We start from the raw sequence: 72089 nt of genomic DNA on the forward strand, positions 1-72089 counted from the left end.
ACAAAAGGGCTCGTTTGAGTGGTAAGGCAACAGACTGTAGACGAAAGCCGGACACTGATGGGGTTTTTCAACAGCAAGGTTCAGCCCAACATGCCGGTGTTGCCATTGTTTCTACGTTTTTCATTGTAATGTCGAAATCAACATGTCTCCAACCCCCATATCACACATTCAGAAACTGTACATGTGTGTACATTATACTATCAACTGGTGAGAGCCTCAAATATCACATTTGTACATATCTACTGTATACATGAATCACGGCAAAGTTAGTTCTGGTTTCAGTCATGTCTTTGGTCACGTTCTCGTGGGTCAAACAAAAACACCCTAATGATTGGTTGGCAATACAGACTCCCACAATGCAGGCGCTGGCTGATTAACTTGATGAAGGGCAATTGCAGAAACATGCAGTCGACTGAAGTCAAAACTTCAAGACTTTTGATCACATGGTTTATCCCCATAATGGAACACACTTTGGAAGGCGGTGACCATCAAAGATGATCCGCTGGAATGCACCCAAACACTTTGGTCGCACACCCACCCCCCCTCCTCACTAGAACACCCAATCAGAGGCAGCTGGTGGGAGGAGCTATAGGAGGCTCATTGTAATGGGATCAATAGAACGGTCTCAAACACAAACATATGGAAAAGAGGTTTGACTCCGTTCCTATAGCTCCTCCCACCAGCCTCTGCAATCCAACACACACACACACACAGTATAACAGTCTCACTGTTTATTGTTCATCTTCATAGATAGTACTTTACTGATATACAGTATACATCTTATTTTACAGTAATGACTGATCATAACCGGGCAACATACAGGCTTTAACACGCAGTGTTACAAAGTTCCATAAGGCCTTATCTCATACGTACTGTCAGCCAATGGTTGAGGAGTATTAAAACAATCTGGATTGTGATTGGACAGAATCATACTCTTACAGTAGAGTGCTTGACATTTAGAACAAGTTAAATCCCCCTAGATACAACCCTCGACTGTGTCCCACATGACACCCTACTCCATATAAAGTGCACCCTATTCCATAAATAGCACTATATAGATATTAGGTTGCCATTTGGGATGCACACCTCAACACCCCACCAGTGATCTCCTATATAGACCACATTAAGAATGACATAAGTGCGCAGAAGCACCAACTCACCAATAGTGAGTGAGGATTTGCATAATCATCTACAGCAGGTTATTGTGAGTAGAACAGCATTCCATATTAAGGCACTTTGGTGGCTGGACTGCATCCGAACTACAGTGACAGTATAAAATATACATAGAGAAAATGATAAAATTGAAAGAAGAGAACCCTGTCCCTGGAAAGACTAAAGTCATGACAATTTTTTTTAAAGATGCTTTCTTTTCTTTTAAACAAAGAATCAAGTGAAAACTCTGTATTAGGTTGAAGAGATCGAGCCCTAGTTTAGCTCCACCTACAGACACAGGAAGCTAATTTTTGGTCTTGGTCACCCTGACACTCAGCAGTCCCCAGTCACCGGGTCAGAGCTTTGACTCTAGTGATGTCTCCGAGTCCTGATCTAAGGTCAGTTGTTTCACTGTATTGGTTAAGGTTTGTTGTGGGCTTGCTTATGGTAGTCCATCGTATCCGATGAGGACTTCCACCTCTGAGTTAACGGTGAATTCTTTAGTGAGTGTAGAGTCCAATCTGAGATCCAAACTTTATTGCAGGTGGGGCATATGTCTGTGTTGGCGGGGGCAGGCATGGTTCTCTCTCTCCGGAGCTCCTCTCCTCCTCTGTACACCGCTCCCGAGCTGACTCCAGGTGGAACGGTCGGCAGCAGCATCCTCTATGTCTGTGGGTATGTGTGGGTATGTTGCACTTCTTCAGACACATGTTTAGCTGCCCCCCTGCAGACCACCGGCCAAGATATAGCTGGCCATACAGGATCTTCCACGGCAAGCACTCCCGAGATATTCTAATGACATGCCCAAGCCAGCGCAGTTGGTGTTGGGCGACCATGGCCTCCATACTCTTACAGTTGGTGTTGGGCGACCATGGCCTCCATACTCTTGCAGTTGGTGTTGGGCGACCATGGCCTCCATACTCTTGCAGTTGGTGTTGGGCGACCATGGCCTCCATACTCTTACAGTTGATGTTGGGTGACCATGGCCTCCATACTCTTACAGTTGATGTTGGGTGACCATGGCCTCCATACTCTTACAGTTGGTGTTGGGTGACCATGGCCTCCATACTCTTACAGTTGGTCTTAACAAGTATTTCTGTACAGGACACAGTGGCACCAGGTGAGTCCCAGGATGCGCTGCGGGCATCTTCTGTGGAATCGCTTGAGCTGCTTGTTGTGGCGACTAAAGTGACCCAGGCTTCACAGCTGTAAAGAAGTGTGGTGATGCAGACGGCTTGATAGACGGCGATTTTGGTGTGGAGGTGGAGATCCCCGTTTTGGAAAATCCTGTGTCTGTTGTGGGCAAGGATAATCTGACCCTAGATCTGTACTCCTGTGGGGTTACAGGGTCACCACAGCACAGGGAAGTCCTCTCTACAGCTGAACCCAGGGTCCTTCCGCTGCTCCCAGTATGTATTAGAGCTCAGCCACGTGTCATCTTTTGATTTCCTGTTAAATAAACAAAAACAGCAGTCACATATATATATATATAAAACTTAACACATATTCCAAACATACTGCATAACCTGGCTGTAAGTGTACAACCCTAACCCTCAGTACACCTTCAAGTAAAACAGTGAGATCTCATGACTACACAGAACAACTTAATGGTGTTGTTTTGACCAGTCAGACACTGAGGGGCTCCATGTTCGGCTGGAATTAAGGCGGTGCTAGTGTCAGACGCACGTTAGGTTTGCAATTTCGTCATTTAAAAACTGTCGCGCCGGCATTTCCCAGCCCTAACGCCAAGTTTGGCAATTTACCTGTCTAACATCAGCTCGCTTAATGCTCAAATGGGAGGGGTGGAAATATTTTCGGCGTGTCCTTAAAAACATGATCCAAGTTTCTATTTTCAGGCAGTGCTGATAGGATACTTAAGACCAACCAAAAGCTGGTTTTAGTGGTAACACAGTTGGTTATGATACAGCCTATCCAGCCGTGACACACACTGCCCATTTGAACATGGAACAAGAGTAGCCTAATGTGATTTTGGTGCCTTTATACTTTGTAATTAGAAACATAAAAAACGAAATGTTTCCCCCCCCCCATTTAATTGATTTGGTTAAAAACCAAGTATAGCCTCCTGTCCTCTCAATGAAGGCCTTTTTTTGTCCTGCCCAACGTAACCGTGAAGTAGACAAGACTGTTGATAAAGAGTTTGGCTCCTGAGACCGCTGGGAAATCAATCTTAATCACCAAAGCTTTATTCAAACAAGTTGTTGTGTTTAGAATTTGATTCAAATTATTCCTTCTCTTTTTAGGCCTTATAAATAATGAATTTAATCTTGCTTATTGTCATGCTCAGATAGAATGTAATTTACAGTAGGCCTAGCCCCTATGTCAGTGTGAATGCTATTGAGGCCATGCAGTGACTTAGAACAACGTGGACTGCAAATGGGTTCAAGTTAACGTATTTAGCAAAGACAGGTCTACATTATGTTATTTAGTTTTTGTAAGCCAATTAGATTTACCATTGCATTAGGTTTGTTAAAATGGAGCCCAGAGGCTAATGGAGTGTTATTCACATGACAGACCTGTGACAATGTGGTAAGTTATATAGACAGAGTGGTGCCATTCCGTCAGACCTTTTCTATATTGTATAGCAGTGGTTCCCAACCAGGGGTACTTGGCCTATCCACACGGGGTACGTGAGAAGACTCATGAGACGATAGGCTTACTGGTAAAATGCACGTGAGGGCGTACTTCAGGGGTAAGCGAAAAATGTTGGGAACCACTGTTGTAAAGGATACTGTGCAGTTAAGAATTAAGACAGTCTTGTTCTGTCTTCGTGGCTAAATGTGTGAACAATGAACTCCCTTGTCTGCTGGAATCAGACAGAAAGGCAGGCACACACACAGTGGCGTACTTGAAGAAGAGTGGTTTGTGCATCATGTTGTTCTCCTCCAGGACTTTTCTCCTTTCTCTCTGGAGCAGCTCTATCCTCTGTTTCTGCTCCTCAGCCCCCTCAATGTTCCCTTCTTCCAAACACCTGAGACAGAGAGAGAGACACACAGAGAAGGAGAGAGAGAGAGACAGAGAAAGAAACACTCGAGTGAAAAGGATCCTATGAGAAGGGTGATATAATACAGGGAAGTATGAGAAAGAAGGAATACTGGATTAGGGAGAAATAGGAAGAAGACGGAGAGAGGAGAGGAGGAAGAAGACGGAGAGAGGAAGAGAGAATCCCGGGGTGTGTCGTACCTCTGGTCGAGACGGAAGCGTGTGTCTGTGGGGGGTAGGAGGGGCTTCAGGGCGGCATCAAGCTCATTCAGCTCCACACCAAACTGAGTGAAGCCATAGTACTGGTCCTGGTCCACAGGCATGGGGTCTACACAAACACATGACAAAATTCATATTTTTAACTATTTTCAAGGTAAAGATAATAAGCTATAATATTTACGTGGAATGCCACTATATGTTTGTGAATGTGGGTGTGTGAGTTGTGACGGACAGCCCTAAGAGCCAGTCACTCACTTGCTCTCCAGATGCAGATGGCAGAGGGCGTGTCTCCTTGGTACACGCCTTCATGCCATTTGCCAAAGAATGAGTGGATGACACGCCCCCCACTGTCTGTGACCACTCCCTCTATCTTGTTCACCGTTGAGCTCCACGATTTCGCCTGTGGATTAAATATGCAAAACATGAATAATAAACTAATTAAACTAATGACGCAAAACAAATACAAATGTGATGTTACAAATCGGAAACCCATAAAACACTGTCAATCATGTGATGAATTCTAAATAATACATGAATCCATCCACCACTCATTAGTTACTTTGAAGGTTTCCAGGATAATGGTCACCAGGATGTTGTTCCTCCTGTTCCCCAACAGATGGCACTGTTAAACCTGATAATACCCTCAGAAACCTAGTGTTTTCCCAATTCGGTCCTGGGGACCCTAAGCGGTGTGTTTGAGTTTTTGCCCTAAACCTACACAGCCGATTCAAATGATCAAAGCTTGATGATGAGCTGATCACTTGAATCAGTTGTGTAGTGCTAGGGCAAAAACCAAAAAGGTGCACCCGTTGGTCCCAGGACCGAGTTTAGGAAACACTGGCCCAGGGTTTCATACGCGTTGGCCAATTTACATTGAATTGCGTTAGGCTGTTTTAAATAACACCCTATATAGTGCACTACTTTTGGTCAGAGTCCTATGGGTAGTAGTGCTCTGTATAAGACATAAGTTGCCTTTTGGGACGCACCCTTCGTGTAACTGGGATGGTATAGTCCATCTCCTCACCTTGACGAAGGTCACTGTACACTGGCAGGCGTCACTGCTGGTGTTTTTGATTGACATCTCTCCGTAGTGTTCTAGCCATCGCTGGCCACTCAGGATGTTGTGGATGCAGGACGTTACCTTGTTCCACTCATAGTGGTCCCCAAACCTGAGGATGACAAACAACTGTCACACACCTCGATTTCATATGAAAGCAGCTCTGACGTTCACACGCACACATTCTATCAAATCAAAGAGACTCACCCTGGCAGGGTCACATGAGTGGTTCCCATGGGAACAATCTCCATGGATTTCCCCCAGAACTTATTCTTCCACTGGACATCTGAGAGAGATGGGACAGAGCGATAGACAGGGGACAGAGCGATAGACAGGGGACAGAGCGATAGACAGGGGACAGAGCGATAGACAGGGGACAGAGCGATAGACAGGGGACAGAGCGATAGACAGGGGACAGAGCGATAGACAGGGGACAGAGCGATAGACAGGGGTAGTAGGTGAGTGGCGCAGATAACCCTCACAATAACAATCACAAATAGAAGGAAACGGTGGTGATATGTTTACTGAAAACATAGAAGCTCACCTTGCCAGAAAGTGAAGTTGTGAGAGTCACAGTGACACGCTGACACAGGTGGGTGATGGCTCACCTAAGACAGACAGGGGGTTCAACTGGTGAATACATGTGACTGACAATGTTATGAGTCTTCAGTCATCATATGCAACGGTTCTGTTCCAAATGGTATCCTTTTCCCTATATAGTGCACTAGTTATGACCAGAGCACTATGGGCCCTGGTTAAATTTAGTGCACTAAATGGGAAGAGAGGGTCATTTGGAATGCACTAAATGAATCAGCCCAGTGATTCTTGGTTTATTGTATGTGAGTGATGTTAACTTGTTCCTGTAGGTTTAGTTCCTGTTTACCTGTTCTGCTATGAACCTGAAGCCCTTGTCAGGTCTGTCACACTCGTAGGTCTCTCCCAGGACGGGGTTAAAGGGTTTACTTCCTGCCCGGTGGTAACTGGAGGCATATGCAGACACTGCAAATGTTGCCACATACACCTGCAGCACAGGACACACACACACAGAGACAGAGACTGTGTTACTTACCATGTGTAGGTAGAGGTTGTGTGTGTGGGTTCCCACAATGCATCATAAGAATCATGGTGTGAGTATGTCCAAATTCTCTTACCATGCATTGCTAGGAATTGTGTGTGTGTGTGTGTGTGTGTGTACCTGCATCCTATACCCTCACCATTCTCTGGTACGGGTCCTGTGTGTGGTTCGCTGTATCCAGCAGCTCAGAGTACTCCACCTCCTCACACAGCCTCTGCAGTGTGTTGAGAGGCTCGTTGAGATGAACAGGCATGGCTACCTTGGACAGGTCCTTCCCTATGTTGTTCTTGAGGATGTTCCATAGACTGACACTGCTGCTGCTGGGTTGGGGGGAGGGGAGGGTAGTCCGCCTGCGGGCCACCTGAACACCACTTCCTCCTGAGCCTGCTGAGGGGGGGGGGGGGGGGGGGGTGCTTAAAATGGAGGTAGCAAACATTTGCTCACTCGTACAAATTGTATGCTTGTCATAGAAATACTCATATGCTGGCCTATGCACCCGCACGGCATACCAGAGTCATGTCTCTCACTTCCTCCCTCGTTGCTGTAGCCGGTGTCCATGGAAACACTGTCGCTGACATCACTGATATACGAGTCATCATCAGAAGCCTGGAGACAAACAGAGAAAAAAAGATATGAATGACTGTTCAGATCATTGTTTATCTCCCTAATGGTTAGGGTTGGGTAATCTGACCTTTAGGCTCACCTCATTCTCAGAGGAGCTGGAGGTCAGCTGGTACTCCTGAGCGTCAAAGAACTCCGACATGGACTCATTGGACGCCTGGTGGACAAGTTGGCGGGATCCATCTGGGAGACCCTGATTGGTAGAAGAGGTTGATTGGCAGCAGAGGTTCAGATCAGTCCCAATGTCATGTTTGGTATGTAAACAATCTCCTGAAATCAACTTGACATGTGCAGTATTGTGGAACACAGCACATGCACACACACTCGCTCTCTCTCACACACCCAACTCACCGAGCCATAGCCGGTCTTGAGGCCCATGACCTGCGCTGGAGGGGCCTTCAGGTCAATAGCATGTCTCACTCTGTCTCTCTCTGCTGATAGAGAACTATAGGCTGACCGCAGAGTGGAGTGAACTACAGACACACAGAGCGCAGGAAACACACACACACAGAGCGCGGGAGACACACACAGAGCGAGAATAAAAAGTGTGTTTTAATGATCATACCCAGCCTGTAAAATACCTATACTTGACCCAGTGGGCCGACCTGAAACCAGGGACTCACTGTTGTTCGCCAGCCTGCAGAAGTCTTCCTGGAGGCGGTTGGCATCAGTAGGTGAGTCTGGGGTTTCCAGGAAGGAGGTGTTGGCTTCAGCAGTAGAGAGGTTTGGGTGGGAGGTATGGAGATGAGGAGAGGCAGGCGGTGAGCCACAGCCAGGAACCTGGTGGAAGGAGAGATCTCAGGGTTAAAGACAACTACAGGTGGGGGATGTATTGGGTGTCACACAGAACTATTCTTCTAGTAGTCTTTAGTCAATGCAACACTATCAAGTGGCTGTAGGATTTAGCACAGGTAAAAGTTGACATGGAATGGTAGCAGCTGTTGCTTTGAGAGAACGTAAAACAGTGTGTACCTGTAGCGTGGCCGGGGCATCTTTGGTGTAATTTTTTGAACGCCACTTCCTGGGACCCCTCTTCTCCTTCTTGGGAATGTCATATGTTGAGGCCTGGTGTCCCAGTGGAAGTGGAGAGGTTAGGGTTAAAGTCTAGGGGTTGTGTGCATACCTACCGTGTACTCATAGCAGGGTCAGAGTAAGTGTAGTGAAGGTTAAAGGGGCTGAGTACAGTATGTGTACTGGGTCAAGGTTAGGATCGAGGTTAAAGGGCAAAGGTTGTGTTACCATGAGGCTGATGGCGGGGGCAGAGGAAAGGTTGTGTTACCATGAGGCTGATGGCGGGGGCAGAGGAAAGGTTGTGTTACCATGAGGCTGATGGCGGGGGCAGAGGAAAGGTTGTGTTACCATGAGGCTGATGGCGGGGGCAGAGGAAAGGTTGTGTTACCATGAGGCTGATGGCGGGGGCAGAGGAAAGGTTGTGTTACCATGAGGCTGATGGCGGGGCAGAGGAAAGGTTGTGTTACCATGAGGCTGATGGCGGGGGCAGAGGAAAGGTTGTGTTACCATGAGGCTGATGGCGGGGGCAGAGGAAAGGTTGTGTTACCATGAGGCTGATGGCAGGGGCAGAGGAAGTGCGGTGGAAAACCTCCATACTCTTCAGCAGCAGGTTGAGTTCCAACAGGTAAGACTCACAGTCCTCCAAGTCTGCCAGAACAATGAGGGATATGAATTAGAGAAGGTGAGGGATATTAATTAGAGAAGGTGAGAGCGAGTCGATACAGAGAACTTAAGTAAGGTGAGATCCATCAGGAAAGGTATGACGACTCAGACAGGTGAGATGTTTGATCTCCCTACCTCTGCAACACCTGTCCATGTCTTCTGAGGAGTGAAGCCAGGCACTGACCTTCGCCTGCTGGACTACTGACGCCTGCTTAGCCAGACTGGAGTGCTGCTGAGAAAGAGAGAGCAGGGGAGGGAGACAGCGAGAGGAAGGGTGAGAGACAATGAATTGAATATGCATAGACATACAGTGATTCATATAAAATACATTATACAGTACAATAATGAAATTATGATTGGTCAGTCAAGAAGCGTCAGTAAGAGTTTGCTCTTAGACGCAGATCTAGGGTCAGCTTACCATCTCCAAAATTCAAACCATTAGGGGGAAAGCACAAAATGTATCATATATCCCTGTCTAAAGACAAGCGTACCCGTCTCATGGAGTCGTTGAGGTTAGGCGAGAGGTGTGAGGGGTGAAACAGGTGCCTCTCGTGGGGGTACATGGTGATCTCGTTCTGACGGAAGACACGGTGATGTCGTAGCGTCGACACCCAATCATCAAACAACTCCTGTGACTTCACTTCCTGAGACTTCTCAGACTTCACCTATTGGACAGCGAGATGTGATGTCATTTAAACAGATGAGAGAGACAGAGAGAGAGACAGAGAGAGAGACAGAGAGAGAGACAGAGAGACAGAGAGAGACAGAGAGACAGAGAGAGAGACAGAGAGACAGAGAGACAGAGACAGAGACAGAGACAGAGACAGAGAGAGAGAAACGAGAGAGAAACCTTGAGGTGATAAATGTTGTTGTTGGCGTCCAGATCGATGGCCTTGGTTTTCTTTTTGATTGACATGACAGACAGCCCCACATCAATGCAGCCATGCAGCTTGCCTTTCCTCAGCTGGAAACAAAAGCAAAAGGTCAGTGTGTGTGTGTGTGTGTGTGTGTGTATGACTAACTAAATGAGCGAATACTCGCTCCTTCAATGACACACACACACACACACACAATTGAGTTAATGTGTGTGTGTGTGTATTGCATCTGCTTAACAGATACTTTTGAATAGGCACTTACATCAGCTTTACATTTTGAGTACTTCAGAATGCCTTTCTCCAACAAGAAGTATCTCTGGATAGCAAGAGAAAGTATCAACTGTTTTAGCCATCCATCTGTCACGTTCAAACTTTAATTATCTGCTTTGGGCCAAAGAAATAACGTCACACTTTAGATATTACAGTTGTGGACAAAAGCTTTATACATGAACAAGATATCCATTTAAATGCTCCATTCAAATTTCACCTCCAACTTTACATAAGCGTCTTATAAGAGCTTTAGATAAACACCATGTAGGTGTCAGGTAGAACACCCCTCACATCTCCATGTGCCCTTCAGGTAACTCAGCGGTTCAAGAGAGCCAAGTGCCTCCTTGATTCCTCACGTCCTCTCCGCACATCCTTCAGTTCAGAAGAGGAGAAGGTCTGAAGAGAACCTATGACCTTCTCCTCCAATGCATGTAGAGAAGGAGAGGAGAGAGGATGCAAGAAATCAAGGATAGACACTTGAGATTTACCTGCAGTAAGAGGTAAAGAGGTCAGGGAGGCTGTACCCACCTTGTGCCATCCCTTCATGGGCCATTTCCTCCTCTTGAGCAGGAAGCCCTCCTGTTTCTCTGGCTCCTGGATGTTGCCAGGGTTACCCTTCAGCCCCTCTATGATCTCCCAGCTGTCCTGTAGACAGAGACGCATCAGGTTACACGCATACTCAACCACATGAAGAGAGGAGGAGAGGCTGCATCTCTGCCTTAATGTGTCCTCTAACCCAGGCAAGGAGGGTTAGGAGTGCTGCTAGGCGCCCTCCAGTCAGGCCATAGCCAGTTCATTTCAGTTCAGCTGACGTTAGGTCAGTCAAGATAAGCATCAAAATGTTAATGTCGCCACAAGACATTTGAGACAGAGCGGAGTTCATTCAGACAGGCACGCACACGCAGAGGCGCACGCACACAGAGATACGCGTGCACACACACACAGATACGTGCGCACACACACACACAGAGATACGCTCGTACACCCACACACGCGCACACACACACACACACACACAAGATACGCGCACACACGAGATACGTGCGCACACACACACGAGATACGTGCGCACACACACACGAGATACGTGCGCACACACACACGAGATACGTGCGCACACACACACGAGATACGTGCGCACACACACACGAGATACGTGCGCACACACACACGAGATACGTGCGCACACACACACGAGATACGTGCGCACACACACACGAGATACGTGCGCACACACACACGAGATACGTGCGCACACACACACGAGATACGTGCGCACACACACACGAGATACGTGCGCACACACACACGAGATACGTGCGCACACACACACGAGATACGTGCGCACACACACACGAGATACGTGCGCACACACACGAGATACGTGCGCACACACACGAGATACACGCGCACACACACGAGATACACGCACGCGCGCACACACACGAGATACACGCACGCGCACACACACGAGATACACGCACGCGCGCACACACACGAGATACACGCACGCGCGCACACACACACACACAGAGATACGCGTGTAGACACACACACACACACCTACCTGATGGCTGCCATGTTTGGACGAGCCGCTGCTGCTGTCGCTGTGGGAGGGGGATGTTGATGTCATCTTTCTGTGACTTGACAGTTCTGCTTACGATTGTCTAGTCTCAGCGGAAACCACCAAGGTCACAATGGGGTCAACAGGACCAACACCTAACACACCGACCTCAAGAGGGCGTCATCATGAATAACCACTGTTGAATAGGAAGAGAGAGACGCAGTGATTAACAGAACATTATTACTTCATTTCCAGCATGTTGAGACAAACATGAGCTGAGAGAAATGAAAGCCACATACCACTGTAGGGTTGCTTTAGTGAAGCAGCAGAACAAAGAGACGTGACTTCTCTGAGAGAACAGACAAAGTATCCTACGTCCTCAAAACTAGGTGCGCTTTTAGGTTAGGCACGAGATCATCAGGTGTTCTTTATGTTTGCATGAGCTCTCTGACACACACACACACTTCCAGCAGCATACACCCTGTGTATGGGGAAATGCCAACGTCTATATATGAACTATGGTGTAGTGCATTGAACCAGTGGCAGCAGCCCAGTCAAACCCACATGACTCCCAGGCCAGTCAAAGTCACAGCTACCGTGCTGATCAGCAGAGTTCACAAGTGAGTCAGGGTTATACAATCAGTCCCAGTCTTCAAATCTCAGCAGAGGACTAGATTAACCAGTAGCTACACATGCTAATACTCACAAACACTGGTAGAGACACGGAATTCTGCTGTATTGCAGTTGCTAGTAGCATAAACAGTATTGTGATGAATAAAATGTCCACATTCTGTGAATTTGGAGACAGGAAACGTTAGTTGCTAGCAGCACATAGTAGTAGAGCAATGTTCTAGAATGTGGACATTGAATTCGCAAGGCACCAGGCCAAAACCTATGTAGACATTACCTTGGCTTCGATTACAGCACTGCAAACACCTGGGTCGTAATTTACTGCACCAAACGGAAGAGAACGGACCAAAATGGGGAGGGACTGCCTGAACTTGTTTAACAACAACGGGGCGGCAGGTAGCCTAGTGGTTAGAGCATTGGGCCAGTAACCAAAAGGTTGCTAGATTGAGTCCCTGAGCCGACAAGGTAAAAATCTGTCGTTCTGCCCCTGAACAAGGCAGTTAACCCACTGTTCCCGGGTAGGCCGTCATTGTAAATAAGAATTTGTTCTTAACTGACTTGCCTAGTTAAATAAAGGTTAAATAAGAAACACTTGTTTTCACATTGCATAATGTTTTGCTGTGGTGTACAGTAATAAATACTAATGAGGATGGGTGAAAACCTTCTGTACAGTAATAAATACTAATGAGGATGGGTGAAAACCTTCTGTACAGTAATAAATACTAATGAGGATGGGTGAAAACCTTCTGTACAGTAATAAATACTAATGAGGATGGGTGAAAACCTTCTGTACAGTAATAAATACTAATGAGGATGGGTGAAAACCTTCTGTACAGTAATAAATACTAATGAGGATGGGTGAAAACCTTCTGTACAGTAATAAATACTAATGAGGATGGGTGAAAACCTTCTGTACAGTAATAAATACTGAGGATGGGTGAAAACCTTCTGTACAGTAATAAATACTAATGATGGGTGAAAACCTTCTGTACAGTAATAAATACTAATGAGGATGGGTGAAAACCTTCTGTACAGTAATAAATACTAATGAGGATGGGTGAAAACCTTCTGTACAGTAATAAATACTAATGAGGATGGGTGAAAACCTTCTGTACAGTAATAAATACTAATGAGGATGGGTGAAAACCTTCTGTACAGTAATAAATACTAATGAGGATGGGTGAAAACCTTCTGTACAGTAATAAATACTAATGAGGATGGGTGAAAACCTTCTGAAGTCACTCTGGACTCATTCCACATGTTGTTGTGTTACAGCTTGAATTAAAAAATGAATTAAATTGAGTTTGGTGTGTAAGTGGCCTACACACAATACCCCATAAATGTCAAAAATGAATTATGTTTGACATTTTTACAAATTAATAAAAAAATGTAAAGCTGAAAGGTCTTTAAATCAATAAGTATTCAACCCCTTTGTTATGGCAAACCTAAATAAGTTGAGTATATATTTGCATAACAAGTCACATAAGTTGTATGGATTCACTGTGTGCAACAATAATGGTTAAAAACATTTTTTTATGACTACCTCATCTCTGTATCCCACACATACATATCATTGTAAGGTCCCTCAGTTGAGCAGTGAATTTTAAACATAGATTCAACCACAAAGACCAGGGAGGTTTTCCAATGCCTCAAAGGGCCCCTATTGGTAACGGGGTAAAAAAAAAAAAGCCCACAGTGATTGTCCCTTTGAGCATAGTGAAGTTATTAATTACACTTTGGATGGTGTATCAATACACCCAGTCACTACAAAGATAGAGGTGTCTTTCCTAACTCAGTTGCCGGAGAGGAAGGGAACTGCTCAGTGATTTCACCATGAGGCCAATGGTGACTTTAAAACAGTTAGTTTAATGGCTGTGACAGGAGAAAACTGTGGATGGATAAACAACTGTAGTTACTACACAATACTAAGCTAAATGACAGAGTGAAAAGGATGAAGCCTGTACAGAACACAAATATCCCAAATTCATCTTTCAGCAGGACAATAAGCTAAAACACAAGGCCAAATATATAATGGAGTTGCTTACCAAGACGACATTGAATGTTCCTGAGTGGCCTAGCTACAGTTTTGACTTATTAAGTCTGTGGCAAGACTTAAATGGCTGTCAAGCCATGATCAACAACCAACTTGACAAAGCTTGAAGAATTGTACAATCGAGGTGGGGAAAGCTCTTAGAGCCTTACCCAAAAAGACTCAAAGCTGTGATCACTGCCAAAGGTGAATGTAACATGTATTGACTCAGGGTTATGAATACTTATGTAAATTCAATATTTCTGTATTTCTTTGTAAATAGATTAGCAAAATTTATAAAAACATGTTTTCAGTTTGTCATTATGGGGTATTGTGTCTAAATGGGTAAGAAAATGTTGAATTCACGCTGTATGACAAAATAGAATATGTCAAGGGGTATGAACACTTCTGAAGGCACTGTAGATCAACATTCTTAGTGAGGTACAGTATGAGAAACATGTTGATAATCAGGATGTACACAGCGTGTCAATGGTTAATAAGAAGTGAACAAATCTGCCCACATTCTCACTGCCACACATTCCTCTCTTCTCCATCCAGGCTGTGGCATGCCCAAACCTGGTGTGTGTGTTATAGACCCACTCCCTAAACATGGAAATGCTTTGGGTGAATATGCTTTGGGTGATACTGTGGAAATTTACACAGTTCCTTATGGATAGAATGCATGTGTCTGTGTTTTTCCAATGTGCTGTCTAGTTCAACCAAAGGCTCTATTGTTTGTGTGTGTGTGTGTGTGGTGGTGGTTTGTCTGTTAGTGTGTGTGTGCACACACTGTCTGGTTCCCCATAGGCCTCTCTCAAGAGTCAGAGCCATGCCCAGGACATGAGTCATCAGCAGGAAGGAATGTTCGCTGGGACACAACACTCCAACCACTGAGTATTTCCATGGAAACGGACCCATGATCACCAACATGGGAAGTTCATAGGAGCATGTCTAATTGGGTGTCAAATGAAAGCTATTGTAAGAGTCTATAATTTGGGGAAATGGAGGCAAGGATACATTTTTCAAACATTTTCCATTTTAGGCAGAAGTAAAGGCTTTGATTTCAGGATAAAACAGATGGAAAGGGGATCTTAGAAAACATCTATCAGAAAAAGTCTTAAAAAAGGTATCAGAACTACATCAACACAATAACATTTTGTAGAAATTGTTAACCTTCTGTAAATGTAAGAAATATTGCCTTGTGCAATATTATCTTTAATATATTTTCTAATTTTTCTCCCTCGTGGAGGGAGGGAGGATACAGTGGCTTGCGAAAGTATTCACCCCTCTTAGCATTTTTCCTATTTTGTTGCCTTACAACCTGGAATTAAAATAGATTTTTTGGGGGGTTGTATCATTTGATTTACACAACATGCCTACCACTGAAGATGCAAAATGTTTTTGTGTGTGAAGGAAACAAGGAATAATACCAAAACAATTAAAACTTGAGCGTGCATAAATATTCACCCCCCCAAAGTCAATACTTTGTAGAGCCACTTTTTTGCAGCAATTACAGCTGCAAGTCACTTGGGGTGTCTCTATAAGCTTGGCAGATCTAGCCACCGGGACTTTTGCCCATTCTTCAAGGCAAAACTGCTCCAGCTCCTTCAATTCTGACCAGTTTCAAAGTCCCTGCCGATGAAAAACATCCCCACAGCATGATGCTGCCACCACCATGCTTCACTGTGGGGATGGTATTCTCGGGGTGATGAGAGGTGTTGGGTTTTCGCCAGACATAGTGTTTTCCTTGATGGCCAAAAACCTATATTTGACCAGAGTACCTTCTTCCATATGTTTGGGGAGTTTCCCACATGCCTTTTGGCGAACGCCAAACGTGTTTGCTTATTTTTTTCTTTAAGCAATGGCTTTTTTCTGGCCACTCTTCCGTAAAGCCCAGCTCTGTGGAGTGTACGGCTTAAAGTGGTCCTATGGACACATACTCCAATCTCCGCTGTGGAGCTTTGCAGCTCCTTCAGGGTTATCTCTGGTCTCTTTGTTGCCTCTCTGAATAATGCCCTCCTTGCCTGGTCCGTGAGTTTTGGTGGGCAGCCCTCTCTTGGCAGGTTTGTTGTGGTGCCATATTCTTTATTTTTTTATAATGGATTTAAAATGGTGCTATGTGGGATGTTCAAAGTTTTGGATATTTTTTTTTTTAGAACCCAACCCTGATCTGTACCGCCACAACTTTGTCCCTGACCTTTGTCCCTGTTTGGAGAGCTCCTTGGTCTTCATGGTGCCACTTGCTTGGTGGTGCCCCTTGCTTAGTGGTGTTGCAGACTCTGGAGCCTTTCAGAACAGGTGTATATATATTGAGATCATGTGACAGATCATGTGACACTTAGTCCACCTGTGTGCAATCTAACTAATTATGTGACTTCTGAAGGTAATTGGTTCTACCAGATCTTATTTAGGGGCTTCATAGCAAAGAGGGTGAATACATATGCACGCACCACTTTTCCATTTTTATATATATTTTTTTTTTTACGGAAAAGTGGTGCATGCATATATATATATTTTTAAACGAGTTATTTTTTTTCATTTCACTTAACCAATTTGGACTATTTTGTGTATGTCCATTACATGAAATCCAAATAAAAATCCCATTTACATTATAGGTTGTAATGTAACAAAAACAGGAAAAAACACCAAGGGGGATGAATACTTTTGCAAGGCACTGTAATTAAAGTTCACAGAACTAACAAGTAATGGTAGACCTACCAATTAGTTAGTGATTTTACTGATAAACATTCTTTGAATTATAGTGATTAAAACTGGTAATTTGTGGAAAACCCCTCCCTCGCTCTGCCTCACTGTCCAGTTCATACCATCTCTCCCAGCTCTTATTGACACTCTTTCTTCCCATTTACCACTGAGCACCGACAGACACCGGATGTCCATGTACGTTGAAATTTGGTCAGTCCACCCTGGCCTTGATGTTATCAGACGGACTGGAACAAATCTGAACCTATAATAGACGTATGTTTCACAAGTTTGGACAGCACAGTACAGTACATTCTAGTATAGTATATTGTATAGTACAATTGTATAGTGCAATTGTATTGTACAATTGTATTGTATAGTATATTGTACTCTACCCTACTCTATTGTACTACACTGTATTGTGCTGTCCAAACATGTAAACATGAGGAGAATGACAAATATCCATAATTATGCATTTCTGTGTAGTACAGATCAGGGATCCACGATGTAATTCCATTATCGGGTGTAATTCCACTTCACTTACTGTAGTTCAAATCTCAAGGTGCCATGTCACAGCTGACAGCCCATTCATCTTTCAATCTTCATTTAGAGCAGATATTTAACAGAATTACAGAGTTAAATATCAGAGGGAGATTTTACCGTGATCCCGTTGCCAAAGTTTGCATCTACGCAGTTCTTCCACTAAATTAGTTTTGGTAAATTGTTCAACTTTGAAAACACATTTTAAAGTCAAACCTCAATTCCGTTACTGTGGAATTGCACCCCCAAGTGGCACCCTAATTCCCGTTTAGTGCACTACTTTTGGCCAGTGCCCATAGGGCTCTGGTCAAATACAGTACACTTATATGGATTAGGTTGCCATTTGGGAGGTAACCAACCACTGAGCCTAGATATCAGACTACACTACACCTCAGCTACAGCAGTCGTGGCAACAGATTATTACACTAACACTGCATGGATACCCTTTAGTATGGCATAACTCTCCAACAGTTATTTATTTTATTTCACCTTTACCTTTAGGCCACGGTGGCAAAGTAATTACAATATAGCAATTAAACATTGGAATGGTAGGATGTGCAGAAGATGAATGTGCAAGTTGAGATACTGGGGTGCAAAGGAGCAAGATAAACAAATAAATACAGTATGGGATGAGGTAGATTGGATGGGCTATTTACAGATGAACTATGTACATGTGCAGTGATCTGTGAGCTGCTCTGACAGCTGGGGCTTAAAGCTAGTGAGGGAGGTAAGAGTCTCCAGCTTCAGAGATTTTTGCAGTTTGTTCCAGTCATTGGCAGCAGAGAACTGGAAGGAGAGGCGGCCAAAGGAAGAATTGGCTTTGGGGGTGACCAGTGAGATATACCTGCTGGAGCGCGTGCTACGGGTAGGTGCTGCTATGGTGACCAGTGAGCTGAGATAAGGCAGGGTTTTACCTAGCAGAGACTTGTAGATGACCTGGAGCCAGTGGGTTTGGCGACAAGTATGAAGCGAGGGCCAGCCAACGAGATCATACAGGTCTCAGTGGTGGGTAGTATACGGGGCTTTGGTGACAAAACAGATGGCACTGTGATAGACTGCATCCAATTTGTTGAGTAGAGTGTTGGAGGCTATTTTGTAAATGACATCGCCGAAGTTGAGGATCGGTAGGATGGTCAGTTTTACGAGGGTATGTTTGGCAGCATGAGTGAAGGATGCTTTGTTGCGAAATAGGAAGCCGATTCTAGGTTGAATTTTTGATTGGAGATGTTTGATGTGAGTCTGGAAGGAGAGTTTACAGTCTAACCAGACACCTAGGTATTTGTAGTTGTCCACATATTCTAAGTCAGAACCGTCCAGAGTAGTGATGCTGGGCGGGCGGGCAGGGATCGGTTGAAGAGCATGCATTTATTTTTACTTGCATTTAAGAGCAGTTGGAGGCCACAGAAGGAGAGTTGTAGTGGCTTCCTTTCCTCTTTACCATAGCCACTGCCCAAGCCTGAAGCGGGGTTGTTTCGGACGCATACAGTCCACACTCAACGTTTCCAAACGGCCAAACATTCAATGAGATCCAGGGATATGGTGCAACAAAAAATGTTTATTCTTCTTATCTAACAAAAAGGTATTCTCCAATCAACTTAAAGCAGAGATTACTTGAAATGCAAATACATAATATAATATGACCTGTCTGTCTGTCTGTATTTCTGTATGTATGTCTGTATGTCTATATGGTCAAAAAACTATACCGCTCCCGCATCTAGCAAGGACTCCTCCCCCCGAAGGCCCAACTTCCTGCCTTTATACTAACACAATTAACACAGTACAATGAATGGGCAAGAGGGGGGGCCAAAAACTGAGTTACACTAATAACAAATGAATATATCTCAATCAGGTAAATAAATCATAAAGGTACATACCTAATATTTCATCATATACATTAATATTTAATATATTTACACAAATGTACATGGAGCTCAGTATGTTCAGTCTTATATACAAATATGCCCAAATCGGCTCTAACATACCGGCCCCTAATTGTTGACTGCACTGAATGCACAACAATTACTTAATATTCAAACGTAGAGCCAATACAAAAACATTCTATACCAGAGCACCATTACAGTTCATAGCTATATACAAATATACAAGGTGCCATATAGGAAAATAGTCCATAGATCTCAGTCTGAGTTGAAGTGTAAAGGTGTTCAACTTCCAAAAAATGTCAAGAGTTTGACGTCCAAAAAATGTATGACATCAAAGAATGTAAGAGTACGACATCAACGAATCAGAGGTGCACGTGATTCAAAGATGGAGCACTGTGTGTGTGTGTGTGTGTGTGTGTGTGTGTGTCTCACTTCGTCGCCTCAAGGAGCAGACAGAGTTTATTGATAGGTCTCTAAGATATTGGTCTTAGTCTTAACCATGACGCTCCGGACAAGACCTTTGGCCCCTGGCAAAGCCTTCACCACACGCCCCATTAGCCAAGAGTTCCTTGGGGCGGTGTCATCGACGATGACCACAAGGTCACCAGGACTGAAGTTTCTCTTAGTTTTGTTCCACTTGTTCCGCTCCTGCATAAGTGGAAGATACTCCCTGATCCATCTCTTCCAGAAGAGGTCAGTGATATATTGTACTTGCTTCCATCTCCTTCGTGAGTATAGGTCACTTCTCTGGAATAGTCCTGGTGGCAGGACTGGCTTTGCTTTCAGATGAAGCAGATGGTTCGGAGTCAGGGGTTCTAGATCGTTAGGGTCATTTGTTACAGTAGTGATTGGTCTGTCATTCATAATCGCCTCAACTTCACACAAGGCTGTCTGCAAAGCCTCATCATCCAGTACTTGCTCTTTAAGGACTGAAGAGGATCTTTTTCACCAGTCGGATCAACCTCTCCCATACCCCCCCATGGTGGGCTCCAAAGGGAGGGTTGAATGACCATGTCACTCCTTCCTTCAGTAATTTATTTTGAATCTTGTTGTGATCCAGCTCTTTCAGAGCTTCTCCTAGCTCTCTGTGTGTTCCAACAAAGTTGGTGCCATTGTCTGTTCTGATACTTGTTACTGGGCCCCTTCGACAGATGAACCTGCGCAGGGCATTGATGCAGGAATCAGTATCCAGATAACTAGCAACTTCTAGATGGACAGCTCGACTCACAAGGCAAGTAAAGATCACACCATACCGCTTCACATGAACGCGGCCTCGCTTCACCTCTATGGGGCCGAAGTAATCTATGCCCACATGGGTGAAAGGCGGCAAATCAGGTGCTACCCGATCTTGTGGAAGGTCAGCCATCTTCTGTTCCCCAGCTCTAGCTTGCATCCGCCTGCAGAAGACACAGCTCTTAAGGATCTTCCTTGGTAAGGAGTTGGCACAGGGTATCCAATATCGCTGGCGAAGTCTAGAAAGCATGTGACCTCGCCCAGAGTGGCCAACCTGCTCATGGATGTGGAGTAAGATCAGTCTGGAGATGTAGGAGTCTTTGGGCAGGATCATAGGATTCTTTAGTTCCGTAGGCATAGCAGCTTTGCTTAACCTTCCTCCTACTCTCAGAATGCCATTGTCAACAATTGGATCAAGCTTACAGATTGAGCCGCTTCTCTTGGCACATTGTTTTCCTTTTACAACTAGTGCAATTTCTTGTTTAAAGTGCTGTCGTTGCTCAAATCGAATGATGACCTTTTCTGCTTCATCTAGGTCATCTACAGACAGACTTTCTTTTCCAAACGTCAGTTTGAACTTGTCAATTTGTTCCTTCAGTGAGTTTGTCAGACTCTGATCTGATCCTGGATCAGTTTGGGTGAGAACTTTCCTTTTCTGGCTTAACTGTAGTAGAAGTCTCTTCAGTTTCAGCATCCAGGCAACTGCTTTCTTCAAGCTGTTCCATGTTGAATAGTACTCAATCAGTTTGCTGGTCGGACTCTTTTCTTCCACACATGTACTGTTTACGATGACGTCTTTTCTCACCTCTGGATCATCTGGAGGGATGGAGCCAAGCTCCTCGGGGACTTTCGGCCATTGTGTTTCTGTTTTCTCCAGGAATTCTGGTCCTTTGCGCCATCTCTTTGAGTTCAGGAAAGTTTCAACATGTAATCCTCTTGAGGCATCATCGGCTGGGTTGTGTTTGGAGTTTAAATACCTCCACTGTTTTGCTTTCGATAGGTCACGGATCATAGCAACCCTATTAGCCACAAAAGTATGGAATCTCTTGGTATCGTTGCGGATGTATTTTAGCACCGACTGGCTGTCTGTCCAGAAAGCTGACTCCTCAAGTTCAATCTGGAGCTCCAACCTTAACATCCTGTCCACTCGTACTGCCAATATTGCTGCAGCAAGTTCCAGTCTGGGGATCGTCATCTGCTTGAGTGGAGTCACCCTTGATTTCCCCAGTATGAATGCGATGTGGACCTTTTCCATAACGTTTGTGAACCTAAGGTAGCTTGCCGTGCCATAACCTTGTTCACTTGCATCACCGAAGTGATGCAGCTGTGCGGTCTTGATTTGACCAAAGTTCTCAGGCATCATACACCTGTTGATCTGGAATCTGGAGAGCTGGTCCAGCTCTGAGAGCCATCTCTTCCATGAAATAGAGTGTTCTTCAGGGATGACTTCGTCCCATCCACACTTTAGCTTGCAGAGCACTTGAAGAATTTGCTTTGCCTTTAATACGAATGGGGCGAGGAAACCTAATGGATCATAAATAGAGAGCTGACAGTTGAGAGAATACCTCTTCTTGTAAGGGGTCTGTTCTTGACAGTGACCTGGAAGGTAAACACATCCCTTTCAATGTTCCATCGGATTCCAAATGCTCTTTCAACAGGCAGCTTTTCTCTGTCCAGGTCCAGTTCTTTTATCTGCTTGGCTTTGTGTTCATCAGGGATAGAAGCTAGTACAGTGCGGCTGTTGCTGACCCACTTGGTCAATTTGAACCCACCTTGAGAGCACACATCCCTGAGGTTTCTTGTGAGAGCTATGGCTTGTTCTTCTGTGGCCACTGACTTGAGGCAGTCATCAACATAGAAGTTGGACTTGACTGTTTGAATCACCTCTTCATCGTACCTCTCACAGTTGTCTTCTGCAGTCTTTCGCAGTGCAAAGTTTGCACAACTTGGAGAGGATATAGCACCGAAAAGATGTACTGTCATTCTGTACTCCTCCAATCTTTTGTTAGTATCACCATCCGGCCACCATAGGAATCGCAGGAAGTCTAAGTCATCTTTATGGACACGTACTTGATGGAACATTCCTTCGATGTCTGCCATCATGGCAATGTGCTCTTGCCGAAATCTTAGCAAGACTCCTATAAGCGTGTTTGCCAGGTCAGGGCCTTGAAGGAGTTCACTGTTAAGAGATGTACCTTTATAGGATGATGAACAGTCAAACACCACTCGTATCGTTCCTTTGCGCTTATGGTGAACGCCATGGTGTGGTATGTACCATACCTTGCCTTTCTCTCTGAGGAGCTGTTCTTGTGGTACCTTCTCGGCGTAACCTTTTGTTATCATCTCTTCCATGAAGCCTTTGTACTCTGCAGCGTAACCTTTGTCCTTCTTGAACTTCCTGATAATATTTAGAGCCCGCTGCTTTGCCATGTCACGGTTGTTTGGCAGGACTACATCTTTGTTGCGAAAGGGCAACGGTAAGTAGTAGTGATGGTCTTTGAGGGTTATGGAGCTTGATACGATCTCCATAAACCTACGATCCTCAGCTGACATCTCACTTTTCTCTTCATACTCTCTCTCAGGGAAGTCATGGTTGTACTGATTTACAAGAAGAACCCCCAGGTCGGCCATTGAGATACGATTGGCCATCACCGTAGGATGCCCAGATTCTTCTGCCATGGTACAACTGTTGAGAGGACCATTCATCACCCATCCAAAGAGGGTTTTCACTGCATACGGTCCGTTGCCTTGGCTATTTATGATTTGCCAGGGTTCCATTGCCTTTGGAGCATTTACGCCAATCAGAAGTTCGACGTCGGCATCAATCTCCTTCAACTGAACCTCTTTCAGGTATGGCCACCTTTTGAGATCTTTCTGAGTGGGAATGTTCTCTCTTGTCACTGGGATCTTATGTTGGGTGTAGACCTTTGGTAATGCAAGAAATGTGTCGCCTTCCACATTGCCAATCTCTAATCCAGATATCTCAAAGCTCTTGGTAGGACTCTCCTGCCCCATTGTGCGTAGCAGAATTTCAGTCGCACTGCCTTTAGCTTGCAACTGCCTCATGAGTCTCTCCGTACAAAATGTTGCTGAGCTACCAGAATCGAGAAACGCATAGGTTAACACAGACTTGCTTCCATTTGCCACCTTTACTTGAACTGGCACAATTGCAAGTGCACAATCTGTACCGGCCCCGGTATCTTCACCAGCTTCCAGTGAAACAAGAGCACTGCTGACAGTCTCCTCCCGCTTTACTGCTACACCACTCATATCTGCCTTTTGAGATCTAAATCTCTCTCTTCCCTCAATGTGCAGGATAGTGGGGTGCTTTCTTTGACAGCTCTGACAGGTCATCCTTCTTTTACATTCTCTGCTTAAGTGTCCTCTCATCAAACAGCCAAAACAAAGGCCTTTTGATCTCAGAAACTCGACCTTGAATTCGTGTGGCTGTGCCTTCACCTGTTGGCAGTCGACCAATAAATGCGCACCAGCACAAAATATACATGAGATACTGCGAGCATCAGAAGGGTAGGTGCCTGGTCTCTTTACTTTGAATGTTTGTTCTTTTAAAGGTTTTTCAGAGTCACAATCTGCCACTACAGCTACTGTAGTGGCAAAGCTGCTTCCCCTACTCTTGGACTTGAACTGCTGTTTAAAGTCAGCTTCTGTTTTGGGTTTTAAAAACCTTTTGTTGTACAGGGGATCTTGAATATCTCCATACAACGGATCCTGCAGTATTTTGGCCTGTTTTTCCATGAACGTCACCAGGTCACTGAACTGGGCCCTCAGGTGACTTCTCTCTAAAATATCACATGCCATAGACCTCCATTTTTCCCTTAGTTTGTAGGGAAGTTTTGACAGGATCAGCTTTATGTTGGAGGGAAGATTAAGCTCTTCCATGTTCTGTAGGTCTTGCATAGCGTTACAGCAACCTCTTAGATAGAGTGCATAACCACCCAGTCCCTTTCCATCATCGGGTTTGATGTTTGTCCAGTTCCAAGCCTTTTCCATGTAAGCAGTGGTGACTTTGATTTCATTGCCAAAGTGTTCCTTTAACAACCTCTTAGCTACTGCATAGCCTCTTCTGGCTTCCATATGCAGACAACTACGGACCAGATCCTTGGGCTGACCAGAGGTGTATTGTTCCAGGTAATAGAGCCTATCCTGGTGACTGCTTGTCTTATCTTCTATACCATGCTCAAATGCACGCATGAATGGCCTAAAGTTTAGAGGATCACCGTCAAACATAGGTATCTCCCTAACAGGGAGTGTGGCCTGTTTGTGCTGTAGTACAAGGAGGTCAGCAATTTCATTCTGCCTTTGCATGACAGTAGAGAGGTTATCATGGCTGGTATTATGGCTGATACCCGCAGTGTTGATTCTGTGTTGATTGCTAGACCTTGCTGTTGGCTGCTGAAGAGTGTGGTTTACGACTGTTTTCGGAATAGGGTTTGATGGCTTTGTGGTCGGTTGTTGTAAAACTCTTTGTAGTGGGGTCTTTGGAACTGCACCTAATGCAGCAAACTCAACAGGTGATGGTTCAGGTTCCACATAGACCTCTGGTTCCTGTTTCTCAAAATAAGAGTTCATTCCATCTTCTTGGCTTAGTAAATGGGCTGCCACAGAATGGGATTGAGAAGTTGACTCAGTACTCTCCAGGACCTTCAGTTTTGCATTATATGCTGCTATGTCCGTTTCCAGTGCCATTTTTTCCATCCTAACATTCAGTTGAGCTTTCTGTTGTTCCAGTTGAGCTTTCTCCAGTTCCAATGCATGCTTGTCTTGTAATGATGCTTGGCGAGCTAGTAGAGCTGCTCGTTCTGCCTCGGCTTTAAGGCGTTCAGAGGACACTGAGGAAGCAGTCTTAGAATACTTAGTTTTACTTGATATTTTTGACACATTGGAAATGCTGTCATGTGGTTCAATGAGCGTTTGTGGCTCAACTTCAGCCTTTTTCCATATTTCCACCTCTTTCAGGAAATGTTCATAAGTTCTCATTCTTGGTTGATAATAGTTAATGCTCTCCTGTTCCTGTTCCTCTTCTGTGACCAGCTCTAGCACAGATTCATGAGCATTCTTAAAGTCATTGAGAACAGCATCAAATGCTTCAAGACTCTCATTCACAGTTTCAATGTTTCCTCCATCAACAAGAAGGACTTTTATTTCATTCATTTTGCGTGTACACACTCCAAGTTTGCCTCTCCGGGCTGCATAGAGTGAATTTAGATGCTCCTCTGCCCTCTCCAGTGGAGTCTTATTTGGGATTTCATCCTCCATCATTCACTTTTAGTTCACTCAATTTACAATGACACGGTTGTTGGTTTGATTGTTAAACGTAATGCCCCTTTAGACCTCCTTTAATCTTTAAAAACACAGTCATCCATTTCAGCAAATTGACCCATTTTGAATTGCACATGGTCAAGTTCGGCATTTTAGATGCGTTTTAAACATTTCATCCCGTTGTAAGTTTTGTCCCTTTAATGAAGTTAACACGCAGTATCTTTAGATCCTTAAGTTGCATTCGTTGCGTTGATGCATTGCATTTCCACGTTAGGCCAAATATTAGATATATGATTAGGCTACATTGTGCATAGGATCTGTGTTCCCCAAACTTAAACTTCTTAATTGTTTTCGCAGCGCTGTATTTTGAATTCCATTCCCAAGTTTATCAAACATTCCAATTATAAGCACATTTGCGCTTCCATAATATGCATGATCAAACGATCGCATTGAACAGGGCAGCTCATTCATTCGCAGTGGCTACTCACGGCTGGCGAAATCTAGGAGTTCAAATCCTTCCAAGCGAGCTGTCCTTATGGTCCGAATGCAATTACAAATAGAACAAAATCCAGCGTGTGTCCGAACCGGAGATTTCCTTCCGGTAGTAATCCTTCACGGAGTTTTTTGACTTGTTTGTAGTGGCTTCCTTTCCTCTTTACCATAGCCACTGCCCAAGCCTGAAGCGGGGTTGTTTCGGACGCATACAGTCCACACTCAACGTTTCCAAACGGCCAAACATTCAATGAGATCCAGGGATATGGTGCAACAAAAAATGTTTATTCTTCTTATCTAACAAAAAGGTATTCTCCAATCAACTTAAAGCAGAGATTACTTGAAATGCAAATACATAATATAATATGACCTGTCTGTCTGTCTGTATTTCTGTATGTATGTCTGTATGTCTATATGGTCAAAAAACTATACCGCTCCCGCATCTAGCAAGGACTCCTCCCCCCGAAGGCCCAACTTCCTGCCTTTATACTAACACAATTAACACAGTACAATGAATGGGCAAGAGGGGGGGCCAAAAACTGAGTTACACTAATAACAAATGAATATATCTCAATCAGGTAAATAAATCATAAAGGTACGTACCTAATATTTCATCATATACATTAATATTTAATATATTTACACAAATGTACATGGAGCTCAGTATGTTCAGTCTTATATACAAATATGCCCAAATCGGCTCTAACAAGAGTTGTATGGCATTGAAGCTCATCTGGAGGTTAGATAACACAGTGTCCAACGAAGGGCCAGAGATATACAGAATGGTGTCGTCTGCATAGAGGTGGATCAAAGAATCACCAGCAGCGAGAGCGACATCATTGATGTATACAGAGAAGAGAGTTGGCCCGAGAATTGTAGGATGGCCGGGGTGTTAAGCATGTCCCAGTTTAGGTCACCTAGCAGCACAAGCTCAGAAGATAGATGGGGGGCAATCAGTTCACATATGGTGTCCAGGGCACAGCTGGGAGCAGAGGGTGGTCTATAGCAAGTGGCAACGGTGAGAGACTTAGAAGTAGAAGTAGAAGCTAGAATTGTTTGGGTACAGACCTGGATAGTAAGATAGCCTGCAGAGTTCTATCTCTGTAGTAGATTGCAACACTGCCCCCTTTGGCCATTCTATCTTGTCTGAAAATGTTGTAGTTAGGGATGGAAATTTCAGGGTTTTTGGTGGTTTTCCTAAGCCAGGATTCAGGCACGGCTAAGACATCCGGGTTGGCAGAATGTGCTAAAGCAGTGAATAAAGCAAACTTAGGGAGTAGGCTTCTAATGTTAACATGCATGAAACCAAGGCTTTTACGGTTACAGAAGTCAACAAATGAGAGCACCTGGGGAGTAGGAGTGGAGCTAGGCACTGCAGGTCCTGGATTAACCTCTACGTCACCAGAGGAACAGAGGAGAAGTAGGATAAGGGTACGGCTAAAGGCTATAAGAACTGTCCGTCTAGCACGTTCGGAACAGAGAGTAAAGGGAGCAGTTTAAATCCAGCTACCACAACCCTGTCCATTAAAAAGCTATGTCAGTTCCCTTTACTTTACATATCCTCTGCCAAAGCACTGAACATTAACCATTAAACCAAAGCACTCTGCACACAACTTCTACACACAAAACCCTTCTCCATTGTCCACTGAATTGACTGTACACAGCAGCGGTGTTACCCTCCAACTGGTTCCATAGATACTAACTAAATAAACAGTGAGTCAACCTAGAGGGAGGGTGAGTCAGAGAGGGAGGGTGAGTCAGACAGAGGGAGGGGAATACCAAAACATTATAGAACACACCAATACCAATCCACTGCTTTTCAGATTTCCTGTAGGCTTGAATGCAAGTTGCAACTCAATAATTTACAACATGCTGTCAAGTACTCAGCTCCGTTTCATGTTTGTGTTATTCTAATTAGGGAAGTGAAACCGAAAAGTAACAGTATGGTTTTCCAGGCTAGTCAACTGCAGCAGAATTAGATTGTATATGTCAACATAAAGCGTTGCGAATAGCAACAGGAAGACCTATATTGCAGGACATGCTTTGTTGTGCTCTGCATAACCTTGACAACAATCAGAAAATAAGTGTTCAAAACACTTCAGTTACCTTATACTGTGCACCCCTTGAGGCATATCTAGTTGGGCACTGGAGGTTCTATTGTGGCTTTGTGTCTTATGAAACCAAGTCAATGATTAAGGCCACGACAGCTTGTAAATGACCTGCTTAAAGTTATCACATGCTATTGTCAAGAGAAACACTGTGGGGATATATCAAAGCATCAGCATCTTGACTGTCTATTCATCGTGAAAGCAGCTATTCGAACGCATCAAACAAGAGTGATAAAAGTCCACTTTAAATCACAGAGTTAGGCTAACTCAGGCACAGAGCTGATGGAACAGAGGCAGCCCTGTGAACCAAAGCCAGTCTGCCAGGTAGCTCAGGACCATACAAGGACATTTGCATTTACACAGCCACCTCCCTGATAAGATGGGGAAGGGAGTAGGAATGTGACGTTTAAACTCATTTGGAATTCTTAAAGTTTAGAAAACACATCAAGCGAAAATCATTGTTCTTTTTACTAAATTAAAATCACAGTGCAGTTATCACAAAACTACCATCAACAGGTTCCAATCATGATCATAAAGGCAAAAATGTAAATTCACCAAATACCTAACGCAACAATGCTGTAAGTAGGAAGAGATGGCTATGCATCTTTCTAATGATTTGCCACTAATATAAAGTGCTCCGCACGTCTGCATCGTTAACAGTTGGAAAAATGGCAGACAGTGAGATAGGGAATCAACAGCAGTGAAGTCCTATATGGCAATAATTTGAGAAGTTAATTAAATGAAAAGGTGATGAAATAAGAAAATGAGTTTTGATCAGTCGTGGAAATAAACGCTATAAACAAATTGTCCCTCTGTTTCAAAAGAAGATGGAAAACAAGCTATGAAGGAAAAATACTGGAGCTGTGCAAGTACTGACAACTAGTGCAACAAAAAATATTGCGACATTATTGATGTGCCGTTTTGACAATATCTCGATATGCAACTATCGATTTCCCCCCCCCCCCATCACTATTCAATACCTAACAGCATATCTAGAACCAGACTACAAGATGCCATGCTTAAAAACCGTGACGGCCCTGATGAAGACATTGTGTGTAGCTACCTGTCTGAGCAGGCTAGTGAGTCTGAGCAGTCATTCTGCTGTCATTCCAATGCACCACTAATATGCTATGCTAGTCATAAAAGAGCAGGACCACACACAGACACACACTCACTTATAAACCCATAGTTTGAGGGCCATTTAGACTGACACACTCATTGACCAACTGCTTGCGTGTTGTGAAACTCATGAGTAACCACTACCGCAGGGGTGGGCAACTCCAGTCCTACAGGGTCTGGTTGGTGTCACACTGTCTCCATCCCTAGCAAACACAGCTGATTAATCAAATTGAATTCTAAACTGAAGATCATGATTAGGTGGTTATTGTAGTCAGGTGTGTTAGCTGGGGCAAAACTGTGACACCAATCAGGCCCCTGAGGACTGGAATGGCCAACCCCTGCACTACTGTATAACTCTTTCGACTAAAGCTGAGACATACTGAAGTCAAATCTCATTCTATACAGAGTTACCATGGAGACAACCGACGGCACGGGAGGGGATGTATTCCGTTTGTTTGGGTTTCAAGGAAAATCTGAGGGCATAACACATGGATCTATTTATAGTACCGGAGCCATTATCGACCAAAACGGGATCTCTTTTTTGGTGTTGCCTACCAGCTAGACTTAAAGTAATTGTCCAGTGTTTGAGATGTCAATGAAATATGACCTATAATGAATTACAATATGAGTGAAATAATTAAAACATTTTGGAAGGAGAACTATGTTAAAAAGCAGCTTTTCTGTGTTTGAATGGTGTGGGCCTACCCCAACAAAAGAATGGTGTGGGCATATACCGTCATTAAAAATATTAAGGAAAGTAAACAGCTGATTGGCCTGTTATATACAGCTTAGAGGTGTCATTTTTTAAGTGTTTTTTCATTGGATAGTTACTTAAATGTAGTCTAAGGCACATCAAAGGGTGGCATTATTTTGAGAGCTCAGAGAGTTAGAATGACTAGTGAATAGGCCTACATTATAGTCAAGGAAATCACAAACAATCATATAGATATGTTCTGTATTTAGCAAAATTTCAGAGTCATTAGGCTATGTGGGATATTTCCGCACTAGTCAAGACATCGCAATGAAAATTCCCTGAAGTGACTGATAAGGAGTGTTGTTGACTATTTAAGACAGGCCTATGTCCCATTCAAGACAATTAATTCGGAACTCGGAAAGCTCCAACCTCCGACTTCAGTGCGTTCAAGACAACTGACAACTGAACTTTTTAAATAGCTCCGACCGGGAAAAAATATATTTAACGGTCATCCAACTTGTGATTCCAAGTGGGAAACTCGGGCATCATCCTTGAGCTCAGACTTTCCAACACGAAGATTAATGACGTCACAATTTGACCTCACCCGAGTTTACAGTTGCCTTGAAAGCACCACTACTCTGAAATCTAACCAGTGTCATCTGACAGCCTAATGAAATAGTCCTGGGTCATCTGACAGCCTAATGAAATAGTCCTGGGTCATCTGACAGCCTAACGAAATAGTCCTGTGTCACTGACAGCAAAGGTCACCCTTTACCTCCACGACTGCTTGTCTTTCCCCTTTTTCCTTAGGACCACAGGAAATTCAGCACAGCAGGCATACTCAATCATACATTTGAGAATATTTCAGATGGTCCAAATGTCCTGTTGGAATGTGCGTTTTACAAGTTCAGGCTACCACCATCAACATACTGGGCGCATTCCTCTACCCAGGCGTTGTTGATGCATGCCAGATCTTACAACACCTGGAAAGGTATTTTACGTATCAGCTAACCACATCAGAAGTTATAGCAACCATTGGTTGATGCAAGCAACGTCTAAGCAGTGGAACGCGACCCATAACTTGTCTTTAGGCTAGGCTTCCTTCAAATTAGAATATAAAGACATGCCAAGACGATCTAAAGCAATTCAATAACAAAATTGAAGTAGCCTAATCAATTAAATGTAGCCTAAGCTAATCAAATGTAGTAGGCTAGTCAGGCTGTAATACACAATTCTTTGCCTGAAACTAATGCCTGCAAAATCATGTAAATGTTCCTTACAAGCCAACATGTTTAATAAAATTAAACTTACTCTACCGTTGTTTGTGCGGTTTGTCTTTTTGCTGCACTTTTATACTTTTTTTTACAAAATATCCACCGGAAAGTATTGTTTACCTGACTTAGCAGTATATGGTTCAGAACCGAGGTAAAGTTAGTTTATTACTTGATATTCAGTTCTCTCGTCAATAGCCATTGAACCAAGCATGCCATGACAATGAAAATGGTATATTCTGAATCAGGGGAGGATTGAGAACATTTTTAAAAATAACTGCTAGTAGTAAGCACAAAAAAATGGTGTGGATTGATCTCCATCCTCCCCTGATTCTATACCATTTTCAATGTCATGGCATGCGTTGTTCAACAGCCATTACATTTTAGTCATTTAGCAGACAAACTTACATTAGTAAGTGCATACATTTTCATAATGGTCCCCCGTGGGAATATATTGACGAGATGTTTTATTTTTATATATTAAATTCTCTTTACCTCAGTGCCAAACGGAACCATAGAAATAGTAGCTCCCTAAAGTCGAGTTAAAACACTTTCCTGTGGATATACAGACAACCAGTAGAGTAAGTTTATTCAACATTCTGGCTTGTAAGGAACATTTAGACAATTTTACAGGAATTAGTTTCAGGCTGCATATACCAATTAATTGTGTATTACATCCTGATTAAATCAGACTAGTAGTAGGCTAGCCTGGGTGGGATTAAAATGGATTTAATTGTCTTTTTTTGTCAACAATCTACACAAAAATCTGTCAAAGTAGAATATATATATATATATTTTTTTACAAATGTTAGAATTAATAAAAAATAAAAACTCATATCTTGATTAGATGAGTATTCAACCCCCTTGATCAATACATGTTAGAATCAACTTTGGCAGCAATTACAGCTGTGAGCTTTTATGGGTAAGTCTAAGAGCTTTCTACACCTGGATTGTGCAACATTTGCCCAGAATTATTTTTCAAAATTCAAGCTCTGTCAAATTGCTAAACAACTATTTTCAGGTCTTGCCACAGATTTTCAAGTAGATTAAGTCAAAACTGTAACTCGGCCACTTAGGAACATTCACTGTAATCAACTCCAGTGTAGATTTGGCATTGTGTGTTAGGTTATTGTCCTGCTGAAAGGGTAATTCATCTCCCAGTGTCTGGTGGAAAGCTGACAACCAGGTTTTCCTCTAGGATATTGCCGTGCTTAGCTCCATTCCGTTTATTTTTTATCCTGAAAAACTCCCAAGTCCTTAACAATTACAAGCATACCCATAACATGATACAGCCACCACTATGCTAAATATGGAGAGTGGTACTCAATAATGTGTTGTATCAGATTTGCCCCAAACATAACACTTGGTATTCAGCAGAAAAAGTGAATTGCTTTGCCACATTTTTTGCAGTATTACTTTTGTGCCTTGTTGTGAAAATGATGCATGTTTTGGAATGTTTTTTATTCTGTTCAGGCTTCCTTCTTTTCACTCTGTCAATTAGTTTAGTATTGTGGAGTAACTATGTTGTTTATCCATCCTCAGTTTTCTCCTATCACAGCCATTAAACTGTTTTAAAGTCGGCCTCATGGTGAAATCCCGGAGCAGTTTCTTTCCTCTCCGGCAACGGAGTTAGGAAGGACGCCTGTATCTTATTCCAAGATGGCATAGCAGTCAGACGTCCTTTGTCCCCGTCTTGTCGTGTCCCGTATATATATTTTCTTCGCATATTTTTATATATTTTTTTCTAAAAACTCAACTTCAAAACATTCTCCTGCAACCCGCCTCACCAATTAAAAAAATAGATATATTTTTCACCTCAAATCCGAAATCCACAACAGAAGCTAGCGAGAAGTTAGCCAGTTCACTGGCTAACGTTAGTATTCAGCTAACCACGGTTGGCGGTCATCAGCTATCCTTTAGCTCGAAAAGCTATCACCAGTTTTGTACAACGCGACTCAGACCAGAGCATACCGGACCTATTTTCTCTCCATATCCCCGGATTTCTACCGCAAGCTGTGGACATTTACACCTGGATCTTGCAGCTAGCTATCTGCTATCCGAGTGACTATTGGCTAACGTCGGTCCCGGAGCAAACATCAATTATTCCCGAGCTAGCCAGCTGAAGAGTTCCATCAGCCACTCCTGGGCTACAATCACCTATCCGGACCTGTTTTACTGCCGATGCGGAGCCCCACCGGGCCTTCACGACTGGACTACCGACGTTATCTGCCCGAGGGAGTTATCCAACTGGCCCCTCCGTCGCGACGTAACCTGAACGCCCATCTGCGGCCGCTAATCGTTAGCTGTCTTATCGGCTGCTATCTGAATAGGTCTATCGGACAATTTTCTTGGGCCACGATAACTATTTTGCCAATTGGATTGGTCCCCTCTACCACACGGAACCCCACTAATCTACCGACAGAAACGCACGAGGTGGCTAAAAACAGACCTCCATCTTCTGCCAGCTCGCTACCCATGGCCCGGCTAGCTGTCTGAATCACCGTGACCCCAACCAACCTCACTACTCACTGGACCCTTATGATCACTCGGCTAAGCATGCCTCTCCTTAATGTCAATATGCCTTGTCCATTGCTGTTCTGGTTAGTGTTTATTGGCTTATTTCACTGTAGAGCCTCGAGCCCTACTCATTATACCTTATCAAACCTTTCAGTTCCACCACCCACACATGCGATGACATCAGCTGGTTTCAATTATGTTTCTAGAGACAATATCTCTCTTATCATCACTCAATGCCTAGGTTTACCGCCACTGTATTCACATCCTACCATACCTTTTTCTGTACATTATACCTTGAAACTATTTTATTGCTCAAAGAAACCTGCTCCTTTTACTCTCTGTTCCGGACGGCCTAGATGACCAATTCTCATAGCTTTTTTCGTACCCTTATCCTACTCCTCCTCTGTTCCTATGGTGATGTAGAGGTGAATCCAGGCCCTGCAGTGCCTAGCTCCACTCCTATTCCCCAGGCGCTCTCTTTTGATGACTTCTGTAACTGTAATAGCCTTGGTTTCATGCATGTTAACATTAGAAGCCTCCTCCCTAAGTTTGTTTTATTCACTGCTTAAGCACACTCTGCCAACCCGGATGTCCTAGCCGTGTCTGAATCCTGGCTTAGGAAGACCACCAAAAACTCTGAAATCTCCATCCCTAACTACAACATTTTCAGACAAGATAGAATGGCCAAAGGGGGCGGTGTTGCAATCTACTGCAGAGATAACCTGCAGAGTTCTGTCCTACTATTCAGGTCTGTACCCAAACAATTTCAACGTCTACTTTTAAAAATCCACCTCTCTAAAAACAATTCTCTCACCGTGGCCGCCTGCTATAGACCACCCTCTGTCCCCAGCTGTGCTCTGGACACCATATGTGAACTGATTGCCCCCCATCTATCTTCAGAGCTCGTGCTGCTAGGTGACCTAAACTGGAACATGCTTAACACCCCAGCCATCCTACAATCTAAGCTTGATGCTCTCAATCTCACACAAATTATCAATGAACCTACCAGGTACCACCCCAAAGCCGTAAACACGGGCACCCTCATAGATATCATCCTAACCAACTTGCTCTCTAAATACACCTCTGCTGTTTTCAACCAAGATCTCAGCGATCACTGCCTCATTGCCTGCATCCGTAATGGGTCAGCGGTCAAACGACCTCCACTCATCACTGTCAAACGCTCCCTGAAACACTTCAGTGAGCAGGCCTTTCTAATCGACCTGGCCAGGGGTATCCTGGAAGGATATTGACCTCATCCCGTCAGTAGAGGATGCCTGGTTATGTTATTTTAATGCCTTCCTCACCATCTTAAATAAGCATGCCCCTTTCAATAAATTTAGAACCAGGAACAGATATAGCCCTTGGTTCTCTCCAGACCCGACTGCCCTTAACCAACACAAAAACATCCTGTGGCGTTCTGCATTAGAATCGAACAGCCCCCGTGATATGCAACTTTTCAGGGAAGTTAGAAACCAATATACACAGGCAGTTAGAAAAGCCAAGGCTAGCTTTTTCAAGCAGAAATTTGCTTCCTGCAAAACAAACTCAAAAAAGTTCTGGGACACTGTAAAGTCCATGGAGAATAAGAGTACCTCCTCCCAGCTGCCCACTGCACTGAGGATAGGAAACTCTGTCACCACCGATAAATCCACTATAATTGAGAGTTTCAAGAAGCACTTTTCTACGGGCTGCCCATGCTTTCCACCTGGCTACCCCTACCCCAGTCAACAGCACTGCACCCCCCACAGCAACTCGCCCAAGCCTTCCCCATTTCTCCTTCTCCCAAATCCAGTCAGCTAAAGTTCCAAAAGAGCTGCAAAATCTGGACCCCTACAAATCAGCCGGGCTAGACAATCTGGACCCTTTCTAAAATGATCTGCCGAAATTGTTGCAACCCCTATTACTTGCCTGTTTAACCTCTCTTTCAAGTCGTCTTAGATTCCCAAAGATTGGAAAGCAGCTGCGGTCATCCCCCTCTTCAAAGGGGGAGACACTCTTGACCCAAACTGCTACAGACCTATATCTATCCTACCCTGCCTTTCTAAGGTCTTCGAAAGCCAAGTCAACAAACAGATTACCGACCATTTCGAATCCCTCCGCACCTTCTCTGCTATGCAATCTGGTTTCAGAGCTGGTCATGGGTGCACCTCAGCCACGCTCAAGGTCCTAAACGATATCTTAACCGCCATCAATAAGAAACAATACTGTGCAGCCGTATTCATTGACCTGGCCAAGGCTTTCGACTCTGTCAATCACCACATCCTCATCGGCAGACTCAATAGCCTTGGTTTCTCAAATGATTGCCTCGCCTGGTTCACCAACTATTTCTCTGATAGAGTTCAGTGTCAAATCGGAGGGCCTGTTGTCCGGGCCTCTGGCAGTCTCTATGGGGGTGCCACAGGGTTCAATTCTTGGGCTGACTCTCTTCTCTGTATACATCAATGATGTCGCTCTTGCTGCTGGTGAGTCTCTGATCCACCTCTACGCAGACGACACCATTCTGTATACTTCTGGCCCTTCTTTGGACACTGTGTTAACAACCCTCCAGATGAGCTTCAATGCCATACAACTCTCCTTCCGTGGCCTCCAACTGCTCTTAAATGCAAGTAAAACTAAATGCATGCTCTTCAACCGATCACTGCCTGCACCTGCCCGCCCGTCCAGCATCACTACTCTGGACGGTTCTGAATTAGAATATGTGGACAACTACAAATACCTAGGTGTCTGGTTAGACTGTAAACTCTCCTTCCAGACTCACATCAAACATCTCCAATCCAAAGTTAAATCTAGAATTGGCTTCCTATTTCACAACAAAGAATCCTTCACTCATGCTGCCAAACATACCCTCGTAAAACTGACCATCCTACCGATCCTCGACTTCGGCGATGTCATTTACAAAATAGCCTCCAATACCCTACTCAATAAATTGGATGCAGTCTATCACAGTGCCATCCGTTTTGTCACCAAGGGCCCCATATACTACCCACCACTGCGACCTGTATGCTCTCGTTGGCTGGCCCTCGCTTCATACTCGTCGCCAAACCCACTGGCTCCAGGTCATCTACAAGACCCTGCTAGGTAAAGTCCCCCCTTATCTCAGCTCACTGGTCACCATAGCAGCACCCACCTGTAGCACGCGCTCCAGCAGGTATATCTCTCTGGTCACCCCCAAAGCCAATTCCTCCTTTGGCCGCCTCTCCTTCCAGTTCTCTGCTGCCAATGACTGGAACGAACTACAAAAATCTCTGAAACTGGAAACACTTTTCTCCCTCACTAGCTTTAAGCACCAGCTGTCAGAGCAGCTCACATATTACTGCACCTGTACATAGCCTATCTATAATTTAGACCAATCTATAATTTAGACCAAACAACTACCTCTTCCCTTACTGTATTTATTTATTTTGCTCCTTTGCACCCCATTATTTCTATTTCTACTTCGCACATTCTTCCACTGCAAATCAACCATTCCAGTGTTTTACTTGCTATATTGTATTTACTTCGCCACCATGGCCTTTTTTTGCTTTTACCTCCCTTATCTCACCTCATTTGCTCACATTGTATATAGACTTATTTTTCTACCGTATTATTGACTGTATGTTTGTTTTACTCCATGTGTAACTCTGTGTTGTTGTATGTGTCGAAATGCTTTGCTTTATCTTGGCCAGGTCGCAGTTGTAAATGAGAACTTGTTCTCAACTTGCCTACCTGGTTAAATAATGGTGAAATAAAATAAAAATTAATAAAATAAAATCTTTGTAGTGACTGGGTGTATTGATACGCCATCAAAGTGTAATTAGTATGTTCAAAGGAACATTCAATGTCTGCTTCTTTTTTTTTACCCATGTGTAACTCTGTGTTGTATGTGACGAAATGCTTTGCTTTATCTTGGCCAGGTCGCAGTTGTAAATGAGAACTTGTTCTCAACTTGCCTACCTGGTTAAATAATGGTGAAATAAAATAAAAATTAATAAAATAAAATCTTTGTAGTGACTGGGTGTATTGATACGCCATCAAAGTGTAATTAGTATGTTCAAAGGAACATTCAATGTCTGCTTCTTTTTTTTTACCCATCTACCAATAGGTCCCCTTCCTTGCAAGGCATTGGAAAACCTCCCTGGTCTTTGTGGTTGAGTCTGTGTTTGAAATTCACTGCTCAACTGAGGGACCTTACAGATAATTAATTATATGTGGAGTACAGAGATGTGGTCATTCAAAAAATCATGTTAAACACTTATTGCACACAGTGTGAGTCCATGCAACTTCTGTAACTTGTTGTACTCCTGAACTTATGTAGGCTTACCATAACAAAGGGGTTGAATACTTATTGACTCAAGACATTTCAGTTTTTCACTAAAAGATAGATATATCTCTATATATAGAGAGAGATATCTATCTCCACTGACATTATGGGGTATTATCGTGTGTAGGCCAGTGACAAAAAAAACTGACTAACAAAATGTGTAAAAAGTCAAGGGGTGTGAATATTTTCTGAAAGCACTTATTTTCAGAGGTAGTTTTTCGCTGCCAGAGTATCTAAACGTGAGTCAATTCTCAATTGCAATAGTTTTAGAAAAAAAAGGTCTTTACTTTCACGTCACATCAAAATAATTCCACAAATGCAAAATATACACTTACTAGTGATGAGACGATTGATACCGGAGCTCCGATGCCGTTTCTGACGCACTACCGACCCGACAATGTATCGATGCTTGTTTCAAAGTATCATTATCACGTGATCAATAACGTCCAAACCTTCTATTTGATCACGTGGTTTTTCAAACAAAACGCGAGATCACACTGATTTCGCTACGGTTCCAGTGCTTTATTCGATCCATGTCGTTATCAAACACTAGCTCTACTAGACACCCTCATTACAATGTAGTTAGGATTTGTTCATATTCTATCAACTGAACGGTAGCTCAGCAAATAGAGTCGTGGACTCATGACCAGGACACAGACTACAGGGAATGGGGTCGAATCCGGCACAAGGCATATTTCTTTTTTGTGACGCTACACTTTATGCACATTGTTGTTCAAACAATTCGTTTTATTTAGTAAATTATAAACTTCTGTCCTAAGCATCCTAAATAATGCAATAGATTCAGTGTCGGCAAAGGGAAGCATGATGGAAGGTGCGAACTTGCATGGCAGGCTAACTCAGGGTTACCCAAACTCAGTCCAGGTGCCCGTTTAGTTTGTTGCTCTAGCACTACACAGTTGATTCAAATAACCAACATCAAGCTTTAGTTATTTGAAATCAGCTGTGTAGTGGTAGGGCAACAAAAAATAACCAAACGTGCATCCAGATGGTGCCTTAAGACTTAGTCTGGGAAACCCTGGGCTAACTGATAGTAGGCTACTAAGAGACAATTTATGCTTGATTTGAAAATGTGTTCGGAGCATCGCCTCAATCACACCGCATTTTGATATACCAGAAGTACATTCATTCCCAATGGAACGCTGTTTGCCTTGCAGCGTTAAAGAGGCAGTTGCAATGCGTTCTGTGTGGTTCAAAAATTGGATTTATCGAAGTATGTGTCAAACTGTATGTATAGACGGCTTGACAAATGGTAGCAGAAGGTGAATGTTGAACTTTTGTTGCACACATATCCAGAAGATGCTGCGTACCATTTTGACGGTGAAGGTGTGATGGAGGCATATGGATGGTGTGACGCAATTGCAGTTAACGTGTCTCCCGGCCTTCTTCCGTTACACACAGGTGTTCGGAGTATGCTAGATAGCACAAGTAACGTGGAGATATGGCCTTGTGGGAACACCAACCCTAAAAAGGTGTCATCTAACGTTAACTATTTGATTTTTGAAAATTATTTATCGCTGATATGAAAGATACGTTTTTTTAGGTTATACGTTTGCAAAACCTTAACGTAAATTATGCGTGCTGACGTTTAGAGCAAGCGTCAGGGGTCTTTAAAAAGTCCACCGGGAAGATACCTTCATCAATAGGCGTTAGAGGTAGTTCGCGTCGATGAATTGCGTAGCCTAGGCGTAATTACAGTGATGAGGGTGCCACATCAGACACCAGCCAACTTGATCCATTCCAACTAGTCAGCGCAAAGACAATATTCCATGTTTGGAATGACTCCATGCGATTAGAACATATTAGAAGAGGAACTCCGTCATTTGGACTTATTTGAAAGATATTCTTAGCAGTTAGCCACATTTGTAAATATTTTGAAAGGAATATATTGACAATGAATAAACAGCGTGACCAAAAGCAAGAGACGTGGTAGCCTACTGCAAAAGCAAAGTAAACAACATTTTCAGATGCCTAAATACTAAATGAAATACCAAAAAACGCTTACACTTTTGAGATGAAAACTTCAGTGAATATAATCCAGCACAAATTGTAGGGAACTATCACTCTGTGGTTTGCTGTGTGAGTGAATGCAGCGATGGGAGGCTGGGGGGATTGAAAGCCTTTTACTCCAATGCCTCGCGAGTAAAAAGAGCATACGTCACTCAACAAATATAAGGGGGCCGGTACATTTGAACACACCACGGTACAATGACGTGGTAAAATACTTTCCAGGTGGTAGGGCCAGCTCGCTCTCATGAAAATGTGCTACTGAATTACTGCTCGTCACTACTACACAATATCTACACAAAACCTTTTTACTATTTGATTGCTGTTTAGATGTGTAGTAAACCAGTAGTGATTTATGTAGTAACTCATTGGAGCGGCAGGTAGGCTAGTGGTTATTGCGTTGGACCAGTAACTGAAAGGTTGCAAGATCGAGTCCCTGAGTTGACAAGGTAAAAATCTATCATTCTGAACAAGGAAGTTAACTCACTGTTCCTAGGCTATTATTTTCAAATTCAATTCCTTTGGGTGCTGCCGTATAGTTACAATAGAAGTGCCCATCTAAGAAGGCTCAAGATCATTGGCCACAGATAAAATGATGTCAAATCACGTTATATGTACAGTAGCTTTCATTGGACTGATCATGTCAACATCATACTTTCAAAATCTTTGCTCGTAGTCATCATCATTAATCAAGTCAACAATCTATTGGCAAATCCTTTTTAATCCTTGTTTTATGAAGAGAAAGAAGGAAGATAAATTATAGATAAAACGTATCGGTGCTTATCGGCCATTGGACATAAACATTACACAACAAGTTGGAAATCGCAAATTCAACAATGAGTGGTTTGGAAGGAATCACTGGATAACTGCAAGCATTGCAGGGCAATCATTAGCCTGCTATTCAGTTGAGTGGCTGTGTGGTCCCAAGTCTAAGATTAAGGGTCTCTTTTCTTAGTTTAAAATTATAAACATTAAACATTGTCCATGCTGTCAATGAAGAATTATCCAAAAACTATACACAATTAAAAAAAAATATATACTCCCAAACCATGGCGGAGTTAGTGCCTACAAAAAGACACCATTACTGTTTCTCTCTTAGTGTAACATGTGACTAGTGTGACCTAAGTATACCAAACATTAGGAACAGCCTCAATTCGTTGGGGGCATGGACTCTACAAGGTGTCCAAAGCATTCTACAGGGATGATGGCCCATGTTGACTCCAAAGCTTCCTACTGTTGTGTCAATTTGGCTGGATGTCCTTGGGTGGTGGACCATTCTTGATACACACGGGAAACGGTTGAGCGTGAAAAACCCAGCTGAGTTGCAGTTCTTGACACAAACCGGTGTGACTGGCACATACTACCATACCAGTTCAAAGGCACTTCAATATTTTGTCTTGCCAATTCACCCTCTGAATGGCACACATACACAACCCATGTCTCAATTGTCTCAAGGCTTAAAAATCCTTCTTTAACCTGTCTCCTCCCCTTCATCTACACTGATTGGTTTTTGTTTTTTCCTTTCAATTAAGCCCTAGATGGGGCTCATGAGTGGCGCAGCGGTCACTACAGACCCTGGTTGGATCCCAGGCTTTGTCGCAGCCGGCTGCGACCGGGAGACCCATGAGGCGGCGCACAATTGGCCCAGCGTCGCCCTGGTTAGGGGAGGGTTTGGCCGGCAGGGACGTCCTTGTCCCATCGAGTTCTAGTGACTCCTGTGGCGGGCCGGGCGCATGCACGCTGACACAGTCGCTAGATGTTCGGTGTTTCCTCTGACACATTGGTGCGGCTGGCTTCCGGGTTAAGCAAGCATTGTGTCAAGAAGCTGTGTGACTTGGCGGGGTCGTGTTTCGGAGGACGCACGGCTCTCGACCTTCGCCTCTACCGAGTCCGTACTGGAGTTGCAGGGATAGGACAAGACTGTAACTACCAATTGGATATCACAAAATTGGGGAGAATAAAAAATTAAGCCCTAGACGACCAGGTGAGGGGAGTTCCTTACTAATCAGTGACCTTAATTCATCAATCAAGTACAAGGGAGGAGCGAAAACCCTCAGACCCCCCGGCCCTCCTTGGAATGAGTTTGACACAATCCTAAATGGATTGTCCATGGGAGAATCTCAAATCTCAATCGAGGAGTGGAGGCGAGGAAGGAAACGTGGAAACAAATGTGTTTTTATGAAATGAGTCACCTTCTCCACTCGCACATTATCAGTCAAATTATGTTTACAGTGGTGGAATCCTAAAATAAATGTGTAGTGATAGAAACACATTTAGCTAGTTGTTCAAGATATTGTATGAATAAAAGGATAAGTAGCATATCATTTTTAAATGTGTGCATTCTTATCCCCTTTAAATCAACAACTGATTCTAAGGGAGTGTGGGAGATTTTAAAACACTTCCGCGCTACTTGCCGGGAGGATACTCTTGTGCATCCTCTGCTGAAGTAGGTAATGGAGGAGGGGTGCAGACTCCTAATAACGAATTCACACTCTCCTCGATCACTCAACCACTTATCAGTTCCCGCTCACAGAGGAGGACGGAGGAGTCGAGGAGAGGAGAGACTTTTACCCAATTGAGAATCTCCCAATCAGTCATCTATATACTCGAAGTGTGTCTGTCTGTTGGTCCATCCGTCCATGTTGCCGTGTGTGTGTGTGTGTGTGTGTGTAAGAGAAAAAGAGAGATGAGAGAGAACCTGTACTACTGTACTATGTGATTGTGCTACCTGTTGAGCTACACATACTTCATGCTATTGACAAGCAGTTCTTTGGAGCGTTCTCATTTGGGAAGGAACACACACCGTTCAAATTAACTGCTTTAGTCCGCTTTAGTTAGCTTCACTCCTACATTTGTTTACTAAACAAAACAAATGTCCTCCTTTGCATGGCATGAGTGCTTCCTGCCCCAGCCTACTGCTATGACAACACAGACATGGAAAACAACAAGCAGAAAAAAGATTGTCTGAAAGGCTAGCTGCTGTTGGGTGAGGACCCTGCCCTAACCTAATCCCTGGATTGATCTAATGGTGGATTTGATCTCCCTGTGTGCATAGCTATTATCTAGCGTGTGTTTATGTTTATATCAGAGATCACTCTCCAAACTCTGACCAGAATTACCAATCTCCACATACCTGACCAGAATGATTGCCTCCATGGTAACAACACACCCCGACCACTGCCTAATGCAGAGTAGACCCACCCTCAACAACAGTGGTCTAACCACACACACGCACACACACACACACACACGCACACACACACAGTGAATCAAATTATGAATGCCGTCTACTTATGTACTGTATGTATGTCAGCTTGCTGATGTGTTCTAGAGATGTACTACTGAGTTGTGCAGTGGTCTAAGGCACTGCATCTCAGTGTAAAAGGTGTCACTACAGTCCCTGGTTCAAATCCAGGCTGTATCACATCTGGCTGTGATTGGGAGTACCATAGGGTGGTGCACAGTTGGTCCAGTGTTGTTTGGGGTAGGCCATCATTGTAAATTAGAATTAGTTATTAACTTACTTGCCTGGTTAAATAAAAAAATACTAATACATTTAATCAGTGTGATGACATGGCCTATATTTTCATAGGAAATAGTTCCATCTACAGGTTCAATGTGGTCAATGCAGTCTAAAAACATTTCTGCACCACTTCCCCATAGTGTTTCTCACACTGTCAGCAGAGGGTGCTGTTCTACAAGGCCAGTCCTAGAGAGATCACTAGTCTGGATTGTCAGGCTTGTAGCAGTGAAACCAGAGGACATTCACAGCTGCACTTCAGATGTTATGATACCTAACTAACATACATGGCATCTTGTTTCAGTGCTGATCCCCAATGACATCAATGCTAAACACTCTCTCTGTAATCAACTACAACTGGTCTATGCTGATCTGTACAGATTGTAACTTGAGTCATGTGGGTGTGAATGCATGAATGTAAGAGTGTATCCTGTATTATAAACTGGGTGGTTCGAGCCCTGAATGCTGATTGTCTAACAGCTGTGATATATCAACCGTATTCCACTGGTATGACAAAATATGTATTTTTACTGCTCTAATTACATTGGTAACCAGTTTATAAGAGCAATAAGGCACCTCAGGGGTTTGTGATATATGGCCAAAATATCACGGCTAAGGGCTGTATCCAGGCACTCCGCTTTGCATCGTGCATAAGAACAGCCCTTAGCCATGGTATATTGGCCATATACCACACCTCGGGAATTATTGATTAATTAGGATGTCTTCTCTTTCAGCATGTATTTATTTATTTATTTTATTTCACCTTTATTTAACCAGGTAGGCAAGTTGAGAACAAGCTCTCATTTACAGCAGTTCGACACATACAACAACACAGTTACACATGGAGTAAAACAAACATACAGTCAATAATACAGTAGAACAATAAGTCTATATACAATGTGAGCAAATGAGGTGAGATAAGGGAGGTAAAAGCAAAAAAAGGCCATGGTGGCGAAGTAAATACAATATAGCAAGTAAAACACTGGAATGGTTGATTTGCAGTGGAAGAATGTGCAAAGTAGAAATAGAAATAATGGGGTGCAAAGGAGCAAAATAAATAAATACAGTAGGGGAAGAGGTAGTTGTTTGGTCTAAATTATAGATGGGCTATATACAGGTGCAGTAATCTGTGAGCTGCTCTGACAGCTGGTGCTTAAAGCTAGTGAGGGAGATAAGTGTTTCCAGTTTCAGAGATTTTTGTAGTTCGTTCCAGTCATTGGCAGCAGAGAACTGGAAGGAGAGGCGGCCAAAGGAGAAATTGGCTTTGAGGGTGACCAGAGAGATATACCTGCTGGAGCGCGTGCTACAGGTGGGTGCTGCTATGGTGACCAGCGAGCTGAGATAAGGGGGGACTTTACCTAGCAGGGTCTTGTAGATGACCTGGAGCCAGTGGGTTTGGCGACGAGTATGAAGCGAGGGCCAGCCAACGAGAGCGTACAGGTCGCAGTGGTGGGTAGTATATGGGGCTTTGGTGACAAAACGGATGGCACTGTGATAGACTGCATCCAATTTATTGAGTAGGGTATTGGAGGCTATTTTGTAAATGACATTGCCGAAGTCGAGGATCGGTAGGATGGTCAGTTTTACGAGGGTATGTTTGGCAGCATGAGTGAAGGATGCTTTGTTGCGAAATAGGAAGCCAATTCTATATTTAACTTTGGATTGGAGATGTTTGATGTGAGTCTGGAAGGAGAGTTTACAGTCTAACCAGACACCTAGGTATTTGTAGTTGTCCACATATTCTAAGTCAGAACCGTCCAGAGTAGTGATGCTGGACGGGCGGGCAGCGATCGGTTGAAGAGCATGCATTTATTTTTACTTGCATTTAAGAGCAGTTGGAGGCCACGGAAGGAGAGTTGTATGGCATTGAAGCTCATCTGGAGGGTTGTTAACACAGTGTCCAAAGAAGGGACAGAAGTATACAGAATGGTGTCGTCTGCGTAGATGTGGATCAGAGAATCACCAGCAGCAAGAGCGACATCATTGATGTATACAGAGAAGAGAGTTGGCCCAAGAATTGAACCCTGTGGCACCCCCATAGAGACTGCCAGAGGCCCGGACAACAGGCCCTCCGATTTGACACACTGAACTCTATCTGAGAAGTAGTTGGTGAACCAGGCGAGGCAATCATTTGAAAAACCAAGGCTATCGAGTCTGCCGATGAGGATGTGGTGATGTGGTATGGATGTGGTATGACTGTGTGTGTGTGTGTGTGTGTGTGTGTGTGTGTGTGTGTGTGTGTGTGTGTGTGTGTGTGTGTGTGTGTGTGTGTGTGTGTGTGTGTGTGTGTGTGTGTGTGTGTGTGTGTGTGTGTGTGTGTGTGTGTGTGGTCCTGCTCTTTTATGACTAGCATAGCATATTTGTGGTGCATTGTGGTGTTATCTCACACAACAATGGATTGGAGTGTGGAGATTATAGACATAATGTCCCTGTAGTGTAATGATGTGATTCAACTCCATTATGTGTGTTGACATGTTGTATCAGACACATGCAATGAAAGGCTTTCAAAGCCCTCTCTTTTTCCTTCGACACCCCTCCCTCCCCCTTCTCTCTCTCACTGTCCACTCTCTCTCACTGTCCTCTCTCTCTCTCTCTCTCTCTCTCTCTCTCTCTCTCTCTCTCTCTCTCTCTCTCTCTCTCTCTCTCTCTCTCTCTCTCTCTTCCCCTCAATTCTCTATTGCTCTCCACATTGTCTCTGTACTGTATCTCTTCCCTTCCTTTCAACTGATAAATAGTGCGCTCCATAATGTGTTCCAGATGTGGAACCCCTTCTCCCTCTCCCCCTACCAACTCTCAGAAGGCTGACTGAAGTCCCCCAGTATCCCTCGGGCCCCTTACCCCCTCCTCTATAAGCCACAGTGTTCACCCAAAAGGTCAAGGGTGACTGGAGTTCCACCGAAACAGGATTGTGGGACCAGAAAATGTATATTCCAGATGGTGCAGACTGTAATGTTATGAGCCTTTTGGATTTATTTTTTCTGGGTTTTTCAAAGTCATTGTTACGTTGTATTAGCGTTGCATGTGAGATGAGACTGATAGTCCAGCAAAGTCAGTGCAAAGCCCTCTCCTTCCCTGCTTCTCTCCCTCCCGCCTGCCCCCTCATCCCTCCCTCGATGGGAACCAGCTGGGCCGAGCTGGGGGATGTGGGGTGGGATGGAGAGAGAGAGGGAGAGGGGGATGGGGAGAACAGGGGCCCAGGTGTTCCCTGCCCTCTCATAATACAGGACTAATGCAGACACACAGTCACACACTCAAACACACTGTCATTCAGGTGTAGACACTCACTTATTTGGACATCCACACATGCAAACCCGCTCACTGGGCCAGTAGGAACAGGGAGAGTTAATACAGTGAGTGTGGTGTACTGTCGATCAGTGATCTCTGACTTGGGCTAAAGCACTTAACGATCCAAACAGCTGCTGCTCATGTAAACTCTCCAACACGCTCTAGCTTTCTCTGTCTGACAGACTCTCTCTCTCTCTTTTCCACTCCAATTCTCTCTCACCTCATCCCCCTCTTTCGCCCTCTCCAACTGCCTCTTCCCATCTCTCTTCCTCTCTAAATCTCCATAACTCTTTCTCCCTCCATTTTCTCAAGCTGTTTATTCTCCCTCTCTCTCTCTCTCTCTCTCTCTCTCTCTCTCTCTCTCTCTCTCTCTCTCTCTCTCTCTCTCTCTCTCTCTCTCTCTCTCTCTCTCTCTCTCTCTCTCTCTCTCTCTCTCTCTCTCTCTCTCTCTCTCTCTCTCTCTCTCTCTCTCTCTCTCTCTCTCTCTCTCTCTCTCTCTCTCTCTCTCTCTCTCTCTCTCTCTCTCTCTTCTATCCAAAACTCTTTTGCTCAAGCTGGTTAGATGTACACACAATGCACCAAGCAGACATGGAGTGTGGGGGAGTGTGTGTTACTTGTTGAGTTTTCTCAATGGGTTAGTCTGGAGTTGAAGACCAACCAAAAGCACAAAGAGATCATCTATCCACTTCCTGTACTATCATCTCTGTTGATTATTGTCATAGGCCCAAATGAGATGCATCTTGTTTCATGTGTTTGCATGGGGGTCTGTTTCACATACAGTTAATGCTTGTTGAGTCTTGAGGTCCTCAGAGAAAAGCAAGCTGCTGTGATTGCAGAACTGTTTTCAGACAATAAACCGCCATGTGTCTCCAATCAGGAGACTTCCGCCCCTTTGTGTGTGCGAGGCAGATCATTACTTTAGAGCCCCCTCTCACCCGTTCTGTGTGTGTGTGTGTGTTCAGACAGCCCTAAGCTGGGTGGTAAATCATCACTTCAAGGCCAAATCACCCGCTGCGTTTTTATATTTGTGTGTGTGTGCATGTTTGTGTGTCTTCCCAGGGAGCCCAAAGGCCATAGAGCTGACCTAAAGACTCCATTGTTTAGCCCTGTGAACTAGTTCAACTCAAACTGTCTCAGTTCTGTTAGATAATGAAATATGTGTGTAATACGGATACATAAGGTTTTCAAAACAGACAAACAGCTCTGCTTCTCTCTCACACATAACACCTCTATGCACACACACACACACACACACACACACACACACACACACACACACACACACACACACACACACACACACACACACACACACACACACACACACACACACACACACACACACACACTGCTAGGGAGAGTGTTGCCTTAGATAGGCTGTTTCAACACCTGAACTCTACAGCGGGGAAACCTGGACAACCTATATACTGAACCGTCTCATTCACACACACACACACACCTTCATGACCTAAACATCGGCACACATCCACTCGCACACGAACATTCAATAACCTAGATATCATCTCACTTACGCATTACTACCACATTCACAGCAACCTATTAAATCTCTCTCTCTCTCTGACAGGATGAGGCCTCTCTCTCTCTCTCTCTGACAGGATGAGGCCTCTCTCTCTCTCTCTCTCTCTGACAGGATGAGGCCTCTCTCTCTCTCTCTCTCTCTGACAGGATGAGGCCTCTCTCTCTCTCTCTCTCTGACAGGATGAGGCCTCTCTCTCTCTCTCTCTCTCTCTCTCTCTCTCTGACAGGATGAGGCCTCTCTCTCTTTCTCTCTCTCTCTCTCTGCCAGAATGAGGCCCCTCTCTCTCTCTCTCTCTCTCTCTCTCACTCTGACAGAATGAGGCCTCTCTCTCTCTCTCTCTCTCTCTCTTTCTCTCTCTGACAGAATGAGGCCTCTCTCTCTCTCTCTCTCTTTCTCTCTCTGACAGAATGAGGCTTCGCTCTCTCTCTGACAGAATGAGGCCTCTCTCTCTCTCTCTCTCTCTCTCTCTCTCTCTCTTTCTCTCTCTGACAGAATGAGGCCTCTCTCTCTCTCTCTCTCTCTCTCTTTCTCTCTCTGACAGAATGAGGCTTCGCTCTCTCTCTCTAGCCATGTCTTTTTATGTCTGCCGGTTTCTATTGCCAATCGGTGGTCACTCAGCCTGTACTTGGTAAGGATCTGTCTCTGCTTCGTATCTCTGACAGAGTAGAGATATTCAGCCAATTCATATTCTCTGTTTAGGGTCAGATAGCAATTTAGTCGGCTTTGGGATTTTGTTTCGTTTTTCCAATGTTGTATATATGAGTCCTTTGATTGGTTCATGATTTTGTTTATTGGAATTCTTTCTTTTGAAGCAGTGCTGGTGTTAGCTTGGTTGGTGAGGTCCAACACCAGCTGACTGAGAGGGCTCGTTTCTGGGCTCAGCTCTTGGGTTTGAAGTGCTTTAAATTGCAGACTCGAATTTGGACTTGAATTTAGATGTAGCCAAAATTTTAATGATCTTTTCTGTATTTTCATTATTACTGGAAAGCGGCCCAATTCTGCCCTACATGCATTAGTTGGTGTATTTCTCTGGACTTGTAGGATTTTCCGACAGAATTCTGCATGTAGGGCTTCAATTGGATGTTTGTCCCACATTTTAAAGTTCAGTTTATTGAGTGGCCCCCAAACCTCACTTCCGTAAAGAGCTATTGGTAGGATTACACTGTCAAATATTTTGGTCCAAATTCTAATTGGGATGTTGATTTTGAATAATTTCATTTTTATTGCATACAATGCTCTGCGGGCTTTTTCTTTGAGTGCATTCACTGCCCTATTAAAGTTTCCCGATGCAGATATGGTCAGACCAAGGTAGGTGTCACGATCGTCTATGGGTGAGAGAGAGGACCAAGGCGCAGCGTGTGCAAAATACATTCTCTTTTATTTAGAGAAGGGAAAACACGAAACGAACACTGAATACAAACTAAACAAAACAACCGTGAAGCTAAATGACGTAAGTGCATAGACAAGCAACAAACGTTCAACATCGACAATTACCCACAAAACCCCAATGCCTATGACTGCCTTAAATATGGCTCTCAATCAGAGACAATGAACCACAGCTGCCTCTAATTGAGAACCAATCTAGGCAGCCATAGACATACAAACACCTAGACAAGACACTGACCCCTTTACCATACAAAACCCCTAGACAATACAAAAACACATACATTCCCCATGTCACACCCTGACCTAACTAAAAAACATAAAGAAAACAAAGAATACTAAGGCCAGGGCGTGACAGTAGGTGTAATTTTTTGTGTGTTCAATGATGGTGTTGTTCAGGGTGAATTTATATTTGTGTTTCTGACATCTGTTTTGTTTTTGGAAAATCATGATTTTAGTTTTTGGGAAATTTACTGCCAGGGCCCAATTATGGCAATATTGCTCTAGAATATTAATGTTCTGTTGAAGACCTTCTTTGGTTGATGATAGAAGTACCAAGTCATCAGCATATAGCAGGTATTTCACCTCTGTGTCAAATAGTGTGAGTCCTGGGGCTGGAGAATTGTCCAACATGTCTGCTAATTCATTGATATAAATGTTGAAAAGATTTGGACTCAAACTACAGCCTTGTCTCACACCTCGACATTGTGAAAAGAATTCTGTTCTTTGGTTTTTGATTTTTATTGCACACTTGTTTTCTGTGTACATACATTTTATTAAGTCATACACCTTACCACCAAGCCCACTTTGGAGAATTTTGTAGAATAGCCCTTCGTGCCAAATAGAATCAAATGCTTTTTTAAAGTCAATAAAGCAAGCAAAGATTTTGCCCTCTTTTTTTTGGTGGACGTGTTTATTAATTAGTGTGTGTAAGGTGTATATATGGTCAGTAGTGCGATGGTTAGGGAGAAAGCCAATTTGACATTTAGTTATAAAAAAAAAATCTTGAAGAAAGGTTTGAATTCTTGAATTCAAAATGCTACAGAAAACCTTTCCCAAGTTACTGTTTACACAAATTCCCCTGTAATTATTGGGGTCTGATTTGTCTCCACTTTTGTGGATAGGGGAGATGAGCCCCTGGTTCCAGACATCAGGGAAGCAGCCAGAAGTTAAAACCATGTTGAACAATTTAAGCACAGCATTTTGCAACTCAGGTGTGCTGTTTTTCAGCATTTCATTTCTGATGTTGTCTAGACCACAAGCCTTCTTTGATTTAATAGATTTGAGCTTTTCATTTAGTTCTTGTTGGGTTATTGGGTAATCTAATGGATTTTGGTTGTTTTTAATGACTGATTCAAGGATGTTAAATTTTTCTTTAATTTCTAATTGGTTCTGTTTTAAGTCTTTTTGTGGGATGTTTTTGTATAGATTATCAAAATAAGTTTTCCAAATTCCTACATCTTGTATGGCTAAATCTTGTGGCTTTGTTGTGCTTAAATTGTTCCACATGTCCCAGAACTGATTTTGGTCAATTGCGTTTTCAATTTCATCAAGTGTCTTGTTGGTATAATTCCGTTTCTTGCGTTTCAGTGTATGTTTATACTGTTTCAGAGTTTCAAAGTATTCATATCGTAGCTCTGGGTTGTTTTGCTGCTTATGTTTTTTGTTTGACATTTGTCTTAGGTGTTTTCTAATTGTTTTACATTCATTATCAAACCATTTGTCAGAAACATTTTGTTTTTTGTTTCTGATGTTGCATTTCTTTGGTTTTCTCAAATTTGCTTTCGATGCTGCTTTTTGGAATATGCAGTTGATGTTTAGAGTAGCCAAATTGACACCATCTTTATTGTTTTGGTATTGTGAGTTATTGAAAAACTGTATAGAGTTCATCATTTCATTTGAGTTCAATGTTTCAATGAATCTCTCTGCACTGTTTGGAGCCCATCTGTACGATTGGTTTATGTTGTAGAGTTTATTGGGCAGTTTTTTTGAATGAATATTGCCGGTTAATTTCTTCAAAAACACGTTGATCTGACTGTGATCTGACAATGGTGTCTGTGGTCTGACAGTGAATGCACTAATGGAGGAGGGGTCAATGTCTGTGATGGCATAATCGACTACACTTGTCCCAAGAGCTGAGCAGTAAGTAAACTGACCCAAAGAGTCCCCTCTGATTCTACCATTAAGCATGTACAGGCCTAAGGCTCGACAGAGATGCACTAACTCCTTCCCATTTTTGTTCAGTATTTGGTCAGGACTGTTTCTATTATTTATAATAGGGCTACTGTACAAGGAGGGGTGACCAAATATGTGGTGGTTACCTCCCGCATCAGTGTAGTCAGGCTCAGAACCTGTTCTTGCATTGAAATCTCCACAAAGAAGCACTTTACCCTCTGCCTGAAATGTAATGATTTCTGTATGGAGATTTTCAAAAAACTGATCATCATAATATGGTGAATCTGAAGGAGGAGCATAAGCTGCACATATGTACACGTTATTATCACAATAGATTGTACCTTTGTTAAGTTTTAGCCAAATGTGACTGGTACCTTTTTTCATTTCATTCAGTGCCAAGTCCTGCTTATGCCAAATGATGATTCCACCTGAGTCTCGGCCCCGTTTAACATTTTTATGTTTGATTGATGGTAGTAAACTTTCTCTATAGCCTGAGGGACACTGAGTATCTATGTCTCCACAACACCATGTTTCCAGTAGGATTATGATGTCCTGTCCCTGGATGTTTTTAATAAATTCTGGATTTGTTGTTTTATAACCAAAATGTGAAGAGTAAAGGCCCTGGATATTCCAAGAGCTGATAGTTAATGATCTCATTTATAATAAGTGATATTCACTGGTTTGAGTAAAGTACATTGAAAAAAAAAAAAAAAAAAAGAATATATATATATATATATATATACATATACATACATATACACACATACACATACACACATACACATACACACACACACACATACACACACACATACACACACACACACACACACACACACACACACACACACACACACACACATACATACACACACACACACACACACACACACACACACACACACACACACACACACACACACACACACACACACACACACACACACACACACACACACACACACACATACACACACCACTATATATAATTATTATTATTATACCGGTGCCAATAAAATTAAGAATAGTTGTAAACAAATTAATAGGAATGGAATAAGACTGCACAAAAAATAAGTACAATGCAATCTGCAACCCTGTGTGTGTGTGTGTGTGCGCGTGCGTGTGTGTGCGCGTGTGTGCGTGCCCGTCTAGCTCAGTAGTCTGCATATTAGTTGCAGTAGTTGGCGCACCTCTCTCTCTCTCTCTCTCTCTCTCTTTCTCTCTCTGACAGAATGAGGCTTCGCTCTCTCTCTGACAGAATGAGGCCTCTCTCTCTCTCTCTGCCAGAATGAGGCCTCTCTCTCTCTCTCTGACAGAATGAGGCCTCTCTCTCTCTCTCTCTCTCTCTCTCTCTCTCTCTATCTGACAGAATGAGGCCTCTCTCTCTCTCTCTCTGACAGAATGAGGCCTCTCTCTATCTCTCTCTCTCTGACAGAATGAGGCCTCTCTCTCTCTTTCTCTCTCTCTCTCTGCCAGAATGAGCCCCCCCCCCCTCTCTCTCTCTCTCTCTCTCTCTCTCTCTCTCTCTCTCTCTCTCTCTCTCTCTCTCTCTCTCTCTCTGTCTCTCTCCCACTCTCTGACAGAATGAGGCCTCTCTCTCTCTCTCGCTCTCTCTCTGACAGAATGAGGCCTCTCTCTCTGTGTGTTGAGGGTGAAATGTAATCTGTGTGGTGCTGACTGGACAGTCCAAGGCTGTGGGGAAGAGAGGAGTGATGAGAGAGAAGGGCTGATGAAACCAGACTGTGTCCACCTTTGTGCTCAGGCACACTGACAGACAACCCTGTCCGGGGTCCTGAATGGACCTCTTTGTGAGAGCCTGGAATTGGGTCAGCATCAGAAGACTATAGCTCACTGACTAGAGGCTCTATCTACAAGTATATCCGTCTCTTCTCTCTCTCTCTTTCACTCCTTCTCCCTCTCTTTCTCTCCCTCTCTCCATCTCTGAGTAATATTTGTCTATTCTTTCCTCTCCTTCCCCCTCTCTCCAGCTCTCTGCCCTGAATATCTGTTTATCATTTTTCTCTCTCCCCCTCTTTCTTTCCCTCTCTATCTCTGTCTATAATATGTTTATTCTGTCTTTCGCTCCCTCTCCTTCCCCCTCTCTCCAGCACCCTTCACGGAATATCTGTTTATTCCTTTTATCTCTCTTCTCTCCCTCTTTTTATCTAAACTCTCCCTCTCTCCAGCTCTCAGACAGCAGAAAAACGCATTTCTCTCTCCAGGCCATGTGTGACTTAACTATTCCTCTCCTCCTCTCCTCCTTCAAGTTCTTCTACACCAATATTTCAGTAATACCTCACTGAACTTTACTAAACTGTGTAGACTATATGGCCCACACTGTTAGTTGGCACATTAACACTACCCTTATACAAGTGGAGGCTGGTGGGAGGAGCTATAGGAGGACGGGCTCATTGTAATGGCTGGAATAGAACGGAGTCGTACATGTAGTTTCCATATCTTTGATGTGTTCGATACCATTCCATTTATTCCATTCCAATCTTTACAATGAGCCTGTCCTCCTATAGCTCCTCCCACCAGCCTCCACTGCCTCATAACTAACATTGACTAACTGCATTACAAAGAGCTTTTCTACACTCATTTAATGACAGTGAAATACCTTATTCTATTAGCGTAACTCGTGAAACTTCACTGACAGTTAGTGCTGAGCAATTAGTGCTTTTATGGGTCGCTTCGGTTTCCGTTTCCGTTCCATTATTAAAAAATAATCACATTAAATGCATTATGAAATATAATGACATAAAACATTTTTTTTTATAGCTTTTTAATGGAAATTCCAAAGCCCAAAATAGTGAACATTCAGTTGCCTAAAACATTTAAATTGTTGCCAAAACATTTGTGAATTATTTGATTTCTCTCTAGAGAAGTGGTGCATTGGGCTCACAAAAAACAGAACTAAATGCAATTCAAGTAATTCAACCAACATTGGTCAATTAGTTGTTTAATAACCCCAAAAAACTAAATGTGGGTTAATAGCTCAGCACTACGGACAGTGTGTGTCCCCCCACTGATCCAGGGTCATTTATCAAAGCTGAGTTCACACAACAGTACTCCAAACTTTGTGTGTGCCTGTTTTCCCAAAGAGATTGGTCTTTATCAATTTTGAACTTGACAGGAAAGTGTGCGTAGCCTGGCCTATTTAATTTCAGGGCCTATTCCAAAGCAGGAGATAGAAACACATTTTCATGTATTGATAAACAAAATATTGAACAACAGTTCATACTTTACATAGAAGTGTGGGCTGTAGCATTTTCTTTTAAATTGTTTGAAATGATAATCAATTTTACAAAATGCACGGCCAGTGTGCACTATATTTAGTTTGGAAAAGTCGCTGCAACGTTCTGCCCACAACTTTACAGAAATGTGACCAAATTTACCATTGAGCTTTCTTTTAGGAACTATGATGGCCTGGTTCCAACGTCACCAAAACATGCATCAAATATATATATATTTTTTTGTTACCATAAAATGTGAATGGTAAGGTGCTGTTGTCAGAAGTTATAAGGATAATTTAGTCCCTAATGGCAGCCTGCAGTACTCGGTCGGCCTTCAACTTGAGTTACTCAATGGGAGGGGGGAAAAAGAACTAGCCTGCAGCTGTACTTCCTGGAGTAGCTTAAACTGTGCATGTTCCGTCTCCATAAGACGCCATCTTAACCGACTTAATTTGGCTTCAATGCGTTTTAAAATCTTCACATAGGAATGAATGGTGTCATGTGATCGATGGCTTTGTCCATTTATATTGGTTGTAGGTACAAATACAATTTTGCTCTGATTTATCAATGTAAACATGTGTATATGTTGCATGTGACTGTTTGATAAATCCCAATAATTTGTGGCACACACAAATCCTAGAATATCCATGTATGCCAGAATTTAGTAAGAAATGTACGCAAGGTTGATAAAGGACGAACCAGGGCTGTATCTGGGCTCAGACAGAGTTCTGGCCTTATAAATGCTTCCTCTCATCTCCTTCTCAGTCCTAGAACACACAGGCACACACACACATGTACACAAACACGCAAGCGCACACTTGTGCGTACAGAGAAAGAGAGATGGAGAGAAAGAGAGGGAGAGAGAGAGCTTCCTCCCATCAGAGTTTGACAGACTGAGAGAAAAATTCATGTGAAGGGCTAGACAGGAAATGACCTCGCTGGAGCAGGGGCGCCTGAGCACCCCTGATCCCAGATTTGTTGGAAGACATTACTCACTGTGATCTCTAATAGACATGCATGAGAATTGGACTAATGCTCTTATGGGCTCTCCCTCACTGTCAGCAATCCTAGGAATTTATAGATACAAAAATTGCATCACTTGCTTTCATAGGGTGGTTAAATCATTTTTGTGTGTATTTGTGCATGCGTGCATGTGTGTCAGTGTGTGTGCGGTGCATATGCACAACTGTCTGTGGGGGGGGGGTGTGAGCACTGTTTTATGACAACCTTGTCTCCAGATCAGTGCTCCTGTAGAATATTTTTCATGTTCTGCGGTAAAAGATGGCGTACATTTTTCACAGGTTGTCTTGGTGATTGTTACACCACTACTTCTTTCACTCTGGTCTTCTACAAGATGTGGAGGTTGTGGTTACTCTACAAGTGCACTTCCTCTTGCGCCATCAAGATAGAAACCTCTTGGTACAAGCTGTGGGGCATTAAGGCTGCGTTTACACAGGCAGACTAAATAGTGGCAAAAGATCTGATCGTCAAAAGACCAATTAGTGACAAATGAGAATTGGGCGTCCTAAGAAACCCAGCCTATCAGGAAGCTATGCTATTCTACATCCTCACACACAGTAGGCAGCATTACACAGTACAATGACTAGACAACAACCTACAACCTACAGTCCACTACATGACTACACTGCAACCTACAGTCCACTACATGACTCCACTACAACCTAAAGTCTACTAAATGACTACACTGCAACCTAGAGTCTACTAAATGACTACACTGCAACCTACAGTCCACTACATGACTACACTACAACCTAAAGTCTACTAAATGACTACACTGCAACCTAGAGTCTACTACATGACTACACTGCAACCTACAGTCCACTACATGACTACACTACAACCTACAGTCCACTACATGACTACACTACAACCTACAGTCCACTACATGACTACACTACAACCTACAGTCCACTACATGACTACACTACAACCTACAGTCCACTACATGACTACACTACAACCTACAGTCCACTACATGACTACACTACAACCTACAGTCCACTACATGACTACACTACAACCTACAGTCCACTACATGACTACACTGCAACCTACAGTCCACTACATGACTACACTACAACCTACAGTCCACTACATGACTACACTGCAACCTACAGTCCACTACATGACTACACTACAACCTACAGTCCACTACATGACTACACTGCAACCTACAGTCCACTAAATGACTACACTACAACCTACAGTCCACTAAATGACTACACTACAACCTACAGTCTACTACATGACTACACTAAAACCTACAGTCCACTACATGACTACACTACAACCTACAGTCCACTACATGACTACACTACAACCTACAGTCCACTAAATGACTACACTACAACTTACAGTCCACTACATGACTACACTACAACCTACAGTCCACTACATGACTACACTACAACCTACAGTCTACTACATGACTACACTACAACCTAGAGTCCACTACATGACTACACTACAACCTACAGTCTACTACATGACTACACTACAACCTACAGTCCACTACATGACTACACTACAACCTACAGTCCACTACATGACTACACTACAACCTACAGTCCACTACATGACTACACTACAACCTACAGTCCACTACATGACTACACTACAACCTACAGTCCACTACATGACTACACTACAACCTACAGTCTACTACATGACTACACTACAACCTACAGTCTACTACATGACTACACTACAACCTACAGTCCACTACATGACTACACTACAACCTACAGTCCACTACATGACTACACTACAACCTACAGTCTACTACATGACTACACTACAACCTACAGTCCACTACATGACTACACTACAACCTACAGTCCACTACATGACTACACTACAACCTACAGTCCACTACATGACTACACTACAACCTACAGTCCACTACATGACTACACTACAACCTAGAGTCCACTACATGACTACACTACAACCTACAGTCCACTACATGACTACACTACAACCTACAGTCCACTACATGACTACACTACAACCTACAGTCCACTACATGACTACACTACAACCTACAGTCTACTACATGACTACACTACAACCTAGAGTCTACTACATGACTACACTACAACCTACAGTCTACTACATGACTACACTACAACCTACAGTCCACTACATGACTACACTACAACCTACAGTCTACTACATGACTACACTACAACCTACAGTCCACTACATGACTACACTACAACCTAGAGTCCACTACATGACTACACTACAACCTACAGTCTACTACATGACTACACTACAACCTACAGTCTACTACATGACTACACTGCAACCTACAGTCCACTACATGACTACACTACAACCTACAGTCCACTACATGACTACACTACAACCTACAGTCCACTACATGACTACACTACAACCTAGAGTCTACTACATGACTACACTACAACCTACAGTCCACTACATGACTGCACTACAACCTACAGTCTGCTGCATGGCTCACTGTGACTAGACTACAACCTACAGTCTACAGTCTGCTACATGGCTCACTGCACTGAACACTCACTACATAGACCATGCTTTGTACCCAGTCTTTCAAGGTGAGATCCTAAACAATGATTTGGCAGTGATCTGTAGTCTTAACACAGGCACCATGACCTGAATTCCTCTTGTATAATGTAAACCATGTGTGTTTGAATGAGCTCCCCCGACCGGCCAGCTTGAATTAGCTGGTGTTCATTGATGAGGGCATGGGTAAATGACCTGCAAGATATCTTTCTCTATTTTTCTATATCTTCTATCTTGTAGAAGTGTATTAATAACAGCAGTAATACAGTTTTAAGGTGTTGTTATTTTGTGTGAGCTAGGTTATCTCAGTTCCACACTCTCTGTCTTTTCTTCCTCTGGTGATTGGCTGCCTGTGTAGCTCCATTATGCACTTTGAACCGTGTGCGAGGAGGGAGTCAGTCAGGGGGACACTCGTGGGAAGGAAGGCTTCCCGTCTGCTTTCTATATGCCAAGTATAGAATCCTGCCTCGAGACCCCCGGTGGTGCGGGGGCGTGCAGAAAACTTGGTCAAAGGGTTCGGTCACGTCTCTCTCTCTCTCTCTGCCTCGAATACAACAATATATATGCGTACCTTTCTCCCACGCATTTGATTAGTTTCAGAGGACGCGTGTGTGTGTGACACATGTGTGTGTTCATGCGCGCGCTTGTGCGTATTTGCGCGCGCACCTCTGTATCCTGTGCGCCAGGCACTGTCCACATCTGGTCTTGGCGGGGACGGGAGTTGCGGGGGAGGGGCTGAGCATTTGTGTGTGTGAGTGTGTGTGTACTCTGCGCCTGAACCCTGCGTTTTGTGGACGTCTGTAATTTGCACCAGATGACCAATTGGGGGATGGAGCATTCTGGGGAGGTGAGCGTTCCTCACACGGCATAACATCGCAGCGCACAAATGAACTTAGTATATGGACAACGCTGCATAACCATGGATCCAGACACTTCCTCACACTAAACTTTGTGCAGAGAAACTTCCTCTCCCCGTTTTTTGGAGCAACAAGTGGATAATGGATATATCAGACACGAAAGTGAGAGTGGAGAGTCGGGGTAACTGCACTTAAACACAAAGGGGAATGCTGCATCAGAAGGTTGTTCCAACTGCCGTTTGGGAATGGATACCGGTAATTTTGTGGCGGTCATCTGCTTTCTCCTTTTTTCCTGTAATGGGCTCCTTTCACCCTCACCCGGCAGCGGCTTCTGTCCCGAGCGCTGCGATTGCCAGCACGCGCAGCACCTCCTCTGCACAAACCGAGGGCTTCGCGCGGTACCCAAGGTGCCCTCCTCGCGGGTCCCAGAGGACATACTTGTCTTCAGCCTCGGGGGAAACTTCATTGGTAACATCTCTGCCTTCGACTTCACTCGGTATGGAAATCTTATACGGTTGAACTTACAGTATAATCAAATACAGACCATTCACCATAAAGCGTTTGAAAAGCTCACCAAATTGGAGGAGCTGTATTTGGGCAACAATCTGATATCAACAATACCCCCAGGAACTTTACAGTCACTGACAAAACTGACAACTTTGTATGGCAATAACAATAACATGAAGAAGATCACTCCAGAGCTGTTTGGTAACTTAGAGAGCGTTGTGAGGCTGAGGTTGGATGGGAACGCCATAGAACTGTTACAGGACTCGGTGTTCAAGAGCTTGACTAATCTGCATTATCTCCATCTAGAATCGAACCAGCTGAGCCACATTCACAGAAATGCCTTTTCCAAGCTCATCAAACTGCGCTTTCTCAACCTGGCGCAGAACAAACAGGCGGCCGTGCGTAATGTGTTTACGTTTTCCCAGCTCAGGTCACTGTCTACCTTGCTGCTCTCTGAAAATGAAATACAATACGTCGGAAACCACGTCTTTCAAAATCTGAAAAAGCTGTCTAAACTATCCCTCAGCAATAACAACATCTCCCGGTTGGAGAGCGAGGCTTTGAAGGGGCTGTCAAGCGTGAGAGAGTTTCTGATGGATGGGAACGAGCTGGAAGATATTCCCGCGGGACTTCTTGACCCGCTGGAGCAAATCGAGGAGCTGGACTTTAGTCGCAACCACATTTCCAACGTGAACCCGATGGCTTTTAAAAAACTAAAGCACCTGAGGGTTTTAAAACTCAAAGACAACCGGCTCACGAGCCTCTCCGGTCACATATTCGCCCTCAACAGCCGCCTTTACGATTTGGATCTCCATGGCAACAACTGGACGTGTGACTGCCGCCTGAGCGAGCTGAAACAGTGGATGACGTCGGCACACTCTCAAGGGAAGCTGCTGACCGTTTTTGTGAAGTGTCATCACCCAGCGACACTGAACGGGAAGTATCTGGATTATGTCAACAGCTCCCAGCTACAGACCCAAGGGAATTGGAGCCATTTGTGTGAGACCCAAATTGGGCCTGAGGAGAGCAGAGGTGGGGGGGTCCTGGAGAAGGAGGTGGAGGAGAGGATGATGAGAGAGGGGGAGGTGAGGAAGGATGTAGAAGAGCAGAGGGGAATTGGAAGTAGAGCAGGAGTGGAGATGAAGGCAATAGAGGAAGAGAACAGGGGTAGAGAGGAAGAGGAGAGAAAGGAGGGAGAACAGGAGGTAGGTATCCATCAGGAACAGGGAGGGCCAGAGGAGCGGGACAAATCCCTGTCGTTGGACAGGAAAAGGAGGAAGAAAATATCCGCCAGCCCCAGGTCGCGACCTTCTGCTGGGAAGCGTGAGAAAGGGAGGCGGGGTTCCGTTCTGGGCCGTGGCATTCCTCAAACACAAGCCCCTTCGCTCATCAACCCCATGGCCCCAACCACAACCGTGCCTCAGACACTTGACAGCCAAAATAGCCATGGAAACCGTCTCAGTGGACCAATCACAGAGCTCACCACCTCAGAGGAGCGGTTTGACCTTCTCAGAGGCGGTCAGGAGTATGGTCTACCTGTAATGACAGACCCCTGTATGTTCAACCGTCACTTCCTCACCAACGTGACCGTTGACCAGGTCGCCTCCAGCACGGCCACAGTCCACTGGACCACACGCCACCACCTCCGATTCACACCGGGAGCCGGACCGGGACTAGACGAGGTCCACTACCGCTTGCTGTTCGACCGGTTTGGGACATCTGGCCGTTTCCCCCGCTATGTGTTTGCCCGTGGCGGGGCGCGGTCTGTGATGTTACGAGAACTCCGCCCAGAAGTCACCTACATGGTGTGTGTGGAGGGGGTGGTGGGAGGGGCCGTGTGTCAGGTGGCGCCCAGGGACCACTGCGCTGGATTGGTCACTCTCCCAGAGGAGTCTCGTCGCCAAGGGACACTGACCTCCGATCTCCACCTGGTCACCATTGCAACGCTGGCTGTCAACGCCATCCTCCTGCTGGTGATTGGTGGAGCCTGGCTAGGGCAGAGTTTGAGGCGGAAACTGAAAAGGAGGAAGTCGGCGGTGCATGTGCGTCACATGTACTCCACGCGGCGACCATTCCGCGGCTCCATGGCAACGACGGCGGCTGTGTCGACTGACTTTACCAGTTTCCAGAGCAGCCGGCCACCACGGCTCGGAACCCTGGAGGAAGGGGGAGACCTCATTGAGTTTCCCTGCGACCGTTTCCTTGACAACAGCCCCACCCGTAGAGACAACAGCAACATGCAGAGGTTTTGTGATTAGTAGAACCCTAGAGACCTACACTCTTAGAAAAAATAGTGCTACCTAGAACAAAAAAGGGTTGTCCTATGGGGACAGCCAAAGAACCCCTTTGGAACCCTTTTTCTAAGAGTGTAGAACATGAAAAAAATTGCGCTGTGTGACCCATATATACTATTCATGATATTGTGAGCCATTAGATAATCCAACAGTAGAACCCTTATCTAGAACCTGAGAACACCAAGACACCATCACAAGGAAGGAACATCCTCAGGAGAATGTCTAAGGTGCTGCAGAGACAAAAACAGAACTGGACTGGAATTGAACCTGCACTGTAGGGCACTTCACCACAATAGCAGGACCACAGCCAGGGTGTTAGGACCAGGGACGACCCCCCCCAGCACACCATCATATGCTGTAAACAAGTTCCTGCACCAAGATGCAATTGGATGCATCTTGGTGCAGAGAAATCTCTCTCATAATAAAGCCATAATAACATTTGTCATGTGACGTAGGCTACAGTTGAGCAGAGACGTTTTTAGGATTTCCACAAATGGGGATCATCTGTTAGCAGGTCTCGATAATTTTTTTGCCTTTTACAAAACGCATTTCATGCAATTCTACGTCATTTACATGATAAAAGACATTAGCTGAATATTTTTTAATACCACACAAATTACCTAAATTAGTGGCTACTCTAACACTGACAAACTGAGATCAATCTGGTCTTGAATTCAAACAAACAACAGTCCAGACCAATGAAGCAACACACACATTGTACAATATTAGGAGACAATATATATATATATATATATATATTATAGGCTACAGTAGGCTACTAAATAACATGTCCGGTGGCACACTGACTCACCTAGTTATGAAGATGCAGCCATAGGATACTACTCATGGTGATGGCCGATGCGTTCCTCTTGGCAACAGCTTATCTCAAGATGAGCTACTTTGAAAAACACTGCTGCTGTTGCTGGGAGTTGTTCTATTGGTTCAACAGATAGACTAGTCTTCTCTTTTCAGTGGTATGCATTTGCTTTCCAAACTTTACATTTTTCCTGCAATTGTCTTTTGAAATCTGCAAAAGTCAAACAGACAGCTACAACCAACCATAGAAATATAATCCATATCAATTTACATTCAAATCAGGACTGGCAGCCATTGCTAGTGTACCCATCAGTTAAATAGTCAAATTGCCAGGGTAAGAGGTTCCAAAACTCTGTGGATTATATGTCTATGGCCACAAACGCAAGGCCGCTGTATATTTGGCGCGCATGCTGGCCAAATCGCGGCCTTCCCGACTGTAGGCAACCAGTAACTGCCAAAATAAAGGAAATAATATGTCATGCTGTGGGGCGCATTTTCCTGGCATGGTTTAGGTCCTTATAGACTCTATGCCAAGGAGCATTGAAGCTGTTCTGGCAGCTCGTGGTGGCCAAACACCCTTTTAAGACACTACGCTGGTGTTTCCTTTATTTTGGTTGTGATCAAATTTAATCCAGTTGTTTAAAAAAAACTATTGATCCTCTGTGGCTAAATTATGATCTCTGGTGTATTTTGAACATCGAGAGCGGGCTCCTGTGGTTGACTAAAATAATAATAAAAAAATAATAATAAAAAAAGTAATGTTATTATGTAAATTTAAATGATTGCCTCTTGGGCGCTCTAATTTGCCAGTCACATGAATTTATTATGCAGTTACCAATCAAGGCAGGGCCCCCGAGTTACCCACATGTGCCCCCCTACCTCTTCTCCTCCCCCCATCTGACGATTAGCAGAGCAGCATCAGGCTGTCTACTCTCATTGAGAGCGGGCTCCTGAATCGTCCTGTGTTTTACATTTTTGTATTTTTTATTTAACTGGTTGGCGGTTGCAGTAAAAAATATATATATTTGACGTATATAACATATACTGTATATATAATATATGCAGCATATAATTATTTTATTTAGTATTTCTTTTTTTGCTGCCTTTTGGGCCCCCCACGGCCCTGGGCCAAGGAGCTTCAACCCCGGTAAGCCCCTGCATTAATCTGGCCCTGGTATGCAGGCCTGGTTATGACCCTAGCAGAGCCACAGTTAGGGTGGTGTTATGACCACAGCAGAACCACAGTTAGGGTGGTGTTATGACCACAGCAGAACCACAGTTAGGGTGGTGTTATGACCACAGCAGAACCACAGTTAGGGTGGTGTTATGACCACAGCAGAGCCACAGTTAGGGTGGTGTTATGACCACAGCAGAACCACAGTTAGGGTGGTGTTATGACCACAGCAGAGCCACAGTTAGGGTGGTGTTATGACCACAGCAGAACCACAGTTAGGGTGGTGTTATGACCACAGCAGAGCCACAGTTAGGGTGGTGTTATGACCACAGCAGAACCACAGTTAGGGTGGTGTTATGACCACAGCAGAACCACAGTTAGGGTGGTGTTATGACCACAGCAGAGCCACAGTTAGGGTGGTGTTATGACCACAGCAGAGTCACAGTTAGGGTGGTGTTATGACCACAGCAGAACCACAGTTAGGGTGGTGTTATGACCACAGCAGAACCACAGTTAGGGTGGTGTTATGACCACAGCAGAGCCACAGTTAGGGTGGTGTTATGACCGCAGCAGAACCACAATTAGGGTGGTGTTATGACCACAGCAGAACCACAGTTAGGGTGGTGTTATGACCACAGCAGAACCACAGTTAGGGTGGTGTTATGACCACAGCAGAGCCACAGTTAGGGTGGTGTTATGACCACAGCAGAACCACAGTTAGGGTGGTGTTATGACCGCAGCAGAACCACAGTTAGGGTGGTGTTATGATCACAGCAGAACCACAGTTAGGGTGGTGTTATGACCACAGCAGAGCCACAGTTAGGGTGGTGTTATGACCACAGCAGAACCACAGTTAGGGTGGTGTTATGACCACAGCAGAGCCACAGTTAGGGTGGTGTTATGACCGCAGCAGAACCACAATTAGGGTGGTGTTATGACCACAGCAGAGCGACAGTTAGGGTGGTGTTATGACCACAGCAGAACCACAGTTAGGGTGGTGTTACGACCACAGCAGAACCACAGTTAGGGTGGTGTTATGACCACAGCAGAGCCACAGTTAGGGTGGTGTTATGACCACAGCAGAGTCACAGTTAGGGTGGTGTTATGACCACAGCAGAGCCACAGTTAGGGTGGTGTTATGACCACAGCAGAACCACAGTTAGGGTGGTGTTATGACCACAGCAGAACCACAGTTAGGGTGGTGTTATGACCACAGCAGAGCCACAGTTATGGTGGTGTTATGACCACAGCAGAGCCACAGTTAGGGTGGTGTTATGACCACAGTTAGGGTGGTGTTATGACCACAGCAGAATCACAGTTAGGGTGGTGTTACGACCACAGTTAGGGTGGTGTTATGACCACAGCAGAACCACAGTTAGGGTGGTGTTATGACCACAGCAGAACCACAGTTAGGGTGGTGTTATGACCACAGCAGAACCACAGTTAGGGTGGTGTTACGACCACAGCAGAACCACAGTTAGGGTGGTGTTATGACCAGGGTTGTCTTTGTGGGCGACCAAACAGCTGAGCTCATCAGGACTGATTCAGACACTACAGGAAGTCAATCCCACTGACTTCCTCGACTTCCTCTAAGCCTCATGCATTTCCTCTCCCATTTCCTTGCACCTGTGTGTGTGTGTGTGTGTGTGTGTGTGTGTGTGTGTGTGTGTGTGTGTGTGTGTGTGTGTGTGTGTGTGTGTGTGTGTGTGTGTGTGTGTGTGTGTGTGTGTGTGTGTGTGTGTGTGTGTGTGAGAGAGAGAGAGAGAGAAAGATAATATTATCTGATTTCATCTGGTGCTAATATTAGAGTAATAGACATTCATTTTTGTACAATTGTGTATAAAATATAATTTCTAATGTGCCTGAAAATAAAAATAGCTGCTGGTTGGCAGAAAAATACTTAGAATGATCAGTTTTATATGTTGTTTTTATACTTTTGTACTCAAATATGTATTGTGCTACAGGCAAGTAAGTAACAACATCCCTGACAATGTGACAGTTAGACCTATGGTCCATTTGTCTGTATGAAAATAAGATGGATACCTTTGTAAATAATGGTTGAAGTCCCTTGTGTGTTTGGTTCCAATATAAATAAATAAACAGGTATTACAGTTGTGGTATTTTTACAAAAAAGTCAGGAAGTTCATCAATCTTATTTAAAAAAAAAATTATAACATTTTAATTTTATTTATATTTTACCATTATTTTACCAGGTAAGTAGACTGAGAACACGTTCTCATTTACAGCAACAACCTGGGGAATAGTTACAAGGGAAATGAGGGGGATGAATGAGCCAATTTGTGAGCTGGGGATGATTAGGTGCATGATGGTAAGATGCCATGGGATCTTTAGTGACCACAGAGAATCAGGACACCCGTTTAACGTCACATCCGAAAGACGGCACCCTACACAGGGCAGTGTATTGGGATATTTTTTGGGGACCTGAGGAAACACCACTTATTGCTGTATATTCATTCATAGAGAACAAATGTGTACACATTTCATCATGTGTGTGTGTGTGCGAGAGAGAGAGCGAGAGAGAGAGCGAGAGAGAGAGTGAGAGAGAGAGAGAGAGAGAGACAGAGAGAGAGAGAGAGAGGGAGAGAGAGAGAGAGTGTGTGTTTCAAGACAAAAACAGTCTGGCAATAGTTGGGTCTTTGTTTGTGTAGACTCTCAGGTCAGATCAGTTTCACACCCCAAGTCTTTCAATAGTGTGTTACCATAACAACAGACATAGACAGACACACAGACCAGAAAACACTGTCTGATATATGAAACAGAAACTCTATATAATTCCTATTTGGTTAAGGCTGATAGGTTTCTTTTTGTTAAACTATAGTGGATTGGGCGTGCCCCCTACTGACTCTAACTTCCATTGTCTTTCACTCAACCTGCTAAAACTAAGCTATGGATGGGGTAAAATAACCCAGATCTGTGATTGCTGACCTTTGACACTATCAAATTGAGTATTGTTTAATCGGGCGGCTCCAACTCTCTTCAGTTCCAGAACAGATCACTAGGAGGCAGGCTAGACTGTTCGTCTGATAGGCCCATTGGATCAAATACAAATTTCTCCTCAGATCTACTGATGGAGGAGGCAACCAGTAAAATCACAATAAGATACCAAAGAATAAGTGCTTTTATTTTCAGTTTGTAGCAATTGTCAATATCTGTAAAAAAACTAAAAACACAATACAGAAAGATACATAGATAGTGGTTATAGGGCAATGCACTGCGTGAGCCTAGTTCACATGATAAATACCCTGTAGGAAACTAGTACGTGCTTTTCAGGAGTTACACAAAGGGTCAGGGATTATCCTGGCCAGGTGACATGGTCTAGGAAAATTCTGGGTACCAAACAATCAGGTACCAAACATTATACTCTGCATAACATTGTTACAAGGAGGCTCTGCATAACATCATTACAAGGAGGCTCTGCATTACATCGTTACAAGGAGGCTCTGCATAACATTGTTACAAGGAGGCTCTGCATTACATCGTTACAAGGAGGCTCTGCATTACATCGTTACAAGGAGGCTCTGCATTACATCGTTACAAGGAGGCTCTGCATTACATCGTTACAAGGAGGCTCTGCATTACATCGTTACAAGGAGGCTCTGCATAACATCGTTACAAGGAGGCTCTGCATTACATCGTTACAAGGAGGCTCTGCATAACATCGTTACAAGGAGGCTCTGCATTACATCGTTACAAGGAGGCTCTGCATAACATCGTTACAAGGAGGCTCTGCATTACATCATTACAAGGAGGCTCTGCATTACATCGTTACAAGGAGGCTCTGCATTACATCATTACAAGGAGGCTCTGCATTACATCGTTACAAGGAGGCTCTGCATAACATCGTTACAAGGAGGCTCTGCATTACATCGTTACAAGGAGGCTCTGCATAACATCGTTACAAGGAGGCTCTGCATTACATCGTTACAAGGAGGCTCTGCATAACATCGTTACAAGGAGGCTCTGCATTACATCGTTACAAGGAGGCTCTGCATTACATCATTACAAGGAGGCTCTGCATAACATCGTTACAAGGAGGCTCTGCATAACATCGTTACAAGGAGGCTCTGCATAACATCGTTACAAGGAGGCTCTGCATTACATCGTTACAAGAAGGCTCTGCATTACATCGTTACAAGGAGGCTCTGCATTACATCGTTACAAGGAGGCTCTGCATTACATCGTTACAAGGAGGCTCTGCATTACATCGTTACAAGGAGGCTCTGCATAACATCGTTACAAGGAGGCTCTGCATTACATCATTACAAGGAGGCTCTGCATTACATTGTTACAAGGAGGCTCTGCACTACATCATTACAAGGAGGCTCTGCATTACATAATTACAAAACAAGGACATTCTATTCACAGATCTTGATATAGACCTAACCAAGACCTAACCAAAACCTAACCAAGACCTAACCAAAACCTAACCAAGACCTAACCAAAACCTAACCAAGACCTAACCAAGACCTAACCAAAACCTAACCAAGACCTAACAAAGACCTAACCAAGACCTAACCAAAACCTAACCAAGACCTAACCAAGATCTAACCAAGACCTAACTATGTCACATTCTGAGAAAAAGGTGACGCGATGAAGTCCTGTGTGGCTCAGTTGGTACAGCATTGTGCTTGCAATGCCAGGGTTGTGGGGTTAACTCCTATGTGGGACCATAAACAAAACTGTATGCAGTCACTACTTGAACCTAAAGGACATAATTACAGGTATGCTTGCACACACAGCCCAGGTTGGAACAGTCCTAGAATAGATAGAGCAGTACTTGGATTTCTGATTTCACACTAACAGAGACACATAGATTGACTGAGATTCCCAAAGACACAATATGATCCAATTTACAGGTGACTATCATCACAGTGTTGGAGAGACATAGACTAGGGTTGCAACATTTCTGTAACTTCACCAAAATTCACAGGTTTTACAGAAATCAGGAGCCAACCGGGATTTCTGGAGTTTCGGGAAAGTCACTGTGAATGTGCAACCAGACCAGTCAGTCCAGTTCTGTCATACCTGTGTCCATTGAGGCTAGGAGACCAGGAGAGGGAGCCATTTTAGACTACTGAGATGCACCCACCAATGATTATGGGAAGGGTGAGCTGATTCTAGAGCTGATTCAACCCCTTGGAACCAGGGGTTAAACCCTGTTTGTGTGCATGGGCAACCCTGGATCCAGGGATTAAACCCTGTTTGTGTGCATGGGCAACCCTGGATCCAACTCTTGTGAACTAATGAAATTCAGCCATCCATGCTTTCATTTTTAATCTGAGGAGGCTGAGGAGGTGGAGATGCTGTTGGATTGGATGGCCTGCCGCTGCAACCCGGGACACAGGGGGGACGGACTTCCTGTCGAACTCCCTGGACCTGGGGCACAGAGACAGCTGTCAATCAAATTGACCTGGCTAATGTTTGACGGCTCCCCCTCTCTGTGTACAATCTGTGTCCAGAGGAAAGGCTACAATAAAAACATATGTCAATTTTTTTTTTACTAGAAATGAAAGTAGTCCTACATTATATCATGAATGAAAACTCATGTACAATTCAAATAAGGAAAATAGCTCATTTATTTTGACATTTGCATTACAGTAGAATATACAGCAAATAAAGCAAAAACAGAAAATATACCAATGAAGCATATCTGTCTGTATGACTGCAGAACATGTACTAACTGGTTACATGGATAATCATTCTTACAAGGATACACATCATGGTTGTTTAAATCCAGTCATCAAGGTGCAACTCGGGTTTAGTCTCACTTTTTAACCTTATGTACCAGCCATGGTGAGAATGTAGCCCTGTGTGTCTGAGACACCTGGATGTTTGACGCTCACAGGGAATCTCCACTGGGGCGTTGGGAAAACATGAGGCTTTTAGCTGCTACCCTGTGCAAGGCACTTCATCAAGTGTTCTCGGGCGTGAGTCGTGCCGTGAATTCATTAAAATAGTACCAGAGCAGCACGGGCCTCTCACAGAGCCGTGGCATGCTGCTTACACCCAGGTTTCATTGAGATGAATAGGAGTGTTTGACGCTCTGAAAATGTGACGTGTTCAGTGTAGCAGGCCCATTACATTCACATGGGACAACATGGACAGCTGGAGATGGTACCGTATGTATCCTTGTGGTTCTGGGATAGGAGTCTGTGTTTTGTAGAGGGTAGGGGTGTACCTCTGGGTGTTTTGGGGATGGGGTGTTACTCACTGAGGTACCCCTGTGATTCTCTCTGGCGGGCGGTAACCAGACAGTCTTTATGAGTCAACAGGATCTGCTTCAGCTGACCAACCTCTGACCTCAGAGTGGTCACCTCATTCTGGAATGGACAGAGGGACAGAGCCGTTAGTGATACTGTGACAATCAAATCAAATCAAATTGTATTTGTCACATGCACCAAATACAACTGGTGTAGACCTTACTGTGAAATGCTTACATACATACATACAAGCCCTTAATCAACAATGCAGTTCAAGAAATAGAGTTAAGAAAATATTTACTAAATAAACTAAAGTAAAAAATTAAATAAAAAGTAACACAATAAAATAACAATAATGAGGCTATATACATTGGGGTGCCGGTACCGAGTCAATGTGGGGGTACAGGTTAGTTGAGGTAAATTGTACATGTAAGTGGGAGGGGAGGTCCGGGTGGTCATTTGATTAATTGTTCAGCAGTCTTATGGCTTGGGTGTAGAAGCTGTTAAGGAGCCTTTTGGACCTAGACTTGTCGTTCCGGTACTGCTTGCCGTGCGGTAGCAGAGAGAACAGTCTATAACTTGGGTGACTTGAGTCTTTGACAAATTTTTGGGCCTTCCTCTGACACTGCCTAGTATATAGGTCCTGGATGGCAGGAAGCTTGGCCCCAGTGATGTACTGGGTCCTACGCACTACCCTCTGTAACACCTTACGGTCGGATGCCGAGTAGTTGCCATACCAGGTGGTGATGCAACCGGTCAGGATGCTCTCGATGGTGCAGCTGTAGAACTTTTTGAGGATCTGGGGACCCATGCCAAATCTTTTCAGTCTCCTGAGGGGAGTGCGTGTGTGTGCGTGTGTGTGTGTGTGTATGTGTATGTGTGTGTATGTGCGTGTGCATGTGTGTGCGCGTGTATGTGTGTGCGTGAGTATGTGTGTCTATGTGTGTGTGCGTGTATGTGTATGTGTGTGTGTGTATGTGAATGTGTATGTGTGTATGTGTGTATGTGTGTGTGTGTGTGTGAATGTGTGTGTACGTGTATGTGTGTGTGTGTATGTGTATGTGTATGTGTGTATGTGTGTGTGTGTGTGTGTGTGTGTGTGTGTGTGTGTGTGTGTGTGTGTGTGTGTGTGTGTGTGTGTGTGTGTGTGTGTGTGTGTGTGTGTGTGTGTGTGTGTGTGTATGTGTGT

General features: G+C 43.9%; 3 protein-coding genes across 10 annotated transcripts in view; 1 reads left to right on the forward strand and 2 right to left on the reverse strand.

Annotated features, from left to right (window-relative positions):
- Positions 1-2134: 2134 nt before the first annotated feature.
- Positions 2135-40415, reverse strand: LOC120027142 (oxysterol-binding protein-related protein 3-like). Of its 7 annotated transcripts, XM_038971998.1 has the most exons (23): positions 40324-40389; positions 29930-29991; positions 11511-11703; positions 10472-10588; positions 9936-9989; positions 9649-9762; positions 9290-9463; positions 8934-9030; positions 8683-8783; positions 8097-8189; positions 7748-7904; positions 7476-7597; positions 7207-7317; positions 7013-7109; positions 6643-6890; positions 6312-6449; positions 5973-6036; positions 5636-5714; positions 5396-5540; positions 4627-4771; positions 4354-4480; positions 4019-4141; positions 2135-2601 (listed from the first exon to the last, which is right to left on the reverse strand). In XM_038971998.1, the coding sequence occupies exons 3-23, from the start codon at positions 11574-11576 to the stop codon at positions 2502-2504; spliced, it is 2472 nt and encodes an 823-aa protein (XP_038827926.1). In that variant the 5' UTR covers positions 11577-11703; positions 29930-29991; positions 40324-40389; the 3' UTR covers positions 2135-2501. The 7 variants fall into 7 exon arrangements, with proteins under 7 accessions (XP_038827926.1, XP_038827928.1, XP_038827927.1 ...); XM_038972000.1 differs by lacking the exon at positions 29930-29991 and having other exon boundaries at positions 8934-9027; positions 40324-40415; XM_038971999.1 differs by lacking the exon at positions 29930-29991 and having other exon boundaries at positions 6643-6887; positions 40324-40415.
- Positions 40416-59853: 19438 nt separating this feature from the next.
- Positions 59854-64166, forward strand: LOC120027433 (TLR4 interactor with leucine rich repeats-like). Its single transcript, XM_038972365.1, has one exon. It carries the CDS (start codon positions 60134-60136, stop codon positions 62651-62653), a length of 2520 nt encoding a protein of 839 aa, XP_038828293.1. The 5' UTR covers positions 59854-60133; the 3' UTR covers positions 62654-64166.
- Positions 64167-70267: 6101 nt separating this feature from the next.
- LOC120027424 (cyclic AMP-responsive element-binding protein 5-like) overlaps positions 70268-72089 on the reverse strand; it is a 33449-nt gene continuing 31627 nt past the window's right edge. For both annotated transcript variants that reach the window (XM_038972356.1, XM_038972357.1), the window contains exon 10: positions 70268-71020. In XM_038972356.1, coding sequence (XP_038828284.1) covers positions 70904-71020 — 117 coding nt within the window. In that variant the 3' untranslated portion in view covers positions 70268-70903. The remainder of the gene's footprint in view (positions 71021-72089) is intronic.

This window comes from Salvelinus namaycush, chromosome 32 (assembly GCF_016432855.1).
Source record: "Salvelinus namaycush isolate Seneca chromosome 32, SaNama_1.0, whole genome shotgun sequence".
In the NCBI taxonomy this organism is placed as follows: domain Eukaryota; kingdom Metazoa; phylum Chordata; class Actinopteri; order Salmoniformes; family Salmonidae; genus Salvelinus; species Salvelinus namaycush.

Coding starts and splice junctions, on each gene's coding strand:
- LOC120027142 (XM_038971996.1), bottom strand. CDS start 11,576: ATGACATCAACATCCCCCTCCCACAGCGACAGCAGCAGCGGCTCGTCC. Junction 8,190..8,682: donor CCCCTGCCATCAGCCTCATG/GTAACACAACCT, acceptor CTGGGACACCAG/GCCTCAACATATGACATTCC. Junction 7,905..8,096: donor ATGCCCCGGCCACGCTACAG/GTACACACTGTT, acceptor TCCTTCCACCAG/GTTCCTGGCTGTGGCTCACC.
- LOC120027433 (XM_038972365.1), top strand. CDS start 60,134: ATGGATACCGGTAATTTTGTGGCGGTCATCTGCTTTCTCCTTTTTTCC.